At 35.9% G+C, this 72,089-nt stretch overlaps 2 protein-coding genes and 1 pseudogene across 14 annotated transcripts; all 3 read right to left on the reverse strand.

Annotated features, from left to right (window-relative positions):
• Positions 1 to 9,966: 9,966 nt before the first annotated feature.
• Positions 9,967 to 11,145, reverse strand: LOC145005977 (putative purine permease 11; annotated as a pseudogene).
• A 2,113-nt stretch (positions 11,146 to 13,258) lies between these two features.
• Positions 13,259 to 16,512, reverse strand: LOC145005391 (putative purine permease 11). The gene is made up of 3 exons (XM_078964470.1): positions 16,371 to 16,512; positions 14,244 to 15,314; positions 13,259 to 13,804 (listed from the first exon to the last, which is right to left on the reverse strand). The coding sequence occupies exons 1-3, from the start codon at positions 16,393 to 16,395 to the stop codon at positions 13,761 to 13,763; spliced, it is 1,140 nt and encodes a 379-aa protein (XP_078820596.1). The 5' UTR covers positions 16,396 to 16,512; the 3' UTR covers positions 13,259 to 13,760.
• Positions 16,513 to 21,035: 4,523 nt separating this feature from the next.
• LOC145006486 (putative (S)-ureidoglycine aminohydrolase) lies at positions 21,036 to 26,127 on the reverse strand. Of its 13 annotated transcripts, none has more exons than XM_078965569.1 (20): positions 25,756 to 26,127; positions 25,545 to 25,661; positions 25,364 to 25,423; positions 25,201 to 25,260; positions 25,043 to 25,124; positions 24,727 to 24,875; positions 24,610 to 24,645; positions 24,346 to 24,469; positions 24,214 to 24,279; positions 23,861 to 24,047; positions 23,727 to 23,766; positions 23,568 to 23,634; positions 23,292 to 23,377; positions 23,110 to 23,191; positions 22,975 to 23,031; positions 22,824 to 22,862; positions 22,335 to 22,431; positions 21,926 to 22,118; positions 21,624 to 21,838; positions 21,036 to 21,231 (listed from the first exon to the last, which is right to left on the reverse strand). In XM_078965569.1, the coding sequence occupies exons 10-18, from the start codon at positions 23,898 to 23,900 to the stop codon at positions 21,997 to 21,999; spliced, it is 630 nt and encodes a 209-aa protein (XP_078821695.1). In that variant the 5' UTR covers positions 23,901 to 24,047; positions 24,214 to 24,279; positions 24,346 to 24,469; positions 24,610 to 24,645; positions 24,727 to 24,875; positions 25,043 to 25,124; positions 25,201 to 25,260; positions 25,364 to 25,423; positions 25,545 to 25,661; positions 25,756 to 26,127; the 3' UTR covers positions 21,036 to 21,231; positions 21,624 to 21,838; positions 21,926 to 21,996. The 13 variants fall into 13 exon arrangements, with proteins under 13 accessions (XP_078821695.1, XP_078821701.1, XP_078821694.1 ...); XM_078965575.1 differs by adding an exon at positions 21,430 to 21,468 and having other exon boundaries at positions 24,346 to 24,645; XM_078965568.1 differs by having other exon boundaries at positions 24,346 to 24,645; positions 25,545 to 25,655.
• Between the last annotated feature and the right edge of the window lie 45,962 nt (positions 26,128 to 72,089).

Raw genomic sequence — 72,089 nt, forward strand, 5'->3', positions numbered from 1 at the left:
GCTGGATAGCACCCTTTACTGTTGTTCACGAGGCCAAAAACATATCTAAATATATCCGAATCAACTCATTTTTTGTGAGATCGAAGACCAACGAGTTGGGAAGATTCCCATAAATTTTCCGCTACATTGAATAATGTTTGCCCCTCCATCTCATCGTTTAAACAAAGTCGCACAATGCTGTCAAAATCAAAAAATAAATTTCTATTGCTTAGTTTTTTTCTTGTCACTCTCGGATTTTGCTACATGATTTCAATCGCGGTTACAAGGCATTCGATGTAGCTTTAAGGATGCTCCAAAATACCATTTTGCTCATACAAATCTACAAACAAAAAAAAAAAAAAAAAAAAAAACCTTGAACTTGTAAAAATATTCAAAACAATACATCTAACGATTTAATGCAAAAAGAATATTAACAATGTTAAAACTAAAACAAAAATAAACGCTAAAATATATACAAAGATACAAGTTATCAACATCTTCATTTAAGGTTGTTTTACTTCAACATATGGGACATTATCATCTGAATAATTGTCATTCTAATATGCATCAACATATATCTCATCTTCATCTACCCTTTCTGATGAGTTTTATAGGTTATAAATCTATGCATGCGCGTGGAAAATTACTTAACTTTTAAATTCACATGCAACCTATTTAGATCTATGTTTTCTCTATTGATAACAATAAACTATAAACATCAAGAACCCTAAATGAGCTCTATAATAATCAGAATAAACATAGATATATGGTTTACATACATTTTGATTATTATAGTAAATAACAAAAAAAAAATCCCTCTTGAAAACCTTGGAAAGCAAGCACCGTAAATCTAATGTCTCTAATGGCTCACATTCAAAACCCTAGAAACCCTAAAATGGTGATGAGGGATAAAAGAGAGGAAGAAATTCCGTTCCTATGCTTCTTAGGAAAGTCATGAATAAAAATAATGAGTCAAAGGGTCATATTTATAGTTGAAGTAACTTGCAAACCAAGCTCGATTTAAATTGATTAAATAATAGATTTAATCATAATTTAAATCATTTCCTTATTTGCATCCAGGAGACTTCCAGAAACTCTACAAGAGCCTCCAAAACAATTACAATTCATCCTTTGCACCTTTAATTAATTCTAGTTAATCCTAAATTATTTTCAGATTAATTATGATTAATAATTAATCAACTATAATTGATTTCTTATTAATTTATTAACCATATAAATTACATAATCAATTATTTAACTATTGATCTCATGTTAATTTATTAATCACATAACAAATTAACATATTAATTATCTATTTCCAATTAATATATTAATAAATAATATATTAACAAATCCTTTTTCTCTCTCTCTCTCTCTATTTATCTATCTATCTATCTATCTATCTATCTATCTATCTCTCTTTGTGTGTGTCTCTCTCTCTCTCTCTTTCTCCTAATATCATTTCTAGCTATTTCTGGTTATGAGGGCAACCCAAAAAGGGTCTTGCTTCTATTTGCAAGTTTATACCACTTTAGTTATGAGTTTAGACACCTTAATCCAACAATCTCTCACTTGGATAAGTATATAACTACATTTGTAAGTATAACCAAACAACAAAGAGTGTTTTCCAAATTCATTGTCGAAATCTTATCCAATCAAACATTGGTCCTAAGATAAGTGATCAAATGCTTCTTCTTTCAACAAGATATCATATGGACATGAGACATGGATTAAAATCAATCTCATAGTCCAAAATTATGTTTCTTGATTTTCTAATTTATGACGACTGAATTCAGACTACTAATTGAACACATCAATTCACTCTAGGATCGTCCAAGCACTTCAGATGTCGACAACAAATCATCGAAGGGACCAAAGATATCGCTTTTCCAGTTACGCTAAAAGGAACGAATAAAATTCGACTTATATGCTTGTATCTTTTGTTCACCAAATGATGCATGACATTAGGTTTTTTGACATCACGTTACTGATGTGTTTTCACAATACCAATGCACAACCGACTTGTAAATTACAACTCATATATCTCCGTTTCAAGGATAAAAGATATTATCATCTCAAAATTACTCATGATATAATCCATGGAGTAATTCTCTAAGAGTCGGTTTATCCACTTAAAATCCCCATTTTTCTACGTACTCATGAACATTAGAGCAATCTTATTGCAATGTCTAATCCCCATAGACAATCTACAACTCAATTAATGACAGTCTTAATTCACTACTTACTCCTAAAAGTATGAGCGACTATGTAATTTCAAATAATCAAATCATTCAGAAAGTAAAACATGGAAAGTGAAACACAATAATAAACTAATTAACTATAATCTAAAACCTATTGAATATAATAAATCTCTATTATTTAATAACCATAATAATTATGACTTTATTCATTGTATAATGTTTCGAGTAATCAACTAACCACTTGAATTAAACATCAGTCATGTCATGTTATGAACATGCATACTATGCATCTCTAAGGTCCTTTCTTTGCAAACATACTAACTGGAATTTATTCCAATGATGCTCATTTTACAATTCAAAATTCTTATCACTATCCAAAAGATGTGATGGAATTTCAGCATTACATGCATTGATCCCTTTTGATATCGAGATTCCAAAGTCTCAAAGACTGAATCTTCGATATTACATAATATCCCATAGGAACTTTGTTGTAACAACCCAAAAACCAGGGGTAAAAATTTTAATTTTAATTATAGTAAAACATAGTTTTCTTTAAAATCCAAGCATTCCAAAAACATTGCTTAATTAAATAGTTATCAGAGTTACGTCCCAAAATGACATAAATCGGAAACCACGGGTGTGTATGCTGCGATCAATCCGGGCCTTCCTTTCCAAACCGATAAGACCTGAAACAATAAACAAAATTGTAATTGTAACGCGTGTAGATCCGGGCTAGTCAATTTAGAGGTAATAGGGGTCGAAAATGATATTTCGACAAAAGATTATTTAGAATAAATAATCTTAACCAAGTTGTAGAATATTTCACAAGGTTTCTGTACATATAAAGAGCGTCGAAATCCGAGTTATAACGAAGGAGTTATGACCCGTCGAAGTTTCACGACGGAACCGGCACGGCACGGGAAAGCGTAAATAGTGATTTTATGATGGAGGACTTTTTAGCCTTAGTGATCTAAACGAAAGTCGTAGAATATGTTAAACCGAGAAAATCCATAAAAATATCGCCCAAATCTGACTTCGTATGAAGAAGTTATGATTTTTCTAAGATTCGGCTTAGCAGTGCACGATCCGAAACTCGGTTTTTGGCTTACGTGACTTAAATGAGAGTTGAAGATCTCATTAATAGGAACTTAACAGTAAAAAGACAGACGAAAACGGAGTCCGTATGACGGAGTTACGAATTCTTCGCGGTCATTTAACAGTCTAAACGCCTTCTACTGTTAAATTTGAGATCGGTCGAGAATTAGCCGATGGGGTTTAAATGAAAGTTGTAGATCTTAATTTTACCTACGCATTGAAAAAAAGAACGTTGAAAACGGAGCTCGTATGCGAGAGTTATGATTTTTCTAAGTTTGAAGGCTGATACACGATAGGGGGTGACGTGACACCACCAGAATTGGACACGTGGCACCACCAGAAGGCCACCACATGCACCAACTCGGTGAGTAGGTCCCCCTACTCGGTGATTCCATCATATATTTTCACTATAAATAGAGGTGTCAGGTTTAGCCTCTTCTTCACACCTCCTAAACCTTCTTATCTCTCTAGTTTCTCTCTCTAACCTCCCTTAAGCCCCCTAAAGCCTAGGTAAACCCCCTAGCACCCGAAGGAAGCCCCGAGGCTCCTGGGGTCCCGAGAAAAAGGGTCTTTCGGCTCAGAAATGCTACTCCAGCGAAGCCCGGTTTTCGAGAAAACCTGTTGTAAGTGAGCTACGCCTACCCTATCTTTAGCATAACTTATGTTTCGATATAGTAATGTTATTAGGACCTTAAAATAATTGTTTGGGCTATTATTATGAGTTATATTGAGTGTTATTTAATGCTTATATAATAATAATAGCTAGACTATTAATTAGTCGCGGTTATCGTTAGACTAAACCCTAGTGGTATTGGTACTAGGTTTTATCGAAGGAAAATGTTTTGAGAGTATCGAAGCACTGTCCGAGTGCTGAGTCACCATCTTTCAGGTGAGTGCATAGTTACTTTCATCTTACACATAGATATGAAGTATTTTATATAAATTACGTGCTATGTGTGCATATTATCTAAGTACTTGTTGTCTATGCTAAATGAACGATTTTATAAATGTTTTAAATGATTTAAACTGTATATGTATTTTATATCTACGATAATGTTGGGGTAAACATGGGTAGATATAATAGATGGAATATGAGTTGAGAGGTGTTATAGACCACGAGGTGAGGGTGAGAGGTGGACGATGTGAGAAGCCTTTTTCCCAAATGATGGCCCCGTCAATCAGTAGAGTATGGATGACAACCACAGACTATTCTAGACAGTCCAGTGGAACACTAGCAGGCTTGCAACCTGTAGGTGTTGTGAACGATGTGTTCACCCAGTGTACTCTAAGACATGGTGATCATGCAAACTTGATGCCTAAACCCTGGTGATCATGCAAACTTGATGCCTAAACCTTGGTGATCATGCAGACTTGATGCCTAAACCCTGGCGACTATGCTGACTTAGTGCCCATTGTGTAAACCGTGGCAACGATGGACTTTGTGCCGATTCCTTAGGATGATCCTTAGGAATGAATGAACGAGGAATAGCTGATTCTTAGGGTAGATCCTTAAAATTAAAGAAGATAATGGGGATGGGTAATTGGGTTGATTGTTTGATTGTTTAAACATAATAATTATATTATTGTGGGTTGAAAACCCTATGTACTCACCAGGTTTCCCAACCTGACCCACTTAGTTTATTTATATCACAGGTGTTGATATGAAGTCACATTACACTAAGAGATTAAAGAGATGTAGATCACTAGTGTAAATAAATGTAAGTTTTGTTTATGCTTATGTTTCAGTATTGACGATGACATCCCAAACGTTTTAAAATGAATAAAATACTTTTCTTCGAAAATATTTTGATAACGTATTTATCGTATTTTTCTGGGAACAAATTCTGCAACATTTTTATGAAAAGAAGTACTCTGGTTTTTATAAAGCATAAACAAAATCGGTCTTTTCTGGCCGTGAACGGATTAGTAATGGGCGAAAGAACAATTCTGAGATCACATTCTCGGGATGCCTAATAGCAGGTTTTAGAAGAATCAGTTGGGAGTTTCAGTTAGGACATGAGTACAACTTGGGGTACTAGATTGTGCTTGTATGCTTGATTATGGGTATTAACGGATTAGTAATGGGAGAAAGACCATGGTCAGCATCCAGACGGTGTGGAAGGTGTTGTCAGACTATCGGATAGCCGTAGCATTCACCAGTGGTCAGATAGTATGAGGAGTGCAATAAGACTGTAGGGTGGTCCGTAGCAATGGTTAATAGATAGTGTAGGAGTGTTGTAAGACTGTGGGGTGGCCCGTAGCGTTCACTAGTTAGCAGATAGGGTAAGGGAGTTGCAAGACTGTGGTGTGACCCGTAGCAATCATATATGAGTATAGTTAGACAGCGGTGTGGCTCGTAGCATTAGTATAGTAAGACTGTGGGGTGGCCGTAGCATTAGTCGGCAGATAGCGTAGAAGTGTGGTGAGACTACGAGGTGACCCGTAGCATTAGTTGGCTAGTAGCGCAGAAGTGTTGTAAGACTATAGGGTGGCCCATAGCATTCACTCGTTGGAAAAACGAGTATAATAAGACTACAGGGTGACCTGTAGCATTCGTCATTCCTATTCGAGAGTACGAATGTATTAGATGCATGATTCGCTGGCAGGGTTTTTTAGATAGTTTAGGATAGTGCGGTGCAGCTGCTCGAATGTGAGTGGGCCACTTTATGATTGGATTCAGAAGGTGGTAGGTCATTGGAGACCAGGAGTGATGTAAGATTGCGGGTAAGCTGTAGCATTCATTAGTAGCTTAGATAGCGGAGTGTGGGCGGGGGCCCGTACCTCCGAGTTAGCATGATAAGAACTAGGAAAGTTTAGCTAGTTGAGATTAGAGGAGGAGTAGGTCTGCATAGCCCTGGATAGGTGAGACCTATTGGAGAGGCCGCTCCGAAGTATAGAAGGGTGACACCCATGGGCGAGACCCGTGTTCCTTTAGCAGCAGATGGGACCTGGTAGAGACCTTAGGGTAAGGTAGGGGACCGGGGATCCTAGATCTTCTAGAGCCAGAGTGGTTGGGTTGGTAGAGCAATTTAGGTAGTCGTTGTATCTTCTTAAGTCGTTGAGAGTGACTGAGGGAATGTTCTTGCATTCGGTCATCGGTGGGGGACCGGTATTTCGGGAATGGTAGATCAGTTGGGACCAGGGCGGTCTCGGTTCATCCGGTAGGCGAATGGGAGTCAGCAGTACTTCAGGCAGGAATGATGGTAAGGGATTTGGTGTAAGAAGTCATGAGTTGATCGGGTGGTGCTGAGTTGCTCACCGAGGAATCAAATGATCTCAGAGTAAATGAATTGGCTCGGTGATGTTGTTCTCGTCTGAGCCTTAAATGTAGCAGAGAGGGATCTCCTACTCAAAGGATTGTCTGAATTCTCACACTGAGTAGAGTTTTCAGTATTGGAGCATCGTTGTGGGATGGTTCCGGCACTGGTAATGGCCAGGATTGGGGTTTTAGCAGAGGATTGGTCCTCGAAGGAGATTGGTAGGGTTTGTTGTTAGGAAGATGCCTTGGAAGGGTCGGTGACAGTACAAGGAAAATAGGTGGACCCCTTGTGTATTAGTGTAAGTGCACTGGGAGTACTGGTTGGGTAAAAGTGTTGTACTCGAAAGTAGTAGTGATCGGATAATTCTGAAGATGACATTCCAAGTATTGGATCGGTTGGACGAAGATTGTAGTTAGTGGAAAGTGGTAAGTGGATTTCAAGGTAGTGAACCGTGGCGGACTTCGAGGACGAAGTATAGTTCAAGTGGGGGAGAGTTGTAACAACCTAAATTTAGGATGCCTAGAAAGGAAAGGAAACCTCAAATAAGGGAGTGGCTCGTCGAGTAGATGGGTGACTCAACGATTAGGAGAGCGATTTTGGTCATGGGTTAAGTGACCTACTTGATGAGTCAGAGTACTAACTCGGCGAGTTGGCGAGGTTTTGGGAAAACCCTAAATCGGGAGTTGGTGCCCTATTTAAGCATCTTATTCTCATTCTATCAGCCTAATTTGTAGCCTCCATTGTCCAGGACCTGTCCCACGAAACCCTAGTGTTCTGTTTGAGTGTGTGGGCCTTTATTGAAGGATTTAGAGTGTTTTTGAAGTCTAGAAGAAGAAGGATGAGGTTGGAGGCCCAAGGAGAAGATTGTAGATCCAGGAAGTCTGCTTCATCTTCTTTATTTTCTGGTAATCAAGTTCTCACCCTGACTTCTAGTTTGATAGATCTCTTTATGTCCCTTTTTATGGAGTTTATGATCCAAGAAGGATGTCTTGTGGGATTTGGATGTCCGTAAGCTAGATCCTTCGAGATTTAGAGGTGTTCAGATTAGTGCATGAAAAAAGGTGGAAGCTTTATGCCGTTGTACCTCTCCATGGAAAGTTTAAGGAGTTGTTTTGGCCTTTTGAGCAAAAAGGGCAATGCATGGGAGAAAAGGTAGTGGCTTTGTGTGATATCTCGACCCTAGGAGGCCGGATCTGGGTCTTGGATGCCTTGAGTTTATCTGAAATCTTCTAAATAGAGTTGGACATAGAGGGACTCGACAAGTCACTTGTGGGACTCGGCGAGTCACGCCGGTTCTTGCCCCCAAAACCCTTCTGTTAAGGGTATGAGTTGAGATTGGAATAGGACTCAGAAGTTCATCGTACTCGACGAGTTCAAAGAAGAACGCAATCTCCTTAGTTATGAAGATAGACTCGATGATTTGTTCATACAACTCGGTGAGTCCCAAAATAGACAAATTCATATGTGGATAATGTACTCGACGAGTTTGAGGATGAACTTGACGAGTCGGTTGAAGATGGTCCCGATAGTATGGAAGAAGGAGAACTCGTTGAGTTCTTGCTAGACTCAACGAGTTGAGTCGAGGATTATTATGGGTTGTAAGGGTATGGACTCGACGAGTTGCTAGAACAACTCAGCGAGTCAAGTGAACTGGAGGTTGACTTTGACCGTTGACTTTACCAAGTCTGACCAGGGTTGACTTTTAGATTATTATGGTCGAAATGTTTTTTTGGGGTATTGATAGTTCGGGAAGCCGAAGGGTCAGCAGTTCAGAAGTGTCGGTTAGCAGTCAGAAGTGTTCAGCGAATCTTCAGCAGTGTGAGGTGAGTCTCCTCATTGTTTGTATGGGTCTAGGGCCACAATGCCGACCTATTTAGTTTATGTTTGGTAGGAAGACCTGGGGGTTTGCCTTAGGCAATATGCATGAAAGACCAGGAGGAGGCTCCTAGCACACAGTATGCTAATATGAATGGTAGGAAGACCTGGGGGTTAGCCCTAGGCAATATGTATGAAAGACCAGGAGATGGCTCTTAGCATACTATATGCTGTTATGTATGAAAGACCAGGAGGTGGCTCCTGGCACACCGTATGCTCAATAGCCTAGTAAAGTAGTATGTATAGTTGTCTTTGTGATGCTTGCATGGAAGACTAGGGGTGGCCCTTGGCACTTGTCTGTAAGACCCAGGGAGTGTCCCCAGGGTTGACAAGGAAGACCATGTGTGGCTCGTGGCATAGCAGCAAGACTAGCACCTTACTTGATTATGGATATGTTTGTTATGTATGGCTCATGGTTACGTATGGCATGTATGGATCAGTTGATATGTATGGTATGTGGTATATGGGGAACTCACTAAGCTTCATGCTTAGGGCTTTTAGCTATTTGTTTCAGGTACTAATGTTTTTCCAAGTAATGAGCTCGGGGCGATCGCAGCGCATCACACCATGTTTTCCGCACTAGAGGATCTTTGGGATTTAAAACTCTGATAAATGTCTTATTGAGAATGTTATTAAATGATTGAGCAAAATTTGTTTAGCGGTTTTTAATTAATTAAAATGAACTTTTTGATTTTGAATTTTGGAATGTTACAGTTGTGCCCAAAATTAACAACTTCATTGCTATCTTCGTCAAACCATACGTGCAGATTAGTTCCAAAATGGTGCATGTACATCAGCACTTGAACTCCACATCCATAGGCAATGTCGATGAACTCAACATGTTCAAGCTCTTTAGAAATCAACCTTAATCCTTCACACAATTCAAATTCTGACAAATAATATCAAAGCTTCTCATAGTTCTCTTGTGTAAATCGTTCAAGAAATGTAACATATTAATCTAGGTCCATTCCAACAAAATCGACATCCTCGAACACATAATGTATACCATCTGAGTAACAAAATGGGTTTTTGATGAACATTCCTTGTAAATGAAGATTAATCTTCACGTATTATGCAAGCATAAGAGCTCTATAGGCTTAACCAAAGGAAAGAGAAAGGGTTTTGTTTTAGAAGAACTAAATGAACAAAAGAATACATGTAACTTGAGTTTCATGCTTCCATATGACATTCTCCTTTAATGACATGACACCGACTTATGTTGACGAGGCAAATAACTTGGGCGACTAGCCATAAGATGAATGGTTCACCCCTTCATTTTTTTTTGATAATGGTTATTTTAACACGTAAAAATTGATTTTGTGCCCCTAGAGTACTAAAAAATAAATAAGGGATCTTTTAAAATACATATGATTAGTTTGTAGTGCTATAGTGTCATTCTCTCATCCTCTAATTAGAGTACATAATTAAAAGACATGAAGAAACTCCAAATCCAAAAAAAACTTATTTTATTAATTGTAGAAACACAAAAACAATGAATGGAATACTTATAGTGTTTTGCTAACATTAAAGCAATCCTAAAATAACTCAATAGCTTAGCAAACAGGAAACTTATTAAATAAGACTTATTACTTATCTCGTATAACTTAGACTTATCCATTCTCCTTCCTAACGAAGCCTTTGATCCACTCGATCAAACCAACTCAAACATCGGTCGTATCATTTACCCGTAGCATCCATTGATAATCTTTTTGCCTTTTCATCATCAAGATAATTCTGATAAATATAAGTTGAAAAACCCCACAAGCCCATCAACATAGCAATCACCTTCACACCATTCATCCTATCATGAAACACCACCACAGCAGCCAATGGAGTCAAAGCCAATGACGAAGTACTAATCACATTAGAAAACAAAGAAGACACCACAAATATCAACCCCACAACACCAACAGAACACACCTGCCAAGCAACAGCTGTCCACACCAATGTCATCACATAAGCCACTCCCCCCTTCCCAAAACCGCCCATTTCACCGCCCAATGTCCGCCACTCGCCACTAGCAAAAAGACCCACGAGGGAAACACACGTCGCGAAAAAGGAAGTGTAGATTTGAAGCTCCAGAACTACCGTAAAGGTTTCTTTTTTAAGACTTTTTGAAATGTAAGTTGCATGACTGAAAGTAAAAACGCGTATAAAGCAGAAGCAAAGTAGCCGCAAATCCAAGAACGTATTTTCTGCTTGTTACACCATTTGGTTTATCAGAATCATCATTGATAGCAAGTAAAGAGGCGGAAAATGTAAGAACCACCACCGAGTTAAAAATTAAAGCTGTAAACTTTTGTGAATTTATAAAATGTGAAAACGTTGCATTAAAGGCTAATTGGGTGGCACAAATGAGTGAATAAGTAGAGGCTGAAAGATATAGTAATCCCACTGAATAAAGCATATTGTCAGCAGCAATAAGGGCGCCTACAACAAGATAAATCAAGAATAAAACGGGTACTGAAACAGATGTGGATGTAGTTGATGATTTTTTAGATGAAGGAAAAAGAAAATATGGGATAAACAGGATTGGGAATCCTATGGTTTGAATGAGTGTAGCTAACCATGTACTATTTCCACCTTGATCATAATAAAATCGACCAAGAATAACAGCGACTATTTGACCAATAAGGAGAAACCATATGTTGATGACGACAAGAATCCACCATTGCCATTTTTTAAGCTTGGCAAGTGGTGGCAGTGTCCCATTGTTGACCATAACTAGATCTTCGTTATCTATGAAAGTACTTACAAAGAAAAAGGAAAAAGAATTAGTTTTTTTGTGAAGATTCAGATACAAGAACGCTGATGGATATTAGGTAAGGGTTACATGCAAGAACTAGGAATGTAGTTTCATTGATTTGTTAATTACAATATCATGTTTTCATTTCTTGTACTTTGAAAATTCGACATAGTTTTATAGCTATGCTATCCAAAAAAAAAAAAAAAGAATTTTCATTGTTATAATTTGATAGATTTTTCGAAGTATAATGTTCTAATATGAAAAGAAAAACATTGAAAGTACAATGCTATAATAAAGTAGATTTTTATGACTTATAATTAAGAAAAACTGAAAGTACAATATTGTAATGGAAAGAAATGAAAGTAGGATGCTATAATACACAAAATAATAAAGTAGGTGGCTGGCTATTTCTTGCCTTCAGCACATCGAAGAATGACATCAAAAAGCCAAGAAATTAAATTGAAGTTTTAAGCAACAACTCATGTAAGGGTGTTGGGATGTGTGTTCTGGAAATTTTTATGAGATATTAAAGAATTTGGATATAACAATAAGTTGTGATAGAAATTTAAACACTTTTGGTGTATAAGATAGTGTTTGATGTGTTTATGCTTGAAGCTATAATAATACTTTTGATGGTGGTGAATATCTATAAATAATAGATAAACAGGTTAAATACGCATTTATGCAATAACGTTTCACATTTTCTCCAATCTATGCAATTAAGTGGTTCTTTATATGAAATGTGCAACGACAACTTGTTTTAGGACCAAAACATGCAATATTTTACCCATAAAATCTTAACCAGTTAAAAATATTGTTGGATAGTTTGTATTTGTTCCATATTATGGACCATATAATTACATACACCCGTAAAAAGGTGAAACGTTGGTGCATAATTGGATAAAACTTTAAAACACTATTGCGTACATTAGTAAAAGGGAAGAAAAAAGTAACACTTTAAAATCTTATGGAAGAGGGAAACTATCAGTCAACGATTGCTTAATTGTGAAGCTAGCAATTGAACTCTTGCAAAACGAAGGGTTTAAACCTTAATATAATTCGATGCATGGGAAGAACATAACTCAAGTCGGTGATGTGAATGTGTGAAGAATGAAGATACATAGATACAAAGAGAGTAAGAACCTGGCATGGTGAGAAGATCCGTCATGTTATCGAGCCACAAGTGGTGAGTGGGAGCATACTAAAGAATTTAAGTATTTATAGAGAGAGGGAGGCTGGTTTTGGGTTCGTATTTACTAGTGGTCAACTCAAAAGTTAATGACGAATATTTTTATAGAGTATACAAAGTGAAAAACTAAAATGCCATCTAATTTTTGATTATTTTAATAGCAAAATTAAAAAAGCCATTTAATTTGTATACAGTATAAAAAGTCAAAAATTAAAATGCCATCTAATTTGTAATTATTTTAGTAGAAAAAATTAAAAAACGCCATCTAATTTGTAATTATTACAATAGGAAAAATCTAGGATAAATTTTATAAAAACCACGAACGACTTTTTTTTTTTGCTCCAGTTAAACCCATTCATAAACTATTTTTTAGCACAATTTGGTGTTATAGTTTGTTCTTTTACGAATACTAAACGTCAGGTTAATTTATATTTTAAAAAAGGTGCTGTTAATTCGTACCATGTAAATCATACACTGTGTTAATTAGTTCTTATATTTGTAATTGTTTTATCTAATCCTTCCCAATGTTTCATTATACAAATAAGGATTAATGTTTAAAAGCCCAACTTATCTGAAACTGGAAATATTTTAAAAAGGAATAAAAGGTAATTTTGTTCGGTGCGAAAATCATATATTTAGAAAAGAATCAAGTAGTTGGGAGACTTGGAGCCATGTGATAACTTCTACGATTAGCGTTTGATGTTGCAGTTTGTAATAGTTTAACTCGCTAAGAAGACAATAATGTTGATCACTTGTTTATATTAATTAAGGACCCATTGTGAGGAAAAAAGTTGTATGACTTTATGTTGCTTTATGCTGGAATAAAAAAATCGGTTAGATATAATCTAATCCTTTTTCGAAACATTGCAAAACTATAAAATATACTTGTTAGAATCAACATTGCAAAACGATAAAAAAAATACTTGTTAGAAACCATTTTTGTGCTTCTATTCCAAGACTATCCAGATTTACATACTTCCAAATTCCAATACAATGTTTGTATTTGTAACGTATTATGTTTTCATCAATTTATATATATATATATATACATCTTCTAACCAAACATATGAGTTCCAAATTACAACAACAGTAACACCACCACCACTACAGCCAACTACAATAACTTGTTCACAGCCCTGCCACCACCAAAAGTCAACATCCAATATGCCAATTTTCTAACCTTAAGAGGGAATCCACACCACCTCCATTGCATCACAAGACATCCATTTTGACTTTTATAGTCAAACGAGTCAATCAAATCCATACTTCAGATTGTTTTTAGGAGATGTTCCAAACTATATGAATTTTACAACAGAATTCAGACTCATTTGTTTGACCATAAAAGTCAAAACATACCTCTTTTGGTGCATATGTTTATGGAGGAGCAGATTTCCTGCTTCTGTTGATGCTCAGTTTCATTCAACTAGTAATGGAGTGGATGCTTCTGATAAAACTGCCCCTAAATATGCATGAAAGAAAGACACTAAACCCTTAATACCAAAAAAAAAAAAAAAAAAAAAAAACATAGAAAAACCTAAAAATGCATGATCAACTCTATACATAAGAGTTTGTATGAATAATCCTACATAAATGACAAACAAAAATAAAGCTCTTTAAAACCTAAACAAAACTCTGTTACTAATTTTTTTTTTTTTTTTTTTAAAAAAAAAACTATTTGCCACATCATATGTCCACATCAACACCATAACATCAAAATCAAAAGTTAAATGGTTAATGGTTAAACCTCTTTAAAAATGTTTCAAGTAGCTAGAAAGTAACAAATCTGAAACTTGTTCTACTAGTCAAAAAGAAACAACAAAAAGACCTACATGACTATATTTAACCTAAAAACTTTCTAATAATTAAATAAAAAACATCAACTTATTTAGGTTGCGTACCCGTTGCATCCGCTGATATTCTTTTGGCCTTTTCATCATCAAGATAATTCTGATAAATATAAGTTGAAAAACCCCACAACCCCATCAACATAGCAATCACCTTCACCCCATTCATCTCATCATGAAACACCACCACAGCCGCCAATGGAGTCAAAGCCAATGACAAAGTACTAATCACATTAGAAAACAATGAAGACACCACAAATATCAACCCCACAACACCAACCGAACACACCTGCCATGCGACAGCTGTCCACACCAATGTCATCACATACGCCGTTCCCCCTTTCCCAAAACCGCCCATTTCACCGCCCAATGTCCGCCACTCCCCGCTAGCAAAAAGACCCACCAGGGAAACACATGTCGCGAAAAAGGAGGTGTAGATTTGAAGCTCCAGAACTACCGAAAAGGTTTCTTTTTTTAAAACCTTTTGAAATGTAACTTGCATGATTGAAAGTAAAAACGCGTATAAAGCAGAAGCACTTAATGTAGCCACAAATCCAAGAACGTATTTTCTGCTTGTTACACCATTTGGTTTATCAGAATCATCATTGATGGCAAGTAAAGAAGCGGATAATGTCAGAACCACAACCGAGTTAAAAATTAAAGCTGTAAACTTTTGGGAATTTATAAAATATGAGAATATTGCATTGAAGGCTAATTGGGTTGCACAAATGAGTGAATAAGTAGAGGCTGAGAGATATAGTAATCCCACTGAATAGAGCATATTGTCACCGGCTATAAGGACGCCTACAACAAGATAGATCAAGAATAAAACGGGTAGTGAAACGGATGTGGTGGGTGTGGTTGATGATTTTTTAGATGAAGGAAAAAGAAAATATGGGATAAATAGGATTGGGAATCCTATGGTTTGAATGAGTGTAGCCAACCATGTGCTATTTCCACCTTGATCATAGTAAAATCGACCAAGAATGACTGCAACTACTTGACCAATGAGGAGAAAACATATGTTAATGACAACAAGAGTCCACCATTGCCATCTTTTGAGCTTGGTAAGTTGTGATAGGCTTGATTGGGTTCCATTGTTTACCACACTTGGATCTTCATTATCTATGAATGGAATTACAAAGAAAAAGGAAAAAAGTATTAGCATTTATTTGTAAGGATTCGGATACAAGAATTTTGATGAATATTTAGTTCAAGGGTCACATGCAAGAAATAGTAATGTAGTTTCATTGATTTGTTGATTACAGTATCCTGTTTTCATTTCTTGTATAACGAAAAATCGACCCTGTTATATCAATGTCTTCCATAAAATAAGCAACTTTCACCTGATAACACACTTAATTGCATAAATTGGGAAAAAGGTGAAATGTTGTTGCATAAATAGGCACTGAACCCTAGATAAGATAAGAGTATATAAGTAATTTTCAAATACTCGGTGATAAGATATTGATGCAGCTAGCATCAGACCAATTATTTCAACCCTATATAATCAGATAAGGTTATCCAAGCGTTTTACAAATTTGATTATTGTGAGTTTCAAAATCAATATCAGAATCGATAAATTGATTATTCTTACATGTACATAGTCTAGACATAAATTTCAATAGTTTCTTATAGTTAATTTGGCAATCCAGAAATACACCTAATTATAATCACCGATTTGATTGTTTTATGCCAAAAATCTGAAATTCGATCTTCCACTGATAACTAATCAACTTAATGTGGATACAGAGTAAAAACTGATCGACGATATAAATTACAACAAGAAAAATTAAAAACACATGTTAGTTTTCAATTTGAAAAAAGGACTTTCTTTTTAGTTCGTTTACAAATTTACTTGCGGAATTGGAAAACATACACCTATGATTCGATAAACTATAGTGCAGGCAAAACAACTTTATGCTTCGAGAGGATCGATGCCTACCGTTCAATTTCTAAGATTCTCAACTAAAAGGGAAGAAAAAAAAAAAGCAACACTTTATAATCTAATGGAAGAGGGAAACTATCACTCAACGATTGCTTAATTGTGAAGCAATTGAACTCTTGCAAAACGAAGGGTTTAAACCCTAATATAATTCGATGCATGGGAAGAACATAACTCAAGTCGGTGATGTAATTGTGTGATGAATGAAGATACATGGATACAGAGAGTGTAAGAACCTGTCATGGTGGGAAGATCCGTCATGTTATCGAGCCACGGGTGGGAGCATATCAAAGAATTGAAGTATTTATAGAGAGAGGTAGGCTAGGTTTTGGGTTCTTATCAGTCAACTCGCAAGTTGGTGACGAATATGTTTACAGAGTATAGAAAGTTAAAAGCTTAAAAAGCCATCCAATTTTATTTGTAATATATTAATGGGAAAATCATACAAAAAGTCAAAAACCACTTGTTAGAGATAACTTTACAAAAACTACTAATGACCCTTTGAATAATTGTCAATTTTTTGTTGATACTGATCAATGTATTCAAATATAAGATGATTAGTTGTGAAACTCGTATATTATACGGGTTAATTAAAACATAATGTTAAATAGGAGCGATTAAATGAAGAGTATTTTTGAATTTGAAATGTGAAATAAGTGAAAATTATGAAAAAAAAAACATGCAAAACATAAATTAATTAAAATTATGTGTTTAATTGTTAGACCCGTGTACTAAACGATTTATTATTATAAAATGATAAATACAAATGTTTAAAGTGTAAATTTATTTGAAATTGAAATTGAAATTTGAAATTTGAAATTTGAAATTAATAGTTATTATAGTAGGTTTAATTTATGGAAACTAAATTAATGATATAGTAGAAATAAATAATGAAGTAATTGACAAGTGGAAAATAAATATATTTCAAAATTATGACAAAATGACATGTGATCAAATAAATGAGTGAATGATAAGTGGCAATAACATTTTCATTTATTAGGGTAAATTGGAGAGCAAAGAAAAATAAAATAAAAATGTATGAAAGAGGGCATAAGAAAAACGTATCTCTTGCTTGAAGCTTTTATTTACCAAAACCGAATTTGGATTAATCCAAATTTCAATTTTGGTTTTAGGTTTGGTTTCGGGACCGGATCAGACCGAATTATATAGCTTGAGTTATGGTCTAGGGGAGTTAAAAAAAATCCAAACCAAATTACCTATTTAATTAATTTGTTCATTGATTAAATATTGTATTTTTTTATACTTTAAAAATTAAATGGAAAAATAAAAACATCCTTTGATATTTTCATATTTCATAGATAAATCGACTTTCAGCTCAAAAATACCAAAAATTTCCCTTATTTAATCCATATTTCTTATCTTTTGTTGTGTCTAGTTTGGAACTTCATATTTCATGTTTGAAAGTTAAACTTTAGATTAAGGATGAGCAGAACTATCTGGGGAACCGGAACCAAACTCATATTTGAATACTTTAGATTTTATGTTTGGAAAATTTAACTTTGGAATTTATTTTTAATGTTAAAATTTGGTTTTCTAAGTTTCCAAACAAAACCAAACCGAATTGTAATTCGGCTTTTGATTTGGCCCGATTGCATTGAATTTGGTTTGGTTCGTTGTACCATTACCGCCTAAAATAACTTTAAACCTAATAAACCATAGACCAATTAAATCAATTCCAACCCCTACCATGTTCTAAAGCAATCGAAAATTTAAATAAAATATGTTGTGAGTGTTTTGATATTTTAACATGTGGATTCGGTTTCAACTCTCACATATAATTCATAGAACAACTGCAAAATCACTTTTTCATATTAGTGGGTAAAACTTTACAAATACATCTCTTATTCGTTTTCTTTATATTATTTAAATAGTTGTCATTTCTTTCATATTCAAGCTTCATGGACGTATTGGCAGCTATGTCGATGAAATTGCAGTGCTAAATGGGAAGTTAAAGGTTTGGAATAGAACGTAATGGGTAACCGAATACAAGTTATAAAAATAATAGTCAATGTTCTGATTTTTTTACAAATGATTAATTTATTGTGGTCAATAGGTATGTTGACCTTTTATTAAGATAATTTAAACACTACAAAACAAGACTAACTCATTGAGATAACCTGAACAGAAGACTTCCTAATAGAATATGAACTTGGATAATATTTAAGAAAGTCTCATTGAAGGACTCTCAAAAGTTAAACTCTCAATTATATCAAAAAACCTCTTGCAAAGTTAGACATTGCTAGTAAGAAATATGGAAAATTATGATATTATGAAGAAGCGTGGCTTAAATATCGGTCCAAATCGGCAAAAAAAAAATGGCATGTTGAAAAGGTTACACTTTGGAAACTTCTTAATCAGTGGATAGGGTTAATATGGGACAAAAAATAATGAATGGTTTAATTATACCAAAATGAGATTTTCTTATATGTACTTTAAGGGTACATATAAAAAGTATTAATTATAAAAAATACTACCATAATTAAATGTGAAATGCATTAATTATGGAAATTATTAATGAAATTTAAATTTAATTATGGTAATATTTCTTATAATTAATGTATTTAACATTTAATTATGGTAATAATTATGATTAATTAATACTTCTTATATGTATCTTTAGAGCATATATTAGAAAATCCCTACCAAAATAATCAGGAATGGTTTTTGTAAAATTTATACCTATAACCACAATAATTGTATCATTTTCCATATTTTAATTTTGAACTAAGATAATGTTTGGTAGGCTTGATGGAAAACTAAGGTTTATCCTTTTTTTAAAAAAATGGGTTTTTTCTCAATTTGAACACAAATTCAGAACTCGATTCATTAAGAAATGGATAATCGACTTTAAATTTGTGTTGCAAAACTCATTATGTTCTACTAGGTTGGTTGATTGTAGGTGACAAGTACTCGACTAGGGTAAATTATAAAGCTACAATTTTTGAGAATTTTATGTATGAACATTTAATAAGGTGATTAAGTTAACAACAAAATAAGAAAATAGCATCAAAATATACATGTACAAATGTTAATATTTTAATCTTGAAAATGTGGAAGGACGTAGAAAGAGAAATTAATCTTTTGGTTTTTTCAAGTTTACAAATCACAACCATTAGATAAATTTGATCATAAAGGTTTTGATGTAGTTCTTAGTTTTCCGTAAACTTCCAACAAGTGTGGCCACACTGACCTCCACACCTAGAATCAGCGGTCTTGGACCGCTTCGGTGCCGGTTGCGACTACGCCGAGGCCTGGCTCTGCTCTCTCAAGTGTAACTCGATCTTAAGTCCACGTCGCCTAGTGGCCTCCTGTAACTCCAGTAATGTATCACAACGTCGGGTAGCAACGAACTGTCTTATGGTAGTCTTGAGCATACTCAGATAACGAGTCATTTGAGCATGCTTGGAAGCAAACTCCGGGAAAAACATCGCCCTCTCAGTGAAAATATAGGTGATCTCTGTACCCTGTCTCAACTCCAAAAACTCATGTGTCAGTCACTCTCGCTCAACCCATGGAATGTAGAGAGTGCAGAACATCTCCCTGAACCGATCCCAAGTAACCGCAACTCTCTACTCATCAAAATACGACCATGTCATCAATCTCCACCAGTCCTTTGCTCCGGACCTCAACGAGTTCAGAGCACACTTGACCTTCTGGTCAGTAGGACATGAGCATGTGAAAAAGCATCCCTCAACATCAGATAACCACCTCATTGAAAGTCAGGGGCTTCGTGTTATCGAAGTCCCAGTACTGAAAAGTCTAACCCGTCCCCGTACCTGCAGCTGTTACGATTGCGGAGGCTATATGTCGTCTCAGCTATGGCTGCACAGCGCTCATCGAATTACTCAACCATGGCGGTCTTGATAGACCCAAACATCTCTGACAGTTGTACCCAGAATAGTGCAACAACCTCATCGTGCAGGATCTCTCGGGTCCTAGCATCCAACTCCTCCGGTCTCATCTGACTAGTGGTCCCTGTCACTATTGCTGGCCCGCCCTGACTGCCAGCTTCTGATCTTGATCCAGATCTGGTCTCAAATCGCCTCGTAGTCACCGTTCTGAAAATACACTAGAAAGATATCAGATACTCCATATAATAATGGGGAACCAACTCCCAACTAAACCTTAGGGGTTGTGACTTCCTTGCTACGTGTATGGGTCCTGTGCTTTCAGTAGTACAGGCCATACTACCTTCCACAACTACCCATATTTATCTCAAGGATCATCACAACACCCTAACAGTGTACATAAGCATACGCGAACACTCAATCCTCATTCCTAGAGGAAGGCTAAATATCTCACAACTAGTCGACTGACCCTGCACAACTCATCTATGAAACTTCCACCAACCCTACAACGCTCGTGTATGGTAGCCAAACATAAAATTGGACCCTGTAGACATTCGAATATCCGATCCTACTCTAAGCCCTTCATCAAACAACAACAGGAAATAAGGCCAAACCAAACATTCTTAGGCTATAAGATCTTAGTTATGTACAACTATGATGCATACACTAAGCAACTATAGTAATGTTGTCAATTCCATAAAAGAAAAACCGTAGGCTATCAGGCATCATATAATTACACTACTAGAAAAACAGCCTTTTACGACGCGCAATGTGTGTCGTAAGACGCTCAAATGACGCGCAAATGCGCGTCAAGGAAGGCTCTGTCATAACGAGAGACGACACGCTTTTGCACGTCATCTATAGACGACGTGCATTTACGACGCGCATTTATGACATGCAATGCGTATCATTAAAACCCTTGTCAAGAAAGGCCATGTCATAAATGAAGATGACACACATTTCTGCGTATCGTAAATTTTAATGTTTAAAAAAGTATATTTATATATTTATTAATGGAAATAAAATAACATATAAAAAAAATACAATCCATTGCATAAAATTTAATGTCATACAATTCTATTTCTTACAATATATAAATTTGCATTCATCTAATCTACTCTGTATTTCATAGTAACAAATGAAATGAAGAATGCAACACTTGCATTTGCAGCATCTTATCTCTTACAGCTTGAGCTTTCTTTTCCTCTTCTAACTCCGGAGCTATTCGCTTTCATCAATCATGTAAACACAACACAAAATCACTTGTCATTTTCATTATACTTTTAAAATTAATTCTTATTAGGACATTCTACTTTTAAACCTACCAATCTAGCAAATTTTTCAAAGAATATAATTTATAATTTTTTTTTATCGAAAGTACATTGCTATTTCTTGAATACAAGGTGTTACAAATCAAGAAACTTACATGGACTGCTGACCACCAGTTTCTTGCATCAAATTAAAACTATTTCACATCAAATTAAAACTTATTTTAATCAAATTTGTATTATAAAAATAGTAATCTTATTTTGATAAAATATAAGAGATTTTTGCTAATTAAACTTACATAAAATATAAGAGATTTTTGCTAATTTAATAAATTATAAGAATATATTAAACCTGGTTCATCTAGGCTGTGGGATTTTCTATATATTCCAAGATCAGTTCCCTATGTACAAGGACCAAACCAAACCTTAGCATTTGCATCCACTCTCTCATTGCCATTTAACATAGAGCATGCCTTAAGTGACATTTCTGCTCCAATCTCATACATATAATTGGCTACTTCTATGCAAGTTTTTAACCCACAAAGTAAGTTTCTGGTTATCAGGCAGCTGCAAACCCATCAGGATCAAGTTACACAACCTCAAACAACAAACAATAATCTACTCATTAATGCTTCACAAACAATAATCATGTACCTGTTTCTCCCAAAAATCTCTATTCCCTTCACATATAGTTCTTTCTCAAGAGTTTTACATTCACAATTTTACTACTGGATTTGACAAATTAACAACCTTTTCTGTTTTTTAAGGGAAGATTCTTGTTGCTCGTTAGTCACATCTTTTGATTCTTCTAACACTGTGGTTGTTTGTTTTGATACCTTATGCTTCCCTGTATTGTCATCATACATAGATTAAACCATCATACCAACTACCAACACATACAACTTCACATGTAATTAAAACACTTGACAAAACAATCCTCTTTCCCCCTCCAAAAGGCAGCAATGAGAACCAAATTTATTTATAAAAAAAAAAAAAAGGAGAGAGAGAAAAAGAGAGACTACTTGCATCTAGCCTCTAAAAATGTGCGTTGTGTAATCATCACCTGGATCAGCACCAATCTGGATCTTCTGATCTGAGGCTCTGTTGTGTGTCTCGCTTAAGACATCTAGACAATCTGAATGCTTCTTCTCAGTTTGAAACTGTAATAATTGAGATACAATTTCATTTTGAGGGGATAGATAAAGAAATACATACAAATATGAATGACCATCAATTTATCAGTAATCAAACGGGATAGTTCTCTTCAGCTGAAAGATAGAGCCTTTGATGGATCCTAGTGAATCAGTTACTAGGGAATGTGAAATGTAGGTTGGATTGGTAAACCTAAAGGTAACAGTGATCACCCAGACGATAAATGCCTTGTCCTTATAGAAGTAACAAACCATGATGATTAAAATGGACTTCCTGCAACAATATATATATATATATATATATATATATATATATATATATATATATATATTATAGTTTTTGTTTTTTCAAGACTGTTGAGTTAAATAAACACATTTTAATAAGTAATGTAATGACATACTTTTACATTAAGAAATTCGCCAGGTTGGAAGTCCATGATCTGCATGATTACAAATTCCAAAATTTAGAATACGCGTTTTAATATTTGATTATTAGTCAAACACATCAAAATTATAAAGTAAAATCTTTTTAAAAGATAAACTATAGCTTACATGAATGTTGAAGTCGTAAGGCAGAGATGTAGGAAGAAGCTTCCTCAGTTGGAATACCTAATATGGAAACAGTAAAAAAAAGGTAAAATAGAACCTGGACTCTTATTCAAGGCTGGTTGTTAAAAAAGTACATACCTCTCCAGGGGTATCAAGAAGTGGTTGCTGATTGGTGGAGCCAACAATTGGCTTGGGAATATGATCTTCTAGGTAAGCATACCTAAACAAAAGTTAAATTACTTTTTAGCCCTTATGGTTTATTGATAACACACACACACACACACAGATGCATGATGAAATAAAGAGAAGGAATAACATACCTTCTTTCAAATACAACAAGTGTAGAAGATTCATAACTCCTAAAGTGATGCTTTGAGTTAGGAGGTAGGTAAGCAAACGAGTCTACCTACAGTTCAATGACAAATATTAACTGTTGAGGAATACATTTACTTGATTGGAGAATTTTTCCCTCTTCTTTATAAGAATGTCTTTCAAGAATGATATTCAACTTCAAAATTGGGAACAAAACATGTAACTTTAATGTTCATATAAATGTTACTACACAAAAGAAAATTCAAGATTAAAGGGTTGTTTACCATTAGTGTTTGGCAAATTCCTGAAACATTAGTGAGAATCACCAAACCTTGAACAAAAAATACAAACCTAAATGATAAACATGAATTAAACACAACTCGAGTCACACTATGATTCAAAAGACACTTGATTTGATTATCAATTGAGGGGGTCATTAATACCTCTCAACATGTTTAGGAGGTAGCCCTGATTTTGAACTTTCTGCACAGATGAAACCAATCATTTTGATGATAAGGAACTCCGTCATCATTTGGCTTTACAAAATTAATAATCAAAAAGTAAAATATAAATACACCTTGCATCTTTGCAATATACATAACAAAATGAGCTCCCATTGCTGGCGAGACTAAATAGGCCCCTATCTCTTCAATTGTCTTCCATGAGACTGGAGAGGAATTTCAATCCCCTCCTAAAAGAAGAAATTCCTTGCATCAGGTCAAATGGATTAATTTGGTTAACCGTACTATACCCACTATATGGTTCTGTTTAACACAATATAAACAAATCAAAATACATTAGATCACATTATTTCAATTTCTTATCAAAAAGAAACACAAGGTTCAAAAGGTTCTCACAGATTTATCTAACCAAATCATTTTATTACATTATTCATAAAACACACTACAATGATGACATGTGAGCACGTACTGGGTAATAATTTCCAGCAACTGGTTCATTCATTTGCAGCTCCCAATCTGTTCTGAAAACACGAACCTGTAAAACAGTAAATTTTATCATGTGAGAGACAAGTACAGAAACAACCATCTATAAAGTATATACCCTTTTAATGAAGTTTTTCCTGTTAGAATCCGTATAGAATGTTTTGTTTGTCTTCGAGGCACTTGTGATTTGAGTTGTTATTTCTTTCCCAACACCATCATCTATATATAGGGATAGGTTCAATCTGATAGTACCAAAAATAAGATATGTAATTATAGAATACACACACACACACAGACACACACATTCTGGTAAAGTGTCAACAGGAAACTACTACAACTACATTAAATCAAAAGGGAATAAAATTATTATGATAAACTCAACTTCAGTATGTTCCTTCTCCTTGTATACACGGGTGACCTGATATATCCAGGAGTTTAACTGGTCAAGTCACAAACAAACTCTTTTTTACCCCTCAAAATAACCAAAACTCTCTCTCACCCATTTTGTGAGGCATTGTTGGCCCTTAGTCCGGTTAATATCCACTGTTTTTCGCCCAGAAACAAGCTCCAAGAGTACTACACCGAAGGAATATACATCAGCCTTTTCAGTCACCTCCCCCACTTTCAGCATACTCTGGAGCTAAATATCTAAGTAATGACAAATAGATAATTTTCTTATTCACAATAGGCTAATTCCACAACTAAATGCAATGCTTTCGGGAAGATTACAAAAATTAGACCAACTTTATAAATTATTGTTTCACAAATGACAATATTATGGAAATAGCATAAGGGAAACAAGAAGGCTTGCTTACCCGAATGTTCCAATTACTTTTGTATGTTGCTTCTCCTTTGTCTCCATCAGGCTGCCACCTTGCTAAACCTAGTAAAAGCTTTCTGTAACAAAAGAAATCGTTAGTCACTTGTAACAGACAACAATAGTGGATAACTACCCCAAAAGACTATGGTTTACCTGCCCTTGAGATTTTATTGGAAATGTGGCATTAGGACAGAAGATATAAGCTCCAGAAGCCTTCAAAAATTAGGAAAAACATCAGAAAATGAACAAAATTCATGTAACTAACTTCACTACACATACACAAACACACACATTCTAGTTGAGAAATTGAATATACATGGTCTGTCCCATTACAACCAGAATAGTAGCTGTACGAGTGTTCCATGGCTCCTTCAACCTTTAATCATGTGCCAAACATGAGAAAATCAATGTGAACAGAGGAATCGAGCAGAAAACCCTAGCTTACAGATAAAATCAACATAAACAGTTCAAATTTAGATGAGAGAAAGAGAAGGTACGATGCTACGGCGGCAATGGCGAAACCAAAAGCAACTAAGCATAAGATGATAACTAGAAGATGAACTAGGGATGAGCCTTTTCCTTCGCCCATCTTTCTTGTGTTGTTGCTGCTGCTTCTTGGTTGTTTGTAGAAAGAGAAAGAGTGGAGTGAAAAAGGGTGTGCTGTTGTTGATTAAGTAAGAAATGGAAAAAGCGTGGCGAGAGACATACCTTCTTTGATAAGTGAGAGATCCAATGACGATATTGTATTCAGACACATTGTTGGCGTAAACTGACGACGGCCAAGTTCTGTGAGCAGTGGTTGGCGATTGGCTAATGAACCAATAATAGTGAAAATGAATGCGATTGGCTAATAAAATCCCCACTTCATGGGTGCGCACTTGTGAGGTCCGGAGCATAAAAAGTAAAAACCCTAGTTCTTCTTTGATATCGGGGACATGAAAAGCCTTAAAATCATCGGTGTTTCGAGTTTGAGGAGTCGTAGACCCCCAATCGCCGACTCCGTGAAAGATATTGTGAGGTTTGATTTTTGGGGAAGGCGGGGTACTTGAATTTTTTGGGGATTTGGTTTCCCCCCTTAGTTGCATGAAAGAGGGACACGCGTATTAAAATTTTATAAAGCGACATCTCTACACGACATCCACTTAAATTTATTTGCCTTCCGTGTTTTTAATTTTTTTTCCATTGGACATTAATTATAGCGCACACACAAATACATGTCCTTTATCCTTCAAATTTTGCAAAACTGACATTATTTTTTAGGACACGTACAAATGCGCGTCGTGTATCAGCGCATATCATTGTTTACGCATCATTAAAGGGCTGTTTTCTAGTAGTGTTAGGAAATTATATCATGCAATTCCAGAAGATCCCTAGCCAATCACTAGCATGTTGTTCTAACATATCACAATATCAAATAACTGTAGGGTATTTTAGGGTCTACTTACTAACTCCGACTGATCGTACACTTCACATCCTTCTTTAGTATTTTGAAAACCATTTGAAAATCATTTTAAAAATCATTTCCTTAGTTTGAGACTGGATTCACATGAGTGTTCCTCCAATTCAATCAAACCAAGGCTCTGATACCAACTTGTAACATCCATAAAATTCATAAAAATTTAAAACTTTTTCAAGCATCCAAAAACCATTACTTATTACAAAATGTTTTCAAAATAGTTTCATATCATAGTATCCCCTAAATCAAAATCATAAAATATAAGGAAGAGCACGATCAATCCTTTGTCTTCCCGCAATGTTCCCTCAAAATACTGATACATAACAACTAGCACACATAATAACAACATGTAATGGGTCCACAACTTTACATACTGGATTATCCTCGAGCCCACAGTATGAGTTTGGCTTGCCTTATAGGCCCACAACTCACATATGGCTTGCTCCCGAGCCCACATCATAAGTCTGGCTTGCTCTCGAGCCCACAACTTATGATTGGCTTGCCTCTTCAGTCCTAAGACTGGAATCTAAATGATCAGCCCTTAGTGCGAGTCTGGCATGCTCCCCTGGCCCTCAGCTCGCATCTGGAATGCTTAGGAGTACTTAGTATGAGTCTGGCATGCTATCCCTGTCCCTTAGCTCATATCTGGCACACTCCAAGGTTTGTTGGTTTCCGCATAGAGCAGTACAACCTCAACCCTACCCACACAACATATCGACATGTAACAGCTAAATGCGCATACAGATAGTCAGACAGTATCACAGGTAGTCCTACATATCTACCAAACTAGCATGCATATGTAACTCACACTCAGCATATCAACAACTACCAGGATATCAATCCAATGGGTCGACCTGGTGCCTTCGACCCCTAAGTATAGTGAGGAAAACTCACCTCATAATGTCGAACTGAACTTAAAAGATCAAGCTCTCGAACGACGGATCCAAACTCAAACACCTACAACCACCATATGACCTAATCCATCAAGACCCAAATTACCAAAATACCCTCAGAAGTTAAACTTGGTCAACCCCGGTCAAAGTCAAAGTCAACAGTCCATGTTGACCCAACCCATCGGGTGTACCTAGTAACTTGTCAAGTTCCTTCAAAACTCAGAAAACCGGGAAAACCCTTAACTAATTCGTCGAGTTATCTCATCAACTCACCGAGTTTATTCAAAATCCAAAAAGCGGGAAAACCCGACTCAACTCGCCGAGTTGGCTAAGCAACTTGTCGAGTTCCTTCAACCTTTTCATATTCATTCCTTTCCAATCGAATCCAAAGCCCCAAACTACAGATCTAGTCTCTTAGGACTAAGATACCACATAAAGTTGCTAAATTTACGTGCATGCAAGGCATCAAAGGGATTAAAACACCAAAACTAAGCTTAATAAGAGGTTTAGGGCATGGAGGAGGGCTAAGACTAGATAAAGTGGGAAAATTTATGTTTATGGAGGCATAGAGGTGTCCAAATCTGAAACCTCATCCTCTTGACAAGCTCAAATCTGAGAATGACTCAATTTTGCACCAAAAATGACCATATACATTCATAAGAGGATATCTAAGCAATAAGAGATCAAGGTATCAACTTTATACCTCAATATGGTTGTCAAAACGTGGTAGATGTCGGATCTATAGCCTCCTCCTCACTCCGATCTCTTCAATCTTCGAGTTTCCTTCCAAAAGAGCACAAAAAGTCACCTTCCAAGCTTTCGCACACACACACACACAAGGAGATATGATGCACAAAATAGGGTTTCTCTAGGAGATAAGGTGGTAAGGGAGGCAGGTGATGGGACTTAAGGTTCATTAAATAGTGTGCAAACCTAAAAATTAGGGTTTTCATGCACAACCTCAACTCGTCGAGTTGGGGTCCTCCAACTCATCAAGTAGGATCCATAAACCACGCGACCTTATTAGTTTCTACAGGACGATTTGGTACCTCCAACTCGTCAAGTAGGTCTTATGTGTTGTACAAAATCTTTAAAATTTCATACATGGGAGTCGGGAAGTTACAAAGGGTGTGTTTCGCACGGAGCTTTTGGAAGCGTTTGGAAGCTTCTAGCTTTTAGCTTTTGACAAAACGCTTTAGTTTAAACAAAAAGTTTCGTTTGGCAGTACAAGCGTTTAGCTTTTAGTTTAAACAAAACGCTTTAAATCTAAAAGCTACTTCATATAGCGTTTAACAAAACGCTACTGAGCTTTTGAAATCAATTTCCATAATTACCCTTAAAAATATATTTATTTATTTATTTATTTTTAATCAATTATAATTTTATGTAATTTTATATATTTCAAAATCTACCAACAATTTTTTCCAAATGCTACAATTTCCTGATACCAACTACCTACTACACGCTACCCACTTCCAGCTAACAACTACTTTTTCCAAACACGCTCTAAATCAGTAACAAACTATTATAAATGTTTAAAAAGAACTAAAATTTTCAAACACTATTGGCCACTATAGCTATTTACTGCCACCCATCATTGTTCGCCACTGTCCATTTACTGCCACAAAACTCTAGAAAAAACTTTTGAAACAAAACAAAAATTTTGAAAACTAAAGTGAACTAAAATCTTGAAATTTTGATAAACACCAAAATGAATATAACAAATATTTCTAAACCAAAAATCACGCGGTGGGTTGAGTTCCAAATTTGAAGCCTAAAATGTATACTAAAATAATTTTAAGAAAGGGGTGTTTCTAGAACATTCTTTTGGTGATTGGTCGGGGATTAACTTTGTTAATCCTAATATACTGCTCCATTGTTTTTTATTGCCTAGGGTCTGAAGGTGAATCTTCATAAGAGTAAAGTGTTTGGAGTTAGAGTCGATATTAAGGAGGTAAATAGATTTACTAGCATTTTAAAGTGTGAGCCCGGTTCCTTTCCAGTCTCATATCTTGGTCTTCCAGTTGGAGCTAATAGGAAACTTTCTAAGAACTGGAGTCTGATCATTGAAAAGATCAAGAGAAAATTACTGATATGGAAATCGAAGACTCTTTCATTTGGCGGGCGACTTACACTTGTTAATTCAGTTCTGAATAGCTTACCCCTTTACTACTTTTATCTTTTTAGAGATCCTAAAAAGGTGATTAGCCAGCTTGACACCATTAGAAGAAGATTCTTATAGGGTGGTAATGAATACACTAGGAAAAATAATTAGGTTGCTTGGGAAGAGGTGATAAAACCTAAAAAAGATGGTGGGCTTGGTGTTTGTTGCCTTAACGGGGCTGATTTGGCCGTCCTTTCTAAATGCTGGTGGCGACTTAAAATTGGTTATGATTCCTTTTGGTTCCCTTGCATTCGTTCCATTCATAACATTAAGTTCATTGATGGGAGACCCCTTTCTAAAAGCTCTATTAAATGTGTGTGGCTTAGCATATCTCGAATTGGCGTCGATCTTTTGGATAAAGGGATAATTCGTGTTGATTTGTTCAAAAGGAAGGTTGGAAGGGGTGATAAAACCTTCTTTTGGAAGGACTAGTGGGGTGGGGACTTTACCTTGAAAGACCTCTATCGTAATCTTTATAGTGCGGATTCAAACAAGGACTGCCTAGTCAAAGATAGAATCATTCACGATAATGTTGACGATGTGAAGTGGAATTGGAGCTGGTCTAGGCGTATTAGATCTGGGAGAGAATCTAATCAACTCTTGCTTCTCACGGACCAGTTAAATAACTTTAAGTTTTCTAGTATTTGTGACAGGTGGCTTTGGAAAGGTGCTAGCACTCCGTTTTCGGTGAAAGAGCTAAGGAAATTTGATCGACGCCTCATCTGAAGTTAACATGCCAAAGTTCAAGTGGGTTAAGTGGATCCTGTTAAAAGTTAGTTGTTTTGTGTGGAGACTGATTAGAAATCGCATCCCACTTTCTTTTAATCTTTTGTCTTGTGGAGTTTATGTTGCATCAACTGTAACATACCGAGTCCAGGAGCAAGTTCGAGGTTCAAAGTGTAAATTTGAAGGGCAACTCGGCGAGTCCATGGGTGGACTCGGCGAGTAGGGTCGCGACTCAGGTCGCGTGCTAAGTGGCCAACTCGGCGAGTCCAAAGCTGGACTTGGCGAGTAGGCGTTGTGCGAAGAAAAACCTAATTTCGGGGAATGAGCCCTATATAAAGGACATTATACCCTCTCCCCAACCTCCTTACCTTCCCTTGAAGTCCATAAAACCCTAGAAATGTGATTGTGAAGGATTTGAGTGCATTTGAGCCTTGGAGAAGAGATTTGGAGGAAGATCTTGGAGAGTTAGGAGGCTTGGAGCAAAGGGATTTGCTTAGATTCAGATTTCCTTGATGATTGGGGCTTCCTTTTGAGGTATTATCTCGTTTTTGGGCTGCTATTCATCTAGATTCATCATTTTTGGGTTGTGTGGGAAGTTTAGCTTGTGGTATTTAGAGATTGAAGGTTAGATCTGAGGTTGCTACCTCAGATCTGGAATGGAGAAGGTCTAGAGTGCATTAAAGTCCATGTTATTGAGTGATTGGTGAAGCCATCTTGTCCCAAACCCTAGCCCTAGAGTGTAAATTTCCTAGATCTCTTTGGATTCACGTAAAGTTTGCCACTTTACGTGATGGAAGGGTTGTAGAAGGGTAGATCTACGTTTTGGATCGATTGTATGGCCTGGAAGGCTTCTGTATGGGTTAAGAACTAGTGGTACTCAGCAAGTCACAAGTGTGTACTCAACGAGTTGCTTGAAGGCGGGCAGGAACTCGACGAGTTTGAAGAACAACTTGGCGAGTTGGTTGAAGATAGGCTTGGACTCGGCGAGTCTATTCTTAGACTCGGCGAGTCTGGTCTTGAGGTCTTAGCCTTTCCTGGTTAAGCTAAGAATCGGTGAGTCAAGGGATGACTCAGTGAGTTGAGATGGGTCCTTTTCAGTGTTGGGGGACTCGGCGAGGCAGCGGCCTTACTCGGCGAGTAGAGTCAGCCAGAAGGTTGACTTTGACTTTGACTTTGACCATGAGCTGACCAGTTAACTTCCAGGGGTATTTTGGTAATTATTGGTACTTATTGAGTTCAGTCTTTTGGTATTATCAGTGGTGGAGTTTGTGTTGGAGGTTGGAGCAGCGTGATCTTATCTTTTCAGTCAGCAGTTGCGAGGTGAGTTATCCTCACTATATCAACAGGGTCTAAGGCACCAAGGCCATCCCTTTATCGGATTGTAATCCGCGTATTGTTGTTATATTGTTGGTTTACTATGTTTGCATCCTGGTAGTTAGAATGGTATTCGTTAGAGACCTGGTTAAGGTCGGTATCCTAGTATATAGGGTGATGCTATGCTAGTGACCGATTAGGTCGGTATCCTTGTTAGGATGATGTTATGTTATGTGATCTGCTAGATCGGTTGATTGATGATTAATTCTTATATGATTATATGTTTATGTGCACATGGTTGGTTGACTGGGGTTGGGTTGAGGCGGGTCCTGCTTTGTGTTGTAGGCCAACATACCCAGGGCGGACCGGATATTCCGAAGGCCCCGCGAGCGGTCCGGATAGGCTGTAGGCCCTACGAGGGCGGACCAGACATGCCGAGGCTCGGAGAGTGGACCAGACCGACTGAAGGCCCGATGCGGGCGGACCAGTCATACTGTAGACTCAGAGAGTGGACAACGTGGGTTGAAGGCTCGGTGCGGGCGGACCAACCATACTGCAGACTCGAGGGACATGACTAGACTCGGAGGGTGGACCAGGTGGACTGAAGGCCCGACACGGCAGACCAGTCACACAGAAGACCCGATATGCATGATTGTTCTGTGATTCGATATGATATAGCATGTTATGTGTGTGGTATATGTGGTTGGTATTTTGGGGGTATCTCACTAAGTTTTCGGGCTTACAGTTGTGGTTTAATGTTTTTCAGGTTCTTCAGGAGACCGTGGCAAGGCAAAGGCGTGATCGTACCGCTCCTCGTGTTTATGTTATATGATATGGATCTGGGAATACTCTGATAATAAATGTATTGAAAACCTTTTTGTAATAACATGATTAAAATGAGTTGTTTTTGTAAAGTTAAATTTTGTTGAAATTTTTGGTCGTTACATCAACCTTGTGCTCTTTCTATGGCTTAGACGAGGAATGTTTGGATCATGTTTTCTTCTCATGTAATGTTGCCTCAAGACTTTGGAATTGGTTGGTGGAGTGGTCTGACATTCTTGATAAGTGTCCATCTTCATGCCTGGAGCTTTTGGAGATGCTGAATTAGGCTGTTGGGTGTAAAAGAAGAAGGAAACTGCAAGTTTCTCTTGTTTATGTGACTCTGTGGACTATTTGGAAGGAGAGGAACGCTATTCTCTTCAGATATGATCTGCGAGCGTGTATGCTTATGGCTGAAGATATTAGTATTCATACTTTTAATTGGATTAAATGTAACATCCGGATTTTTATCAGGTATCTTGTTAATTGTATTTTGTTGATTTGTGAGGGGGACTCGGCAAGTTGGAGCTCAGACTCGCCGAGTAGGGACGCAGATTTGGACGAGGAATCGCGCCTGGACTCGACGAGTCCAGGATATGGACTCGGCGATTCAGCGTTGTGTAATGAAACCCTAATTTCTCGGGTTTGAGACTTATTTAAAGGGCCTAATGGCCGTCATTTGTGCTCACCAGCCCCTTGAGTGAAACCCTAATCGAGTGTGAGCATTTGGAGCTAAGTAGGAGGCCATTATTGACCTTGGAGGTGCCATTGTTGCAAGGAAGAGAAGAGCTAGCCAAGGGAAAGCAAGAAGGAGCCACTTCTGTGGGTTTGGAGTCCAGAGCATCACTTTTGTGGTAATAAATCCGAGTTATCTTCTTGTTTGTTGTTGTTTATTTAGATTTAGGGTTTGTTGAACCCTTTTATGGCAAGATTTGGTGTCCTTTTGGTCCCTTATGAGGTTGGAACCATAGATCTGGACCCTTAGAGGTCCAGAGTGTCCCTTTACCCAAGCTTTTTGGGGATCAATGGAGGCTTTGGATTGGAATCCTCATGCCTTAGGTCAAAAACTCCATTATTGAGCTATAGGGTGTGTTATGAGCACCAAGATGGGAGCTTTACGTGATGAATCAGTCGAGGGAGGCCAGATCTATAGTTTTTGGAAGCAGATCTGACCTTAGAAGCGAGTTGGAGTGGTTGCATGGCATGGACTCGCCGAGTCTGTTCATCCGACTCGGCGAGTAGCTTGAAGATTGCCTTGGGACTGCTCAGCGAGTGGTCCAATCGAGTCATGGGTAGACTCAGTGAGTCAGGGTGAGTTGGAGAGGGATGACGAGTGGACTGAGTCAAACTTGGACTCGCCGAGTTGTCCTTGAGACTCGGCGAGTTGAGTCGGGGTGGCCCCGCGATTCATTCAGGTGAAACTCGTCGAGTAAAGGGGGGGGGGATACTCGACGTGTAGTGAGAGGATTTCAGAGGGTTGGTGAAAACGTCTAGACTCGCCGAGTCGCCATGGTACTCGCCGAGTCCGGTCAGAGTTGACCGTTGACCGTTGACCGTTGACCAGAGTTGTCCTGTTTTGACTTCTTATAGATAGTCAACCTTAGAGATATAAAGTGTTAATTAGAAACATATAATATTATAGGAGGATTAGAGCTCGGAGGATCGAGCACGAGGGATTTTCAGGATTCGTGAGATACCGAGATGCGCGAGGTGAGTCTTCTCACTATACTATATTACCTTGAGTAGGTAACCAGAGTTATGTGATAGAGTATTTGTATGCTATGTATGTTATGTGTTGTACTGCATTATTTCTATGTGATTTATGTAGTGCATGTTTATCAGAGCTAGAACCTGAGGGTTCACAGAGTTTGGGTGCACGGACCCACAGAGTTATAGCCTCGAGTGGCTAATATGTGTTATATGTGGTATTTTTGGGAACTCACTAAGCCTTGTGCTTACAGTGTTTGGTGTTATTGTTTCAGGTACTAGTGATGACCGCGGGAAGGCGCCGGCTTGATCCGTACACACACACTCGGAGTTTTTACATTGTGATCTTGGGATTTTGTATTAACCTATATTGGATAATTAATATTTTTGTTTGCTGAATATTAATCGAATTATGTTTTATAAGAAAATTCAAAATTTTGTTTTGAAATTTACGGTGTTACATTAAAAATAGGTCTAATTGTTATATGTTTAATTGCTCCTTTTGGTGTATGTCTCATTTGTCAAACATTTTGTTGTCATGTGGCTTGAGCTTCTCGCTTTTAGCCCCTTTGTTGTTTTCTAATATATTTCGTTCGTTGTTCAAAAATAAATAAATAAACAAAAGTAGCCAAAGCTAAACAACATCCTTTCTTTTATTTATTTATGATATTAAGCATATATTTTGGTAATATCAGTAAACATATTTAGGGGGGTTTCAGAAGTGATTTTTTGATATTTGGTTTTTATCAAAAGGTCAAAAAGTTCCAAAAGATATTTGACTAATGCAAAAGGTCTTTTAAAATTAACTTATTGGTAAGAAAAAATTAGTGATTTTTTAAATAGTCAAGAAATCATAACTTCTGTTATTTTTACCTTCATAAAAAGTAAAATAACTTCAAAAGTCAAGAAATATTAGATAAACAATTTTAAAAAGTGACTTTGACTTTTTTTCCCTCAAAATTAAAAGTTAAAAAGTTTTTTTAAAACAAAATAGTTTTCAGCTTAAAAAGCAATCACAAATACCCTCTTAATCTATTAAACAAAGTCTACTATAAGATATTCAAACAAGTTTGAAATAAGGGAGTAATGTGGATGCTTAATTGGTATTATACTAGCTTTTTTTTTCTATATACCAGGATAAGGAATGTACATATAATTTTTTACTCATAATTTAATCAAAAGAATATCATACTTAAATTTTGCTATCAATATAAAAAAAATGCACTTTATTTGTTGTATATTGTTATCATCTGTAAAACTAATGCTAGTATATTGTTATTATAGATACGCAATTGTAGAATTTTCTATTATATGTAAACCATGCATGTGTAAAACATGCAAGTATGTTGATATTGTATATTTAATATTGTTAAAATACAAGTATATTGCTATCACATGTAAACAAATTGTAAATACATTTTTATTATGGATGAACCGATGAAAAATGGAATATACTATTTATATTAAAAATTAATATTTTCTATTAAACGACCTAAAAATAAGACAAAACTGCAATTTTGGTCATTGTGATTTGCCAAAACCTTTGGATGGGGTCCAAAAAGTTTCCAGCTTGCACCAAAGGTCCAAAATCAAGGTTTTCATGGGTTTTTAGTCCATTCCGTCATTGTCCGTTCGTTTGGTGCTGTTAATGCCATCATGTGCCCTCCATGTGAGGGTATTTTGGTCATTTTAGGTCATAGCCTCCGTCGTCGCCACTTCAATTAATAAGATTGCAGACTGTAGTTCACTCCTTCGTCTTCTACTCATACCTCAATTATCCAGACGCAAAAACCCTAATGATTGTCTGAGAATTGGCTTGTGTTCATGCTTTTGAAAATGTGAGGACATAGAAATGTTGGAGAGAATGTTAACGTTCAAGAAGTTTATGGTAAGATTCCTCTGTTTCTGAACATTGTATTTGATGATCAAGCTTCAAACTTTGAAAAACTCTAACAATCGTCTCTTTCTGTTTTGAAGATGGTTACCCCAACATATTCTCTATTCAACTTCATCACGGAGGGAGTTTCACAAAGTTTCTAAATATCAGGTATATTAATGGCCAAGTAAGGTACTTTGATGTTGTCGACATTGATGAATTTTCTGTTCATGAACTAGACTTGATGATGAGAGAATTAGGGTATGATGGTACTGAAATCATGTATTACCATTTCTGTTTGCCTAATGAAGGATTTGAATTTGGACTCCGAGCATTAGGTAACGATGATGATGCGCGTAATCTCTCACGGTATGTTGCCCATAACAAAATGATTAAAGTGTACATAGAGCATGGTCAAACAAACTTGCTTACATATTTTATGTCCCCAACAGGTCCAAGAAGGGTTATAATAGAAGACATGGACAATCAGGGTCCTCTTAGACCCTCATCACCTGTAGTTGCTCATGAAGTGGTAACTCCAATCCAAATTGATGTTGGTGATGGTGATTTAGGGTTAGCATTAACCTTATACAAATCAGCAACACCTTAATTTAGTAGGTCTAAAGGTTGGAAACATAGTAAAGGGGCATCATCTTGTAGTAGAAAGCTTAACTTGGATTGGGAAGGTGGTGAAAAAACAATGGCAAGTGGTGAAGTTGATAAAGGTAAGGGTGTAGAAGGATTTGCAGATGAATTTGTTGTAGTTGATGTAGAAAAAGAGTTAAACAAAGAGATTGATGGGAATGAAGAACTTGGCACGAACAAATCCAATGGTGAGGGTGTAGAAGGATTTGCAGATGAGGGGTATAGAGTTGTCATGTATAATGATACTCAAGGAGTCAATGAATTTTCAACTAACATCAATATAGATGATGAGTTAATGAGAAACTTTCAACCTTTTGAAGGGTTTGAAGACCATGATAGCATTCCATTTAATGGGTTAGAAGGACAAGATAATATTCCTTTCAATGATGAGTGGAGACAAGAGGAGCCTGATGACATTGACTTTGAGAATCAAAATAGTGAAGATGAAGATCGTGACTTTATGATTGATGAGGACAACATAATTGAAGATGTTGAAGTTGACATGGAGGGTTTCAATCTAAATATTGATACAAAAGCAGAGTTCAATGGATGTAAAGGTTTGGGTGGTCAAAGAAATGAAGATAGTAATGAAGAAGAGGATGTGGAGGTAATTGATAATGACCAGTGGGATTCACTAAGTGATGACTCAGGGGACAACAGCAAAAGAAGAGAAGTAATCAAAGAGCTGGGGAAACAAACATTATGTTCTGCTGGTGAGGTGCACAAGGTAGCTTTTCATATTGGGAAGAAATATAAAGCCAAGAAAGAATTGAAAGATAAAGTCGACCCGCATGCTTTAGAGACAAGGAGGAATATCTCATTCACAAAAAATGACAAGGGTAGATTAACAACTGTTTGTGATGGTACTGTAGTTTTAAATGCAAGTGGGGTAGGTGGACCTACCTCTGGGAAAAAGGTAAAGGGTAAAGATGTAAACCCAGATAAAGTTAAATGCACATGGAAACTTCATGCTTCTAGGTCAAGTGAATAGGACTATTGGTTTATTAAGACATATAATCAGAAACACATCTGCCTCCAAACACGAAAAATCAGATCTTGCACAGCAACATTTCTTTCCAAACGTATAATGGATCAGATTGAAGCTAATCTTGGACTGCCTGTTTGTGCCCTACAATAGCAACTCCAATCAACTTATGTGTAACGCCCGTGTTTCTAGGCTTGCCATTTTTAGCAATGTAATAGTCTAGGTTAACCTTGTAACTCAACTTGAAATAATAAGAATGTATTATTTGTGAATTATTTGAATTATGTGATTTATGTGTGTATTTTCTTAATTTTTATAATTTAATGAATTAAGAATAAAATAAGCATCAAAAAATTAAAGTGTGAGATAAGCCCGACATCTTTGCATAAAGTTGTAGTGGTTGAAACAACGATTCCGGAGATATAAGGAATGCCAAAATCCGAGTTATAACGAAGATGCTATGACATGTCGAAGTTTCGAGACAGAACCGGCACGACGCCGAGTGACGTAAAATATGAATTTAAGATAGAGTGATATTTAGCCTTAGCGATCTAAACGAAAGTCGTATATTTCGTTAAACCGATAGCTTGCATAAAAGGAACGCCCAAATCTGACTTCGTATGAGGAAGTTATGATTTTCTGAAGTTTCGACGTGGCAGTATGCAGCCTGAATACACGATTTGAGATCGAGCGGTTTTTAGCCGAAACAATCTAAATGAGAATCGAAGATCTCATTGTTAGTAGCGAAACGATGACAATTTAGGCGAGAACAGACGTCAGACAAAGAAGTTATGAATTTATAACGAAGTTTTTCTGTCCCAACCTTCTAAAAATAAATAATAAAAATAAAAGTCAAAATTAGCCAATGGAGTCTAATGAAAGTTGTAGAGTATGGTCTGACCTTCGCGTGGATATAAAGAACGTCGAAAACGGAGCTTATATGCGAAAGTTACGCAATTTAGAAGTTCGATGAGTCAATTACGCCCCGCGTAATTTGAGTACGCCCAGCGTACTCAGTCGGATGCAACTTGTCTAACCAATACTCGAGTGCCACCAGTCGACACACGCAGTGACGTCAAAGTACGCCTCACGTAACCCGAGTACACCCCGCGTACTGAGTACGCCCCGTGTAATTTGAGATTACGCCCCGCGTAATCCCAGACCCTCAGCCTATAAATAGAACTCGAATCCAGCCATTTTCTCTTGTTCAAACTCTTCCCTCTCTCTAAGTTTTTCCTCGTTTTGCGTGTCGTTTATACCCCAAAGCCCCGGTAATATTCCCGAGCCCCGAAGCTAGATCCGAAGCCCCGAGGATCCCGAGGAGCGTTATTCCCGAGCCAAAACGCTGCCCGCTAGGAGCCCAGTTTTGTGAAGATCTTCCAGATCTACGGAGAAACACCTCTTCTGCAAGCCGTAGTGTTGCCCGATCATCTTCTGATCAAGTGAGTGTGTAGTTATTTTCATTCCAACACAATATTATGAAGTATATTATATAAAATACGTGCTACGTGTATATTATTGTGTTGTTATATGTGTGAGTGTATATTCACTCTCTTCTATCTTATAGATCTGATGTATTCTCTATGAAATACGTGTTATGTGTGTATGCCTCATCTGTTATGTGGAATATGTATTGATTAAAGCATGTTATACAAGTTTTTAAACTATGTGTAAAAATGTATATTTTTATCTACTAATATGTTGGGTAGAACATGGGTAGATAATTGGTGTGTAATAAACAGATGAGAGGCCCCGGTGTTATTGGTGTTATTCTAGTCATTCAGCAGAGTATGGATGACAACTACGGACTATTCTAGACTGTCCTGTGGAACACTAGCAGGCTCATTACCTGTAGGTGTTGTGAACGACGTGTTCACTGGTGTACTCTATCCCCCACATGGTTGCCTTTAGGACACTTAATGTTGAGGAAGCCCCTCTGCAGTAATGTCCGTCCCGATGAAAAATCCTGAAATAGGTTCCTTATAATAGACGTTATTTTTAGGAACGTAAAGTGAGGATAACGGGAATGGGTAATCGGGTTTATTGTTGATTGTTGTAATTAAATATAATTATTGTGGGTTTGAAAACCCTATATGCTCACCAGGCTCCCAAGCCTGACCCACTCAGTTGATTTATTTTACAGGAAGTGGCGCAAGAGCTTAAGATGGGCGAACATCAAGTTGTTTTGTTTACAAGTCTGTATATGTATATATTTGTTGAATGACTTGTAATGCTATCTTTTATGCTTTATGATATGTATCGGAACATGACATCCCGACTTTTGATTATGAAATGAAATCATATTTCTTTATGAAATGTTTTGATAAATATCTATTTTATCATGTTTTGTTTTTGGGAACAAATTCCGCATCTGTTTTAAAATAAAAAGATTTACTCTGAAAATTATTTTAAAAAGCATAAATAAAATCGGTCTTTTCTGGCTGAGATTTTGGGGATGTCACAGTTGGTATCAGAGTATTAGTTTAAGCGAACTAGGAATTTGTAGGATTTCTAAACTTAAACTTAGGATGCTAAGTGGAGATTGCGAGGTGTGTGTCTGTTGGATTTTAGACACAAGCACTAGTTTATTTTAGGAAAGTTGCCTAAAATGCTTTTATGTGCTAAATGTTATATGTTGCCATATATGATATTATTTGTTCGGATCTACGGTTTATTGCCAACCGGATCTAAAGGTTTATGTGTTTAGGATTCTAAGCGTATATGTACGATATTAGAACTAGCATGTAATCGTTTGGAGTAATAAGGTGAAATTATTCGGTGTATAGATCAAAATTGTGAGAACAAGAAGCGGAATTGGAAATGCTGATGAAAACAGGAATCAACCGCCTGTAATCGAGCAAGTACCTGTCGTAGCTGCTGCACCTGAGCCGATAACAATGGCTGGTGTACAAATGATGATTCAAATGATGTTGGATCGTCAGATGGAAGAAACAAGACGCCTTCTTAGGCAGAATCGTGAAGAACCATCAATTCAAGCGGAAGAGCCCGAGGAGAATGGAGGGCAGTCTGAAGGAGAAAACTTTAGTGGGATCATTGGTCAAGACGAACAACCAGTGGTTAGATGCAATAACCAGTATGGAGGAAATGATGGTCGTGGGTGCAAGTATAAGGATTTCATGGCATCCAAACCACCATGCCTATTCGGAAGCCCAATGCCGGTGCAAGTTATGGACTGGATCTCTGAAATGGAGACTATGTTTGAAAGTTGCGAATGCAGCAACAGGCAGAAGACCGCTCTTGCGATCCCTCTGCTAAAATCTGGCATGTTGAGTTGGTGGAAGTTGTTAGCTGACTCTATGCCCAAGGGAGAAGCAAGCAAAATGTCTTGGGAAGACTTTGTGGAACAACTAAAGCTACAATACTGCTCCGAGAAGGACCTTCTGGAAATCAGTAATGAGTTTCAGAATTTGAAGAAAGGGAAATTGAGCGTTACTGAATACGCTACAAGTTTCACGGAAAAGATGAAGTTTATCCCATATTTGGTGCCTACAGAACTCTCTAAGGTCAACAAGTTTGCCCTTGGACTACCAGCGGACTATGGTCCAATGGTTAAGCAAGCGACCACATTGAAAGCCGCCATCTAGGCTGCTAGAAATGTTGAGACCCAAATCAGGGAAAAAGGTCTGGAAAGGTCAGAGGTTGGTGAGAAAAGGAAAATCGATGGATTCTCAGCGTCCAACAAGAAAAGTAAATTCTCGAAGTCTAGTTCGAGAGGAAGTGGAGGAAAGGTAGAGGCGAAATGGTGCGACAAGTGCAAGAAGAAGCATCATGGGAAGTGTGGCGGGGAAACCACATGCTTCAAATATGGAAAGTCAGGGCATTATGCCAACAACTGCACCTTCACCAAGAATGTTTGTTATGGTTGCGGTGAGGAGGGGCACATCTCAAGAGATTGTACGAAAAAGAAGGAAGCAGCAAGACCCAACATTCCGCCAAAGCCAAAGGCGAGAGCATTCCAGATGACACTGGAAGCTGCTAAAGATGAAGCTGATGTCGCTTCAGGTACCTTTCTCATTAACAATTTGCCTGCCCAAATTTTATTTGATTATGGAGCCAACTACTCCTTTATATCGCATGAATTTGGTAGAAGACTAGCTTTGCCTGTTGTTAGACTAGATAATGCTCTATTAGTCGAAGTTGCTAGTGGCAAGTTTGTACCTGTTATCTATTGTATGAAAAACATCTTAATTGACTTGAATGGGAATAAGTTCCACGAGGAATTATTAATTATCAAACTTAATGGTTTCGACATCGTTTTGGGAATGGATTGGCTTAGTGCCAATGATGCCGAAATTTTATGCAAGAAGAAAATGGTGAAAGTGAATCCGCCTGGAAAGGAATCGTTTATGGTTTATGGAGATAAACACAGAGTAAATTCTGGAATCATTTCCCTAATGAAAGCCAGAAAGTGTTTGACCAAGGGATGTACATCATATTTAGCGTTCGTGATCGATGCTAAGAAGGAAAAGAAGGTGATGCAAAATATTCCTGTTGTGTGTGATTATCCGGAAGTATTTCCCGAAGATCTTCCTGGATTACCGCCTGATCGACAAGTGGAATTTCGTATTGACTTGTTTCCCGGAACAACGCCAATTGCAAAAGCACCTTACCGATTAGCACCGACGGAGATGAAGGAGCTGATGATGCAACTTCAGGAGTTATTGGACAAAGGTTTCATTAGACCTAGTTCATCACCCTGGGGAGCTCCGGTGTTATTCGTAAAGAAGAAAGATGGAAGCATGAGGATGTGCATTGATTACCGAGAGTTGAATAAGGCAACAATAAAGAATAGATATCCGTTGCCGAGGATTGATGACCTGTTCGATCAACTACAAGGTTCAAGTTATTTTTCAAAGATCGATCTAAGGTCAAGATATCATCAGCTAAAGGTGAAAGAGCAGGATATAGAGAAGACTGCGTTCAGAACTAGATATGGACACTACGAGTTCTTGGTTATGTCGTTTGGACTAACCAATGCTCCGACAGCATTCATGGATTTACTGAATAGGGTTTGTAATCCGTGATAGTGTTCATAGACGACATTCTGATTTATTCCAAAAGCCAGGAGGAGCATGGCAGACACTTGCGAGGAGTGTTAGAAGTCTTGAAGAAGGAGAAGCTGTATGCTAAGTTCTCCAAATGTGATTTTTGGATTCGTGAAGTCCAATTCTTGGGTCACGTGGTCAACCAAGAAGGGATAATGGTTGATCCAGCAAAGATCAAAGCTGTGATGAAGTGGGAAGAACCGAAAAGTCCCACGGAGATTCGAAGCTTTTTAGGATAAGCCGGATATTACCGAAGGTTTATCCAAGGCTTTTCTTCGATCGCTAGTCCATTAACAGCTTTGACCCACAAAGGAGCTACTTATGCTTGGAATGATAAGCATAAAGAAGCATTCGAGAAGCTAAAGAAGAAACTATGCGAGGCACCGATACTTTCTCTACCCGATGGAGTTGAAGACTTCGCTGTTTATAGCGATGCGTCTGGTGTTGGATTGGGTTGTGTTTTGACCCAAAGAGAAAAGGTGATAGCATATGCATCTCGACAGCTGAAGGAGCATGAAAAGAACTACCCGACTCATGATTTGGAGTTGGCAGCGGTAGTTTTCGCTCTGAAAATATGGAGGCATTACCTCTATGGCACGAAGTGCAAACTTTTCACTGATCATAAGAGTCTCCAATATCTCTTCAATCAGAAAGAATTGAATATGAGGCAACGACGCTGGCTGGAATTACTTAAAGACTACGACTGTGAGATACTTTACCACCCCGGTAAAGCCAATGTTGTTGCTAATGCTCTCAGTCGGAAAGTCAATCTTGAAAAGAGAAGGCCAAGAGCGTTGAGAATTGAAGTTGTCTCAACCATTTTGGAAAGTATAAAGAAAGCTCAAGAGGAAGCTTCGGAGAAGAATGACCGAAAGGAGGAACATTTGGGCAAAACGTTGGTGTTCGGTGTAAACAGTCACGGACTGAAGGTGTTCCAAGATCGGATTTGGATACCTAAGACAGGAGGAGTCAGAGATCTTCTGATGGAATAATCTCACAAGACCATGTACTCAATTCATCCCGGTAGCACTAAAATGTATAGGGACCTGAAACCCTATTATTGGTGGCCGACGATGAACCTCGACATTGCGAAGTATGTGGCCGAGTGTGTGACTTGTGCAAGAGTCAAGACACAACATCAGAAACCATACGGGAGTTTAGAACCTTTGCCTGTGCCTATGGGCAATTGGGAGGACATCACGATGGATTTTATCACTAAACTACCCAGAACAAAAAGTGGTCACGACATGATTTGGGTGGTCGTTGATCGATTCACTAAGAGTGCGCATTTCATAGCAGCCAACGAGAAATGGTCTATGGAAAAGCTTGCGAATTCTTACGTGAAGGAAATTGTGAGGCTTCACGGTGTTCCGATAACGATTGTGTCGGATCGTGATAGCCGTTTCACCTCACGATTTTGGAAAAGTCTACAAGAGGAATTGGGTACCAAGTTGTGTTTAAGTACAGCTTACCATCCGCAGACTAATGGTCAGAGCGAACGGACGATACAAACACTTGAAGATATGCTGAGAGCGTGTACCTTGGAATTCCTAGGTAATTGGGATGAACATTTACCTTTGGTAGAATTTTCCTATAATAATAGTTTTCACTCGAGCATAAAGATGGCACCTTATCAAGCTTTGTATGGACAGAAGTGTCGTACGCCGTCTTGTTGGCTTGATGTTGGGGAAAAGCATTTTATGGGGCCGGAGATAGTCCATCAAACTGCTGAAAAGTTGAAAATAATTAGGGAGAGAATGTTAGTAGCTCAGGATCGTCAAAAGAGTTATGCTGACAAAAAGCAAAGACTGATGACTTTTGAAGTTGGAGATTCGGTTTTGCTTAAAGTCTCTCCGTGGAAGGGACTTATAAGATTTGGAAAAAGGGGAAAGTTAAGTCCAAGGTTTATTGGACCGTTTAAAGTTCTTCAGAGTATTGGGAACCAAGCTTACAAGCTCGAACTACCAGAAGAACTGAATGGAATTCATAACACTTTCCATGTCTGTTATTTGAGGAAGTTCACGGGAGAAGTTCCCGACATAATTCCACTTTCAAAGTTGAGGATCGATGAGAACAAAAGGTTGATTGAGGAACCGGAGGCAATTGTTGACCGAAAGACTATGAAGTTGCGATGTAAGATGGTTGAGTTAGTGCTTGTCCGATGGAAACACGCGAATGGGCCGAATCTCACCTGGGAGACGGAGTGTGACATGATGAGTCGCTATCCGCATTTGTTTGCTGGTGTGTGATTCCGGGGACAGAATCATTCTAAGGTGGAGAGAATTGTAACGCCCGTGTTTCTAGGCTTGCTATTTTTAGCAATGTAATAGTCTAGGTTAACCTTGTAACTCAACTTGAAATAATAAGAATGTATTATTTGTGAATTATTTGAATTATGTGATTTATGTGTGTATTTTCTTAATTTTTATAATTTAATGAATTAAAAATAAAATAAGCATCAAAATTAAAGTGTGAGATAAGCCCGACATCTTTGCATAAAGTTGTAGTGGTTGAAACAAGGATTCCGGAGATATAAGGAATGCCAAAATCCGAGTTATAACGAAGAAGCTATGACCTGTCGAAGTTTCGAGACAGAATCGGCACGACGCCGAGTGACGTAAAATATAAATTTAAGATAGAGCGATATTTAGCCTTAGCGATCTAAACGAAAGTCGTAGATTTCGTTAAACCGAGAGCTTGCATAAAAGGAACGCCCAAATCTGACTTCGTATGAGGAAGTTATGATTTTCTGAAGTTTCGACGTGGCAGTATGCAGCCCGAATACTCGATTTGAGATCGAGCGGTTTTTAGCCGAAACAATCTAAATGAGAATCGAAGATCTCATTGTTAGTAGCGAAACGATGACAAGTTAGGCGAGAACGGACGTCAGACGAAGAAGTTATGAATTTATAACGAAGTTTTTCTGTCCCGGCCTTCTAAAAATAAATAATAAAAATAAAAGTCAAAATTAGCCAATGGAGTCTAAATGAAAGTTGTAGAGTATGGTCTGACCTTCGCGTGGATATAAAGAACGTCGAAAACGGAGCTCGTATGCGAAGGTTACGCAATTTAGAAGTTCGACGAGTCAATTACGCCCCGCGTAATTTGAGTACGCCCAGCGTACTCAGTCGGATGCAACTTGTCTGACCGATACTCGAGTGCCACTAGTCGACGCACGCAGTGACGTCAAAGTACACCCCGCGTAACTCGAGTACGCCCCGCGTAATTTGAGATTACTCCCCGCGTAATCCCAGACCCTCAGCCTATAAATAGAACTCGAATTCAGCCATTTTCACTTGTTCAAACTCTTCCCTCTCTCTAAGTTTTGCCTCATTTTGCATGCCGTTTATACCCCGAAGCCCCGGTAATATTCCCGAGCCCCGAAGCAAGATCCGAAGCCCCGAGGATCCCGAAGAGCGTTATTCCCGAGCCGAAACGTTGCCCGCTAGGAGCTCGGTTTTGTGAAGATCTTCCAGATCTACGGAGAAACACCTCTTCTGCAAGCCGTAGTGCTGCCCGATCATCTTCTGATCAAGTGAGTGTGTAGTTATTTTCATTCCAACACAATATTATGAAGTATATTATATAAAATACGTGCTACGTGTATATTATTGTGTTGTTATATGTGTGAGTGTATATTCACTCTCTTCTATCTTATAGATCTGATGTATTCTCTATGAAATACGTGTTATGTGTGTATGCTTCATCTATTATGTGGAATATGTATTGATTAAAGCATGTTATACAAGTTTTTAAACTATGTATAAAAATGTATATTTTTATCTACTAATATGTTGGGTAGAACATGGGTAGATAATTGGTGTGTAATAAACAGATGAGAGGCCTCGGTGTTATTGGTGTTATTCTAGTCATTCAGCAAAGTATGGATGACGACTACGAACTATTCTAGACTGTCCTATGGAACACTAGCAGGCTCATTACCTGTAGGTGTTGTGAACGACGTGTTCACTGGTGTACTCTATCCCCCACATGGTTGCCTTTAGGACACTTAATGTTGAGGAAGCCCCTCTGCAGTAATGTCCGTCCCGATGAAAAATCCTGAAATAGGTTCCTTATAATAGATGATATTTTTAGGAACGTAAAGTGAGGATAACGGGAATGGGTAATCGGGTTTATTGTTGATTATTGTAATTAAATATAATTATTGTGGGTTTGAAAACCCTATATGCTCACCAGGCTCCCAAGCCTGGCCCACTCAGTTGATTTATTTTACAGGAAGTGGCGCAAGAGCTTAAGATGGGCGAACATCAAGTTGTTTTGTTTACAAGTCTGTATATGTATATATTTGTTGAATGACTTGTAATGCTATCTTTTATGCTTTATGATCTGTATCGGAACATGACATCCCGACTTTTGATTATGAAATGAAATCATATTTCTTTATGAAATGTTTTGATAAATATCTATTTTATCATGTTTTGTTTTTGAGAACAAATTCCGCATCTCTTTTAAAATTAAAAGGATTTACTCTGAAAATTATTTTAAAAAGCATAAATGAAATCGGTCTTTTCTGGCCGAGATTTTGGGGATGTCACATTATGGAGTTAGTATTTAAGAAGAGAAAGCATTTAGGGCAAAAGCATTAGCCACCAAAAATGTTGTAGGAGATTACGTAAAGCAATATGCAGCTTTGAGAGACTATGTACTAGAGCTACAAAAGACAAATGAAGGTATAACTGTAAAGATTGATGTGGTTTCTGAACCTGTGGTTTCATCCCCAACCAGGGAATTCAAAAGGATATACGTGTGTTTAGGTCCTTTAAAGAAAGGATTTAAGGCAGGTTTGAGTGAATTTTTAGGCTTAGATGGAGCCTTCATGAAGGGACCTTTCCCAGGTCAAATACTAAGTGTAATTGGTGTTGATTCCAACAATGGAACCTACCCATTGGCATATGCTGTTGTTGAAAGTGAAAACACTTCGAGATGGAAATGGTTTCTTCAGTGTCTTGCAGAAGATCTTGACTTGTATTCAAATTCCAACTTCACCTTTATCAGTGATAGACAGAAGGTACTATAGTTACATTTAATATTGCATACTAGGTTTCATTACAGACTAATGCTAATTACTTATTTTGTTTTGGTGAAAACAGGGTCTTCTACCAGCTATAGAACAATTGTTTCCTAATGCAGAACACAAGTTCTATATTAGACACATATACCAAAACATGAGGATCATATTTAAGACTACAGAGTACAAGGAGTATTTTGGGAGGTGTGCTACAGCCACCACCATACCAGAGTTTGAAGCTGTAATGGTATAGCTAAATAATTATGACATAGAAGCATATCAGTGGCTCTTGAAAATCCTTCCACATCATTGGGCTATAAGTCATTTTTCAGGTATTTTCTCATTTTGTTGTTTTATTTTTTATTATAGTATAGATATACACTAACTGTTATTTTCTTAATGAACTACTAGGAAGGGTAATTTCAGACATGTTATTGAATAACCTTTGTGAAGTGTTCAATAGCAAACTTGTTAAAGGGAGAGACAAATCCATTATCAGTTGTTTGGAGTTCATCAGAGAGTACCTTATGAAGAGAGTATGCAATGTGATGAAGGTGTTAAACAAGTGTCAAGGTCCATTAACTCCAATTGGTACTAGGATTTTGGAAGCAAACACAACACTTGCTAGTAAGTACCATGCACGATGGAATGGGGGACAAAAGTATCAGGTTAAAGGTCCATGGAATGATCAACATGTGGTGGACATGGAGAAAAGGAGTGTAGTTGTAGAAAGTGGGAGCTTACTGGAATTCCTTGCAAGCATGCAATTGCAAGCCTAAATGAAATGGAAGATAATAATGAAAAGGTGGGAGAACTATACACCTATGTGCATAAGGTGTATTGGCTTGATACATGGAAAGAGATGTACTCCTTCAAGGTGGAGCCTATCAAAGGTAGAGCCATGTGGCCTAAGAGTGACTGCCCAACAACACTTGTGCCTCTACCACACAACAAAGCTATAGGCAGGCCAAAAAAGAAAAGGAGGATTACAGCAGAGGAAAGGATTGAAATCCAGCAACATAAGAGGCAAGCAAACAGTCAAAGTCAAAATGATAATGAAACTCAATCACTGAACATGAATTTTTTGACAGTGACATGTAGTAAGTGTAAGCAAAAGGGTCACAATGCCAGGACCTGGAAGTCCAAATATGGGAATTGATGTTTAAGTACTTAAGTTGCTTATGTTTGCGAAGACTTGTTAATGCACTTTAGTTGGTACTTTGATGCCTTTTTTTGGTTCCATTTTGATAATGTACTTTGATGCCCTTTTATGGAACAATGTACTCTAATGTCTTGGTAATGTACTTTAATGCCCTTTGTTGGTAATGATTGTGTTTTGGCATTAATCTGTTATGGTCCCCTTTTAGTAATGTAGTTTGTTATTGGTTTATGTTGTACTGTCAAAGCATGAAGATGTTATGGCAATGTACTTAATGTATGCATGTAAAACCATTACAACTGCATATTCAAGCGTATAGAAAAACAATTACACTTGCATATCATGTCAAGATCAAACCTTTGTAATTTCATATACATACAAGGATAAAACCATTACACTTCCCATTGTCATAAAAAGCATTACATATCCAATGAACAAAAAGACAACACTTACAACATATATAAACCACAAATAAACCTTCTAGCACCAAAAGACAACATTTATAAGTGGTCATTACCAACAAAAAAGCCCTAAACTCTAATTCCTAATTCCAAAACAGCACAAACAACATAAACAAGACCCACGAGGCAAGCAAACACATCTTCAGGTGACCCACTTCAACCTCATACCTATTCATTGTTCTCAACAGTCCTGGTATGATAATAGTTGATCTTTGACACATAGGGGGATCGACCCACCCCAAAAATCCACATCTAGATCCCTACAAGAATACATTAAAGTAGATGAGTTATTGCATAACTATCGAAATATCATAACCTAATATGAGTTTGCTTACCATTTTAGGGCATGCATAGAAACGACGACCAGGGTTTCATGAGGTCCATGAGGTTTGCACAACAACAACATTCCCACAGAAGCAGAGCACCATTTTTGAATCTCGTAGCAATAGAAGTAGATGAGAGACGAATAAGAAGAAGACCTTTGTTGCCACTTCTCTTTAAATTAAAATGAAGAAGAATAAGGGGATTGCGTATGAGTATGTATATAAAGGAGAAATATGATATTATTTAAAATAAGGACCTAAAATGACCAAAATAACCAAAATGCCCTCACATGGAGGGCACGTGATGGCATTAATGGCACCAAGCAAATGAACAATGACGGAATGGACTAAAAACCCATGAAAACCTTGATTTTTGGACCTTTGGTGCAAGTTGGAAACTTTTTGAACCCCATCCAAAGGTTTTGGCAAACCACAAGGACCAAAATTGCAGTTTTGTCTAAAAATAACAATATTAAACGGAAATTGTGTTATCATTATAGTGGTATACGAGATTTTTGCCCGTCTCGTGTTGCAGTGCAGGGACGGATCTTCATTAGGACAGGGGGGGGGGGTTGTGGCCCCCCTGTTTTTTTTTTCAGAACTAGTTCCTTTATTTTTAAAAATTTTACATATTGGACCTTAAACTAAAAAAAATTACTGTGGCCCCCCTATTCTCCACTTTTTCTACGTATTTTACTTTCGCCCCCCCCCCCCCCCCCCCCAACTCGAATGTTCAAGCTCCGTCACTGTTGCAATGGTGACAATGTATTTGACGAGTGATGGTTTGCATGTATAAAACATATATGAAATATTTTGCGAACATGTAATAACTATACGGAAAGTTCAAAACGAAAGAGGTCAAAATAAAATTTTACAAAGTTGAATGGTAGTAAGTGTAAGAAAGTCATATTATATATACTGATACATACATAAAAATAAACATGTATTTTTTTTAAGTTAATGAACGAAAGTTATTAAGCAAAATTAGATGATATATATTACGAGGGATAAACACAAAAGTTTCGAATATAAAATAATGAAAATAACATTTTTATAAAGTTCAAAGTGGAAGGGATCAATATAACATTTTAAAAATAAGATGGAAAATACCATTTCAAAGTAGAGGGGTGGCAAGTGTTGGTGGAAACATCCACTAACACTTGAATAAAAATAAGCATTTAAAAAACATTTTTTTTTGTAAGTCAACGAACGAAAAATATTAAAAAGATGGAAAATTACATTTTACAAAAGTTATATATACGGATGAAAGTGATATTTTATAAAGTTCAAAATGTACAAAGTTAAAAGGAGAAAAATATCATTTTATAAAGTAGAAGAGAGTTTAAAAAAAAAAAAAAAAAAAAAAAAAGATGAAAATAACATTTTAAGAAAAAGATGACGGAAAAATATCAATTTACAATGTATTTTAGAAAAAATAAAGAATAAAAAAAATATAATTTAGGGTTGCAAGTGAGGGTGAAAACATCACCACCGACACTTGCATTTATATAGTAAATTGTAACCGAGTTTTTTTTTATGACAACAGTTTACTATAAAACAATTGTTCATTTAGTTTTAAATGTACTTTAAGTTTATATATTTAAGATATGTTCTGACAAAATTAGTTGAAAGGTAAAAAAACAGAAACCAAAAGTATTTATTTTTATAAAATGTTCGACAAAAATTAATAGTAAACTTTTAAAATGTTTATTAACTAGTATTTGTGACCGCGCTCTGCCACGGTCATTTACGTGTTTTAAATAAGAATTGATTAAACCGGTGTAGCATATCACATATAATACGTAAAAATTATTAAAAAATTAAGTTCAAAAACCTTTTGATTAAATCTTGAAAAAAAAAAACAGTAAAAAAATTAAAATTAGGGAAAAAAGGTGAATTTATGAAAAGAAAAGCATATTGTTGAAAATTGTGAAAAAACCAAAATATTTTTTCGGATTTTGATATGTGGCATAATGGTTCCGTAAAACAATAAGTAATATTTTTTCTCGAAAAATCCAAGTTATAAAATTTATTTGTTGTATGATAATGGGCTACAAAACAACAAAAATTTACAAGAAATAAGTGTATGTGATTTAAAAAAAAAAAAAAAAAAAGAAAAGAAAAAAAAAAAGAAAGTTAAGAGAGTATTTTTACAATTTGTATGGATTGTGAATAAAAAAAATGAAGGTTCACTCTTAAACAAATTCAATATAATTGGATGATTTATGAATAGAAAGTAAAATTGTAATAGTTATTTATTTAAGTTAAACTTAAAAGCAATTGAAAGATGTGAATACAATCACACCAAACCCACTTTAACAATTTGTACAATGTGCATCATACGTTATACTATTAGCTACAGTGGTTTTAATACAAAAGAAAAGTTACATTTTGTATATATTTATAATATATAAAAAAAAAAATCAGTGGTATTATAATATGAATCTCCATTCCGAAACTTTTATAAATTAGCTAAATCTCCACGTATAAATAACACAATTCATTGTTAGACCGGACGGAATGGAAGCGAGAAATAGGTGAAGGAAGCTTCCTTCTCAATGGAACACCATCCCTTGGGTGAGGAGAGCAACCTGCGTGAAAGAGGTGGGGGAGGGGGTATCACACTCTCTCTACTCATTTATTGGATAGTTTTTTTTTTAATATTTATAAAATTATATACCTACTAAAAAATATAAAATATATATTAAAATTCATGGTTTTTAATTCCCTACAAAATGAGTATAATATATGTATGAAATGTAACTTTTATAAAAAATAAAAAAATAATGAGAAGAACTTTCTCCTCATTCCTTAGGTTTTGGATGAGAAAAATAAAAATAAAAGAAATAATAGTGTAACCAAAAAAAAAAAAAAAGAAAAGAAAAAACTTTCATTCTCTCCGGCCTTATGGAACTACCAACTTACCACTTTTTTTTTTTTTTTTTTTTTTTTTTTTTTTTTTTTTTTTAGGGGTGGATTGATTCCACGGCAACTTTTGCTTCATACATTTAAATTCATTTAAATTGTCAATTTTACCCATCATACATATTTGTAAACTACCTTCTTACACCACCACTATTTTATGATTAAGTTTTTTAATATATTTTTTATGAGTTAAAGGATCTATTTTTATTTTAATATTTAATTTTCTTTTGTTTTGACTGTTCTTTATATCATCGTCTCTATTTCTTAGAAGATCATATTAATTAAATAATTTACTACGTAATTAACCACTTAACAAGATTATAACTTCAAACTATATGCATATCAAATTAAAAAATAATATAATTCCAACCCACTCTCCAATTGTAAGAGATATCTCATCTCATATTAGTAGTTTGAATATTTGATTAGGAATGAAAATATGATGGAACCGAAGCGTTATCAATCCGAGAATTCCGAATATCAAAATAGATGAAAAAACAATATTGAGTATCGAACCGAACTAACATTAACGATACCAATATCAAGAATAGTACCAGTTTTGGTACTAACATCAGTACTGATTCTTGAATTTCGTTTAGAGTATTACCGTTTCATATGTTTAAATTGAATATCAATTCTGGATACCAATATGAGATCGAGATTTGGTATTAAACGCTTATATCTCATTTAAATCACGTAAACTAACATTTTCATTTTTGTTTTCTCTTTTGTTATTTTTTACACTGTTCTCATCTTATATTTAATTTTTTTTAGTACTTAAATTCCTTTTATGAAATAAATAATACATCCTCATTTTTCCTTCTTTAATATTTTTTTATCAAAAGATTAATTAGATGAAGTTATTACATATTCAATCACTTAATAAACTAAATACAACTTCAAAATTTGTAATTTGATATGTTATTAATTTGAAATTGTATTTATTTTGATAAATGGTTGAATATATAGTAGTTTTATCTATCTTTATAATATATATATATATATATATATATATATATATATATATATATATATATATATATATATATATATATATATATATATATATATATATATAGTAACGAAGAAAAATATATTATTAAAGGTTGGATCTTTTATTTTATAAATGGAATTTAAGTAGTAAAAAATAAATCTAAAATAAAAATAGTGTAAAGAAAGACAAGAAAAAAAAAAGTTTATCTGATTTAAATGTGAGGCGCGTTTAGAAAAAAAGTAGTTTACAAGAATTTAGGCCTCGTTTGTTACACAGCTTTCCAGATCCAAACAGATCTTTCTGGCTAAATGGAACGGAAAGACTGTTTGATTTAAACAAAAGAAATGATCTTTTCCGGTAATATATGTCTTTCTAGAAAGCCCCAAAATCATATCTTTATGGCTAAATGGGTTGGAAAGACAATTATACACCAAACCCCGCCTCTTTCTTTCTTTATTGGATTATTAATTTTTTAAATAACCTTTTTAAAAATTATTTTTTATTGAATTATTATTTTTTTTCCATCATTCAGCACAGTCAATCAGATGTACAATCAAACAGTATGTTTCTTTCCCAGTCATAAAACTTTCCCAGACAACACTTTACGGGACAACACTTTCCCAGACAGAAACTATCAAACGGAACCTTAAGCATGTTTAAAGTTATAGATTTAGATAAGGGCAAAAATGACAATACACATAAATTTATGTGGATGAGTTGAAAGTTGCTCAAAAATCACTTCCTGAAATTAAATATCTTTCTACTATTTTTTCCTATAAATCATTTTATCCAATTAAATAATAACATATGTATCATTTAATTAATGTTTATTTAATGATATTTTAATATATTGATATGATACATGTGATTATTTAATTAGGGGGAAATCTCTAATAAAATCCTAAAATTTTGGTCTGGTTTACGTTTTAGTCCTAAACTAATTTTTGTTTACGAAAAAGTCCTAAAAACCGGCAAAAGTATGCATTTTGACCCCTTTTGACCGGTTGGAACCGGCAACAAATTAATTTGGGACTATTTCATAAACTAACCAAAAATATTGGGACTGTTTCACAAAATGACTTAAAATATTGAGATTTTTTCTGCAAAAAAAATATTAGGACTTTTCTGCAAACAAAAACCTTATTATTATTATTATTATTATTATTATTATTATTATTATTATTATTATTATTATTATTATTATTATTATTATTATTATAAACAAGTATACTAATTTTTAAATTCATTATTATTAATATTTTTAATAATACATATAAATACATTTAAATAGAAAAATATATTAAAGAAATTATTTAAAGGTGAAGGTGGTGGTGATGGTAATGCTTTAATCATTGAAATCACTACTTGTATGTCCTCACTTTGTATATGACCATTTCACATTTCTTATTATTGTTTTCAATTTAAAATATTAACACTTAACAATTTAAAAGAAGTTGCTTATTTGTAAAATTATGTATAAATAATTTATGATAAAATGATTTCTCACTTTGTATATAAAATTTCTTAAGGTAGAATGATTTCTTTTCAAATGCAACAGATCTACAATAAATATTTACATTGGTGGCCCATATCAAAATTCGAAAATATTAATTAAAATATCTTATTTAATAGAAAGTAATATGATTTATTTTGCTTTATCACACTATATCTGCTATGTTTCCAAAAAAAACATAAGGATAAAGTAATGAAAAAGAGCAACACACATGTTGGTAATTCAAAAATACTTACACACAAAACATACACGCATATCACATGCTCACTATTTGTAAACAATTTGAAAAATCAGTAGCTTCTTTTAAATTGTTAAATGTTAATATTCTGAATTAAAAAGAATAATAACAAATGTGAAATGACCATATACAAAGTTAGAATATACAAACAATCATTCATGATTTCAAAGCTTAAAGCATTATCATCCGCTCAACCTTCACCTTTATAAAATATCTTTAATATTTTTTTATTTAAATGTACTTATATGTATTATTAATAAAATATTAATAATAACAAATTTAAAAAATAGTATACTTATTATATATTTAATATAATAATAATAAGGTTTTTGTTTGCAGAAAAACCCTAATATTTTTTGTTTTTGCAGAAAAGTCTCAATATTTTGGGTCAATTTATGAAATAGTCCTAAATTAATTTGTTACCGATTCCAACCAGTCAAAAAGGGTCAAAATGCAAACTTTTGCCGGTTTTTGGAACTTTTTCGTAAACAAAAATTAGTTTAGGACTAAAACATAAACTGGGTTAAAATTTTAGGACTTTATTGGAGATTTCCCTTTAATTAGGTATAAAGATTTGTAGGAGGATATTTAATTTTTATTTTTTTAACGGTCTATTGTACCAAGTATTTTTGTCAACAAAACTCAAAAAAGTTCTTGTGTTTGGCGTTAATCCCTTTGTGAAAAATTCCAATGTATAAATCTTGATGCATATAGAACAACAACAATATTATCGGGGTATCCGTGTGTCCTTGTGGCTTTCTAAAAGATTTCATGGAAACAGCAAATGGTTACTTAAGCATGGCTACATCTTAAATGAAAACATGTGAACTCTTCCACGAAAAAATTGATCAAGATTTTGTGGCTTTAATAGAATGGGTCATTTTCATTGTACTATATGCGATTTTAATTCTACTTTTTAACTTACCTCAAACTTTTGTATTGCTTTTTTACCATGTAACTTTTTTTTTTTTATGTCGGTTACTAAACCAAAAGAGCTTATGTCACACTACCCTTTATTTCTATGGTACGAGAGAATGCAATAAACTAATTACAAAATGATCAAATTTCTCATAATTTTTTTTTTAACAATTGAATTTATGTTTCTAATTGACACACGTACACGTGATAAATGACAAGTGATTATCGTCTGGCATTTGATATTGTAAGTCCTTAAAAGACAAATGCACTTTTTTGTTAGTATTTAAATGTATTTAAAATATATGTTTTAGTAAAAAAACAAACAAAAGAAAAGGATTTCCAGTGTGTTTTAAAATATGTATCTTAATTGTTTTGTATTTTTTTAATTCAGTGGGTTGAGTGGATTGAGAAAGATAGGATTTCCGTGTGTTATGGGTTAAAAAAGATGAAGAAAAAAAAAGACAAACATTAATGTAACAGTGGGTTCAGTGGGTTGGAAGAGAATTGTTGGTGATTTTGATCATCAATGTTATTTAAGTGTAATGAGATTACTTTGTGTTGACCAAAAATGATTTTGATAAATATTAAACAAGTAAGGAAGATGTGGAGTACACACTTGTTTAAGTTTGATCAAGTTTCAAAGTACACTGTCATTTAGGGGCGAAGCCCCTGAACGAACGGGGGTCCGGGGGCAGCGCCCCTGGGAGCGGGGTCCAAGGGGCGGCAGCCCCTGGCTGGGATCGAGCTGGTTTGACCCTTATCCATATATCCGTTTTATGACAGTTTTTATGGTTTTATGACAGTTTAAAACTATCATATGACAGTTTTCAGACAAAGTTGTTAAAAGTTGGTTTTGGTATCATTTTCTGGTACATACGAAAATATCATCAAACATTATTTGTTCTTGTCTCTCTGAGTCTTATCCAATTGAAGATTTGGGAGTACCACCAAATACTTCGATTTGAAAGTGATAATCACAATTCTAACATAAATCGAACAAGTTTCTAACATAAATCGAAGTATTTTGTGATCATGGCAAGTGGCGATTCTGTGAAGGATATGACAAGCAAGTTTAACAAATTGAACAAGTTTGAAGGACAAGATTTTCGTAGATGGCAGAAGAAGATGCACTTTCTCCTTACCACTCTGAAAGTGGTATATGTTATGAGTACACCCATGCCAGTCTTACCAGAATCTGTTGAAGATGAACCTTTGGAGGCAACAAGAAGGAGATCAAAGTGGGAAAATGATGATTACATATGTCGTGGTCATATTCTCAATGGTATGTCTGACTCTCTTTTTGATATCTATCAAAATTTCGAATCTGCAAAAGAACTGTGGGATTCTCTTGAATCCAAATACATGGCAGAAGATGCTTCTAGCAAGAAGTTTCTTGTTAGTAACTTTATGGGTTACAAAATGATTGACTCTAGGCCTGTTATGGAACAATTCCATGAAATGTTAAGGATCCTGGGACAGTTTGCTCAACACAATCTGAAAATGGATGAAGCCATTTCTGTGGCTGTAATTATTGACAAACTGCCCCCTTCCTGGAAGGATTTTAAACACAATCTGAAACATAACAAAGAGGAATTAACTTTGACTCAACTTGGAAGCCATTTACGGATTGAAGAGTCCTTAAGGACTCAAGAACTTGATAACAATCCCAAAGGCAAGAACCAAGTTGGTTCCTCTTCTGTGAACATGGTGGATGGAGAAGGATCAAAGAATCAAAAGAAGTCTAATGGAAAAAGGAAGTTTAAAGGAAAGGATGAAAAGTCTTCCAACAAGAAGGCTAAAGTGGTGTGTTGGAATTGTAACAAACCGGGTCACTTCAAGAAAGATTGTCGTTTACGTAAAGTGAACAAGGATGGTGCAGGACCAAGTGGATCCAAGGATCCAGAGAAGCAACAAGGTCAGATTTCTGTATTCATGCAGAATTCTAAATATATTTAGAATTATATTTCTGTGATTTCTGAAGCATTTTATGTGCAGGATGATAATGTTGCATGGTGGGTTGATTCGGGAACAACAAGTCATGTTTGCAAAGATTTATATTGGTTCAAGGACTTTCAACCAATTAATGATGGATCTGTTGTAAAGATGGGGAATGTTGCAACTGAACCAATCAAGGGCATAGGATCTGTTTTACTTACTTTTACTTCTGGGAAATGTTTGTGTTTGAACAATGTTTTATATGTTCCAGGGATTCGTAAGAATCTCGTGTCTGAAATTGTATTAAATAATTGTGGTTACAAACAAGTATTGGAAAGTGACAAGTATATCTTGTCAAGACATGGTTCTTTTATAGGATTTGGATATGTATGTAATGGAATGATTAGGCTAAATATTAATTATCTTTTTATTGATAATTCTGTTTGCATGGCTTCTACTAGTACTAGCAATAATTTTAATAAATATGAATTATGGCATGCTAGACTAGGACACATTCATTACAAAAGATTAAAAGACATGTCTAAAATGAGTTTAATTCCTTCCTTTGATATGCAAAATAATGAAAAATGTAAAACATGCATGCTAACTAAAATCACTAGACAACCTTTCAAAGATGTTGTTAGGGAAAGCAAGGTGTTGGATCTAATACATAGTGATTTATGTGATTTCCATGCAACACCTTCCCTTGGAAACAAAAAGTATGTTGTTACTTTTATTGATGATGCATCTAGATATTGTTATGTCTATTTGCTACATTCTAAGGATGAAGCACTTGATAAATTTAAAATTTATAAACAACAAGTTGAGCTTCATAAAAATGAATTAATAAAAGTCTTACGTACTGATAGAGGTGGTGAGTATTATGATCCAATTTATTTTGAATCAACTGGAATAATACATCAAACCACAGCTCCTTATACACCACAACAAAATGGTGTAGCTGAAAGAAAGAATAGGACTTTGAAAGAAATGGTTAATTCCATGTTGTCTTATTCTGGATTAAGTGAAGGGTTTTGGGGTGAGGCAATGTTAACTGCATGTTACATCTTGAACAGAACTCCAAATAAAAGGAGTAAGAATACTCCTTATGAACTTTGGTGTAAAAAGGTACCAAATTTGAGTTATCTCCAAGTTTGGGGTTGCAGAGCAGTTGTAAGGCTCACTGAACCCAAAAGGAAAACATTGGGTGAGAGAGGTATAGATTGTATCTTTATTGGATATGCCGAGCATTCCAAAGCTTATAGATTCTATGTTTTAGAATCTAATGACTCTGTGTCTGTTAACACTGTTATAGAGTCAAGAGATGCTATCTTTGATGAAGAAAGATTTACATCTATACCTAGACCAAGGGACATGATTCACCAATCTTTCAACAAAAACATAACTCAAGCTGGAGATGATTATGGGGATACAAGTTCTATGCCTGAACTTAGAAAGAGTACTAGAGCTAGAAAAGCTAAGTCTTTTGGATCTGATTTTCAACTTTATCTAGTTGAAGGAACAAGGAATGAGACTATATGTCAACATCAATATTGTTTTAATATTGAGGAGGATCCAAAGACTTTTAGTGAAGCTATGGGTTCTAGGGATGTTCATTTCTGGAAAGAAGCAATTCAGGATGAGATTGATTCTATCATGCATAACAATACTTGGGTATTGTCAGATTTACCTCCTGGTTGCAAGGCATTGGGAAGTAAGTGGATCCTCAAAAGGAAAATGAAGGTGGATGGCACAATTGATAAGTATAAAGCCAGATTGGTTATCCAAGGCTTTAGGCAGAAAGAAGGCATTGATTTCTTTGATACTTATGCTCATGTTGCTAGAATTTCCACTATTAGATTATTGTTAGCTCTTGCAGCTATACATAATCTTGTGATTCACCAAATGGATGTGAAAACTGCATTCTTGAATGGTGACTTAGATGAGGAAATCTACATGAAACAACCTGAAGGATTTGTTATGCCTGGTAATGAACATAAGGTGTGCAAATTGAAGAAGTCATTATATGGTTTGAAACAAGCACCAAAACAATGGCATCAAAAGTTTGATGATGTTGTCTTGTCTAATGGTTTTGCATTAAACCAAGTTGACAAGTGTGTATATAGCAAATTTGATACTTCTGGTAAAGGAGTCATGATTTGTTTATATGTAGATGATATGTTGATATTTGATACCGATTTGGAAGAAGTTGATAAAACTAAGAAATTCTTATCATCTAGTTTTGATATGAAAGACATGGGGGAGGCTGAGGTAATTCTTGGTATAAGAATTAGAAAAGGAAAAAAATGGGATTTCAATTTCTCAATCTCATTATATTGAGAAGATATTGAAAAAGTTTAACTTTGAGAATTGTTCTGCTGTTAGCATTCCTATAGATCCTAGTCTTAAGCTTTTACCTAATAAAGGATCTCCTGTGTCTCAACTTGAATACTCAAGGGCTATTGGTTGTCTAATGTATGCCATGATTAGTACTAGACCTGATATAGCTTATGCTGTGGGAAGACTTAGTAGATATACTAGTAATCCTAGTTCACATCATTGGCAAGCTGTGAGTAGAGTATTCAAGTATTTGAAAGGGACCATAAATTATGGTTTAACTTATAGTGGATATCCTTCTGTTTTGGAAGGTTATTCAGATGCCAGCTGGATTAACAACTTAGAGGATCACTCTTCTACTAGTGGTTGGGTGTTTCTTCTTGGAGGAGGTGCCATTTCTTGGGCATCCAAGAAACAGACTTGTATTACTAACTCAACTATGGAATCTGAGTTTGTTGCATTGTCTGCTGCTGGTAAAGAAGCTGAGTGGCTAAGGAATTTGATTTATGAAATTCCATTATGGCCCAAACCGATATCTACCATTTCTATCAGATGTCATAGTGCTGCAACTTTGGCTAAGGCTTATAGTCAAGTATACAATGGAAAGTCTAGACATTTAGGTGTTAGACATAGCATGATTCGTGAGCTCATCATGACTGGTGTGATATCTGTGGAGTTTGTAAGAACTCAGTTGAATTTGGCCGATCATCTAACCAAAGGGTTAGCAAGAAATCTTGTGCACAAGGCGGCTGTAGGGATGGGTTTGAAGTCCACTTAAAATCTTTTATATTGAGATACCCAATTCCCATCTAATGTAATATTAGATGCTGAATTCAATGTGGAAAGCTTGATATTTGAAGATTGGAACACATTTTATCATCATCCCAAGGTATGTGTTCAGTACTGCAAGTTAAGAAGGTTGAAGTTTATTTCTTAATAGTTCTTTGAAAAATTGCATTTGCAGGTGCAAGAACAAAAGAACTACCTACATAAGTATGAAGTTTAGCTGCTTCAAGAAGTTGGGACTTGACTTTGATATACTTATTGAAGGATGGGACACAAGCTAGTAAAATATAGTGTCAAGTTAGAACTTATGAGAATGTAAATTGTTATGTGTATTATCTTCATGTATTCACTATGAATAGAAAGGGTTCAATCCGTAGTGACACCCTAATATTCGGATATTTGGAATGAATAATATACTAATGTGAAATTCAATCGTCACGACATTTCATTTATGCATCAATTTGTTGTTGTTATGTTTCATTTTAAGTTAATCAAGATTACACTTAAATGGGGGAGGTTTGTTGGTGATTTTGATCATCAATGTTATTTAAGTGTAATGAGATTACTTTGTGTTGACCAAAAATGATCTTGATAAATATTAAACAAGTAAGGAAGGTGTGGAGTACACACTTGTTTAAGTTTGATCAAGTTTCAAAGTACACTGTCATTTAGGGGCGAAGCCCCTGAACGAACGGGGGTCCGGGGGCAGCTCCCCTGGGAGCGGGGTCCAAGGGGCGGCAGCCCCTGGCGGGGTCCAAGGGGCAGAGCCCCTAGCTGGGATCGAGCTGGTTTGACCCTTATCCATATATCCGTTTTATGACAGTTTTTATGGTTTTATGACAGTTTAAAACTGTCATATGACAGTTTTCAGACAAAGTTGTTAAAAGTTGGTTTTGGTCTCATTTTCTGGTACATACGAAAATATCATCAAACATTCTTTGTTCTTGTCTCTCTGAGTCTTATCCAATTGAAGATTTGGGAGTACCACCAAATACTTCGATTTGAAAGTGATAATCACAATTCTCAGAATTTCCAAGCCTTTCTAAACCCAAATTTCTAACAAGAATGACTTCCTCCTCTCTAATAGCTCTACCGACAATCTCTCGTTGTAATCAATGTTAAACATACAATCACTAGTTATGATTATGTTTTTTGAATATGATAAATAAGTTCAATGATAACATATTTACAATAAAAACTTTAGTGGTAAAAAAATAACAAAAGCCACAGTGGGGTTATATCCACTGTTATTATCATATTTGAAAGCTATAAATTTCCAAAAATTAATAAGAAGTGTATTCAAATTCAAACAATCTCAATATAAAACAAGAAAATTTCTAAAACAAACAAATAATAAAAACAGAAAAAAAAAAAAAAAAACAAGTGGAAAAAAAAAAAAACAAGTCGAAAAAAAATCAAAAGCATTAGCATAACATACTGTCAGGCATATCTGGGTATCCTACAATTTATTTCAACCGGCTACATGGACTATTTCATCCCCTACCACTACCACATCAAATATAGCATAACATACTATTAGGTATATCTGGGTTCCCAACCTACCCTACCGGTATATTTCAACCGGGTCCGAGGACAAGTCCCCTTCCTACCACTATCACATAATATCATAACATACTAGCACAAATAACATAACAAATGGTGGCATACCAAACAATTATCACAAAGACAATCATCTCTACTATAATCAACTACTAGTGGGTCGATATTGGTGTCTTCGACCCACTCATACTGGAAGGTAACTCACCTAAATGTCGCGTAGTAGCTGAGTTGTCCTCGGTGCTAGGATCAACTCCTCGCAAACTCATACACATAACAAAATCCTTTAATTACCCTTTCATACTCATAACACCTTTAATGGTCAACTCTGGTCATTGGTCAGAGTCAAAGACAACATCCTGGTTGACTCAATTCGCCGAGTTGGTCCATCAACTCGTCGAGTTCCATAATCCATAAAACCCTGAAATCTTGATCCTACTTGTCGAGTTCTTCCTCATAACATAGTCGGGACCTTTTACTCATAATTCGTCGAGTTCCTCCTTGAACTCATCGAGTTCTCCTTCATACAGAGTCAGGACATTTCGCTCACAACTCGCCGAGTTCCTCCTTAAACTCGTCGAGTTCCTCAATCTTCATAACCCAAAATCATGACCAACTTGTAGAGTTATCTCCTAGACTCAACGAGTTTTACTCACTAATAGAAAAGGTTGGGGGACCACAACCTAACTCGTCGAGTCCCCCCATAGCCTATATCCTTTAAGTCACTTTCTGTTGGGCTTAAAGCATCCAAATCATAGATCTGGTTCCCTAGGGCTAATATATCACGTAGAGTTTCTAACTTTACGTCCATGCATGGGTTATTTAGCTCAAAAATCCCTTAAAAGGGGTTCACAAGTTGCATGGGACTCCCATGGCCATAGAGTTGGCACCTTTATGCCATGGAGTCCCTCAAGGGCTCTAGATCCGAAGTCATGACCCCAAAACATGTCTGCATCCATGAATGGTTCCATAATAGGCTCCTTTAGGCCTTAAACTACTCCATGAAGAGATATAGTAAATGAATATTTAAGGTATAGACTTTATACCTCAATAAGGCTGCTTTGACCACGAAATCTCTGGCAGCCCTACTCGTCGAGTTGAGGCTTCTCAACTCAACGAGTAGACTTCAAGTCTCGCGTCCAAAAATTTGTTTCTACTCGACGAGTTTGGGGCCTCCAACTCGTCAAGTACCTTTTGCAAAAATGAATGATTTAATCTAAAATACATACCGAGATTCGGGCGTTACAAGGTAATTCGGATGGTTCAGGTATTCAGTTTGTGTTTTGGAATCAAAGGATAGTTCGGTAATTTGTCAACTTGGCCTTTTATGGAAAGTGGATGTACGTTAGGGAATCTTAGGGCAAGTATGAGTTGATGATAATGTATAGCATTTCTTTACCTTTTCATGGATATAAGGATGGTCAAAATCGGAGTTCTATCGAGAAAGTTATGGTCTTCGCATAAATCAGAGTTTAGAGGAAAACCCTAGTACACAGGGCGTACCAAGGTAAAGGGAGTTAGATAAGGCGTAGCTGGAGGAACGCGTATCGTAGGTGCGAGGTTGGGTCGGGGTGCGAGACCTCGTATGTTGGGTGTACGGGGAGGTACACTGGCGTACGAGGATTTGGTTGAAAACCCTAATTTTAGGGTTGGACCCTATATAAGCATAATTTTAGCCTCTTTCTTCATTTTCTAAGTCATCTCTCACCCTCTAAAACCCTAAAAAAACGCCCTTAAGCCTTCTTGGTGGCATTTTTGAGCTTATGGTGTCCATTTTTGGTGTGTTTGGTTCATTTCGAAGAAGATGGAGCTTGGTGCAAGGATGGGAATCAAGGAAGAGCTTATGGACCTTGCTCATGTGTCTCATTTCCAGCTTGTTGGAGGTAAAAATCTTTAAACTTCATCATTGATGTCTTAGATCTATCATTTATGAGTTTTGGTTCATTTTGGTCCCAAGATATGTGGTATGGACTTATAGGATCAAACATTAAGAGCTTAATGAAGGTTTTGGCTCAATGAAGGAGTACATTGGGTGTACAAGTCTGTACGTACAGCGTACAAGCCAAACAACATGTACGCTTAATGTATATCTGAGTACACCCTGCGTACTCAGTAAAGTGAAGTTTTGCTTTTTGGGCTTCAATGCGGGCCATCTATTGGGCTTAAATGTCTTGGGCCCTGTTGGTCCATCAGGTTTTGGTCTGATAGTGATTTTGAGAAGGCCCACGAAGGGGTTTGGGTTTAATTTGGAAAATTGGGCAACGGTTTGGGCCGCGAGTGATTTTTGGTATTTAGGGCTTCAGTGCTTGAGTTATTAATGGGACATTGGAATACAAAGTGTTTTTGACTAGAAATAATGGTTGGGCCTTAAGGTAAAGACCATGTAAGGGGTTTGGGCCCAATTTGGAAAATTTGGCCATTGATTAGTTATTTGGCCTTTGGGCCTTCCAGATTGTAGTTTGGGTCATGGGTTTAGACAAAGCTAGGTTAGGGGTAAAATGGTCTTTTTTTACCCCATGTATGGAGTTGTGGTTATAGATTGGAACCCAATTGTTGATTGGGTGTTGTTTTGTTATTGGTAGTCAGGGATCTACCAACCAGTAGCCAATAATGTTTATGTATGATACAACATTGTGAGGTGAGTCTTCTCACTATATCCATTGGTCAAAGGCACCAATGTTGGGCCATTACGTATTATGTGGTATGTCAGTAGTCTCTTTGATATTTGCATGGAAGACCCCAGGGGAGCCCATGGCAGTTGGATGTCAGACCATGGGGGGAAGCCCATGGCATTCCAGGTAAAGACCATGGGGGAGCCCATTACATACTAGATAAAGACCATGGGGGAGCCCATGACAACCATATATGTGCATGATAATATGTAGTTGTGTGTTGTATGGTATTTTGGGGAACTCACTAAGCTTTGTGCTTACGGTTTTTAGTTTATATTTCAATTACTTCGGTTTTCAATTGGAAGGGCTCGAGATGATTGCATAATACACACCACATGTTTTCGTCTTCTATGGTTACTCTGATTTGTTGATGTTTTGCTAAAACTTAGTTACTCTGGCTTTATGGGAAAGATATGTATTAACAATTTATTAATCTAAAAACAAAAATTTTTATGTCATGAATTTAGGGATGTTACAAGTAGGTTGCACCCCTTTGCAGGGTCCTAGGGCATCACTTCTAGCGGGTGTCCCGTTGACCCGGTTCGAAAATTTATTTGTTAAGGAAAATATTATGGAAATTCTCGTTTTCAGAATATATTCTCCATAATTATCTTTGAAACCACCATCCATTATATATGGAATAAAATCAACATTTAATGTTGATTGATACTTATCTTTGGTAATTAGATGAATTCGAATTCTATAAAACCCTAATTTGTGGCTTCATATCAGTGCCTTTGATTTAAGTATGTTCCCTAAAGGATTATCTCCATAATCTGGATTTTGTGTAACCCAGGTATATGTTCGAAATATCATATTCTAAAAGTGTTAACACAATCCCTCAAGAAGATCCAAGCTCTTATCAATTTTAGTAACCCTTATATCATCTCAAACCCCAACAATGTTATGATAACATAAGAATTTTGCACTAACATGATAAAATAATTATGAAAACTTCCAACATCTAAAAGAATTTCCTTTGTTAGAAACACATGACCTAATATGTAACTTAGGGGTTGTTTGACAGAATCTAAATTTTTAAGATGTCTGAATTTTTAAGAAGGTATGAAAATATAATATCTGAATTTTTAATATGATGTTTGGTTTGGACATCTGAAACGTTATGTTGAATGATACAAATGACCATTTTAACTTTTGTGTTCTTTCTATTGAATTAAATGTTTATGTTTAATAAAATAACTGAACCAACTTCTTTAACAATTATATATATATATATATATATATATATATATATATATATATATATACATATATATATATATATATATATATATATATATATATATATATATATATATATATATATATATATATATATAGGGAAAGTGAATATACCCTTAAGTGTATATAAGCTTAAGTACCCAAATACACCATACTACGTCGTTTTTTTATTATATAATACGTTGTAATTGTCCAATATTCTTATACTTTAACTTCTAACTTGATTTATATTCATAATTTTTATAAATTACACATTTATCTTCCTCTTACATAATTTTCATTTTCAACTACAATATATATAGCCTAGTAGGTGTTCGGCAAAAAGATGTGATGTAAGAAAAAGATAATCGTGAAATTTCGAAAATCTTGAAAGTAACTAAAGTTATAGGTTGAATTTAAAGAACATCAAAATGAATATATCAAACAAAACAACGTATTATTGTGTCTTCGGATACCTAAGTTTATATACCCTTAACGGTATATTCACTTATATATATATATATATATATATATATATATATATATATATATATATATATATATATATATATATATAGAGAGAGAGAGAGAGAGAGAGAGAGAGTGAGTGAGAGAGAGAGAAAGAGAAAGAAAGAGAGAGAGTGAATGAGAGAGAGAGAGAGAGTAAATTACCCGAATCGTCCCTCGTGTAAATGTCAAAAATCATGTTTAGTCTCTATTTTAAAAAAATTAACTCGAACCATTCCTCGTTTGGTTAAAAGTTACACATTTCAACTCTTGTTAGTTTAAATTTGCACGCTTCATCCCCGAGACATGAAAGGACTATAATGCCATTTTTAATTTAATTTTCATTTATTTTTATATTTCTAATTATTTTCACATATTAATTTTTTTAATTAAATTTGTAGGTCCACCTAACCCTTTTAAAACATTAAACGAATATATTTCTGATTACTATTCATTTATCTTCTAACACCGTCGGAAAAATGTCGGGCTTCTCTCCCTCTCACCTGATTTTCTCCGAAACCCTTGAGCATTCATTCCCATATGTTTCCTCGTTTATCTTCCCAGACAGAACAGAGAAACACAATACGTACACACTTGGTGTGAGTCTGTTGACGTGATGTAGATGAGGGAGAGAGATAGATAGATAGATAGATAGAGAGAGAGAAAACGAGAAGTCGCCACCATCACCTGCACTCTAGGGTTTTGAGAAATTAGGGAGATGTAATTACGAAAGAAGAATAGGAGGAGAAGTGTGATTTGTCGATCATTTTTTTTTTTTGGGGGGGGGGGGTTACGAAGGATTTCACTTTGAGCATTTTGGAGTTTAATCAATGGTTTCATGAGGTTGTAAATGGTGGGAAGAACTATGTACATTGTGTGTGTGAGACCGATTTTGGGTCGACTTAAGGGGGAAGAAACGAAGGTAGTGAGTTAAGTTTGTAACCTACAAATCAAATGGTGGTGATGTAGCAGAACCTTCAAATCTGAATCCAACATTGAGCCATGGTGATGCCTTCGGTGGTCTGTAGTGGAATCAGATGGTGATTGGAGGGTCTAGGTCGCCGAAAAAAGATTAAAAGAGAAATAGAGAATAGAGATGATGTCAGATCGATGGAAATGAAAAGAGGATCAGAGTGGGGGAGACGAATCTGTTGGCGAAAGTAAAGTGGAGGGGTGGGTGGGTTGGGTATTTGTTTTAAATCTGAAAATTATACACAAAATAAAATAAAACTGAAAAAAAAATTATTAGGGGAAAAATACTCATTTTAGTGAAAAAAGAATTTATACAGGGATGGTCTGAGTTAATTTTTTTAAAAATAAGGACTAAACATGTTTTTTGACATATGTATGAGGGACGATTTGTGTAATATATATATATATATATATATATATATATATATATATATATATATATATATATATATATATATATATATATATATATATAACATTATACAAAATTCAAATTAAACACAAATCCAAATCTATAACACTCTACATTTTCAAATAAAATTTTCATTTTAAAACCACACAAAACACAATTTCACATTTCTCAAAAACCCAAATGTATAAGTTGTTCAAAACACAAGACAACAAAATGTTTGACATTATCCCAGAATTCTCAAAACATAAGCTCAAGCTGGTGTGTACAATCATGATGGTGCCTTCCTACGATCCTGAGAGGTACCTAAAACACATTTCACACAATACTCTAAGCACGAAGCTTAGTCAGTTCACCGAAATACCACATGCAAATAAATAGCCTCTCATAGATATATCTTGATAAGGACCCTTCGGTCATGTGTCTCAGTGAAGACCCTCCGGCCTCATAGCTCGGGTTGGACCATCCATTCCGGTATCTCAATTAGGACCTCGTGTCTCCCAAATCGGTATGGACCCTCCGGTCCTAACTTAGTAAGGCACAGGATAATATACAACGTAAATCACAAAGACAAAATGCATGATATCACATAACTCGGTATAAGCACACAAGACACTCCGCTCAATAACTCAGATAAGACCCTCCAGCCACACAATATTACCACTCAGGTAAGTATAGTGTGAAGACTCACCTTGAAGAGTAAAGCAATATATCCCACACTCGAACTGCTGGTCTAGACTCCTCCCCTCCATGGACTCCTAAATCCACAACTTGACCAAAACCCTAAAGTCAATGGAAGTCAACAGTCAAAGATGACCCAACTCGTCGAGTACACCTCATGAACTCGCCAAGTTCCTCAGTACTCAATAAATCACGAAAACCCAAGTAAACTCGCCGAGTTGCTAGCCAACTCGTCGAGTTGTTCCACCAACTTGTTGAGTTTACTCTGAATCCAAAACGGAAAACCCGACTCAACTCGTCGAGTTCTTCAGCCATTACACATTAAACTCATTCCCGTCGATTCCAATGCTCCAAACTCCGGATCCAACCTCCTAGGATGATGTTACCACGTAAAGTTGCTAACTTTATGATCATGCAAGGCCTCACAAGACTAAAACACCCAAAACTAACCTCAAGAAGGGGTTTAGGACATGAAGATGGCTAAAAGCTTCATAAAGCTTGATGCTTTAGGCCGAAAGGGCCTAGTAGTGCCCATATATGAGGTATCAGCTCCATAGCATGCTCACAACCGTTAATGACTCAAGGAGAAGCTAGAAAGAGCCATAACTCTCTAATGGTGGGATATAACAAACTAGTGATCAAGGTAATGGCTTTTTACCTTCAAATGGCTGCTACCACTAAGCTGATGTCCGATCCAAAGACTTCTTCTTGTTCCAAACCTTCTACTCTTCAAGGAATGCAACAAAACACACACACACACACACACTATTAGCTTCAAACACTCTCAAACGGAAGGTACTCGATTAGAGTTTGTCTCAGGGTGATATAGTGATGAGGGAGGCAGGGTAAAGGACTTAAGGTCCTTTAAATAGGGTGCAAACCTGAAAAATTAGGGTTTCATCAAACAGCCTCAATTCGTCGAGTTCAGTCCTCCAACTCGACGAGTAGACTTCATATTCCATGTGTCCTGATCAACTTCTACACGACGAGTTGGGACCAATCGACTCGTCGAGTAGGTCCTATAATGTAAATAAATTCTCAAGTTCCACATCCAGGAAATCGGGGTGTTACAAAATCAAACATAAATATTTTCAAAATTAAGATACTAATCATTATAGTCTATAACATCCCATTTTCAAAACCAAGATGTCATATTGATCAACTTGTAAGATTAAAATATATTTTCTAGTTTCTTTAAGTACTTGACTTGATTTATTGGGACGAAAGTGTGATGTCACCCTTTATTAGAGACATAAAATACGTGGAAGAACATGAGAATTGGTAATCACTTAAACAATTGCATAAAATACTTGGAAGAACATATGACCGAAAAAACACTTTTGCTTTACACTTTAAAAAACCATAACATTTTTTTTGCAAAAAATCCCAGTATAATAAAAACATTTTGCGGAAACTATTTCGTTTTATTAAAAATATCTTTGAATAAAGATGTTTCAAGATACAAAAGTCCAAGGATGTCAAAATCAATACACAAGTACACAACATAGTTACAACATAAAGACCTACAGTACTGAACACTATTGCATGTATTCTCTTTAATTACTCAACATCCTAGTCCAGTATCCAACAGTCCTAATATTGCTATCTATGATGCATACAAATGGAGTGGGTCAAGTTGGGAAACATGGTGAGATACATAGGGTTTTCAATCCCACAATATTATTATGATAATAATTTATAATTATCAAACCTGCAAAACCAATTGTTACCAAACAATATCATATAAAATTGTTATCATATAAGACAATCTACCGTTAGTTACCCATCTCTTCAATCCTCATATACTGATCATATAACAGTGATCCTATGAAATATATCCTCAGAGATCACTGTAAGCAATGAGTTGATTGTACTACTTCAGGAATTCCTTGGCAGCAGACGAGGATCAATAAAGACAGCAAATACGGGGAATGAATTACTCGAATGAACATATGATCCAGTCACTTCAGATCGATAAAATTCATTAACACTACAAGACAGTTAAGTCGGGGATGGTCATCAACACCCGTTAGATGGCTTAGCCTTACCTAGCAACGGTCCTTCGATGCACCCTATCTAGAAGTCGAATAGATGACTCATACATACGTAGTAGTGGTCCGAGTCACGAAGCTCATCCGGTCATCACGAAAATGGAAACACCGACACACTAAGCTCATAAAAACAGGAGTGTGAATACTAATATATTACTCTGGTACGCTCCCGTATCATGAAACGTGATAGTGTCGAAAAAGGACTTTTTACATAATAGTATCCTAGCACAAGTAGCACTTTAGCAACAAAGCTCTACTTCCCGTTTCAATCTCACGCACAACCCAGTACAAAACTACCCAATATTCAAACTTAATTGAATTAAGCATTCCCTTTAAGTCCTACTGTATAACCAGACAAACATGGGTGGATTTAGGGGGGGGGGGGGTCACCGGTACTTACTATCGTGCAACCCCTATTGTGAAATCCTACGTCCGCCCAAAGCCAATAATCAACACAATTTCTCACCTATGTAATATTTTTACAATACATGGTGAACTAAACACTCTTTTTCATTTAAGTCGAACTAAGCATCCATTATAAATATTATTTTATTACTATGTAAGACTATAAAGCTTATAATGGATTTCCAAACCATTTTCCTATTTATACCATATTATCGCAATATAGTATACAACTATTTTTTTATCCAAGTTAACTGGATCTAAATATTCTTTATACGTCTTAATTTAGAACTTAGATGAG

This window comes from Lactuca saligna, chromosome 7 (genome assembly GCF_052625555.1).
Source record: "Lactuca saligna cultivar CGN05327 chromosome 7, ASM5262555v1, whole genome shotgun sequence".
Lineage (NCBI taxonomy): Eukaryota > Viridiplantae > Streptophyta > Magnoliopsida > Asterales > Asteraceae > Lactuca > Lactuca saligna.

What these genes read in the sequence shown, in the direction of transcription:
- LOC145006486 (XM_078965568.1), bottom strand. Translation starts at nt 23,900, where the DNA reads ATGGGAGCTCATTTTGTTATGTATATTGCAAAGATGCAAG. An exon ending in CTTACGACTTCAACATTCAT is followed by an intron (nt 22,863 to 22,974) that starts GTAAGCTATAGT and finishes GTAATCATGCAG; the next exon opens with ATCATGGACTTCCAACCTGG. An exon ending in GCGAATTTCTTAATGTAAAA is followed by an intron (nt 22,432 to 22,823) that starts GTATGTCATTAC and finishes CAATTATTACAG; the next exon opens with TTTCAAACTGAGAAGAAGCA.
- LOC145005391 (XM_078964470.1), bottom strand. Translation starts at nt 16,395, where the DNA reads ATGACGGATCTTCCCACCATGACAG. An exon ending in GGATCTTCCCACCATGACAG is followed by an intron (nt 15,315 to 16,370) that starts GTTCTTACACTC and finishes TTCCATTCATAG; the next exon opens with ATAATGAAGATCCAAGTGTG. An exon ending in AATATCAGCGGATGCAACGG is followed by an intron (nt 13,805 to 14,243) that starts GTACGCAACCTA and finishes ATGCATATTTAG; the next exon opens with GGGCAGTTTTATCAGAAGCA.